Source organism: Equus przewalskii, chromosome 13 (assembly GCF_037783145.1).
Source record: "Equus przewalskii isolate Varuska chromosome 13, EquPr2, whole genome shotgun sequence".
In the NCBI taxonomy this organism is placed as follows: Eukaryota; Metazoa; Chordata; class Mammalia; order Perissodactyla; family Equidae; genus Equus; species Equus przewalskii.
Genome location: NC_091843.1, coordinates 6,949,337 through 7,019,805, shown reverse-complemented (window position 1 = coordinate 7,019,805; position 70,469 = coordinate 6,949,337). Strand labels below are relative to the sequence as shown.

Sequence of the window (70,469 nt, the reverse complement as noted above, 5' to 3'; positions counted from 1 at the left end):
GGGTAAATACCAAGGACCATGATTGCTGGATCGTATGGTGAGAGTGTGTTTAGTTTTGTAAGAAACCACCATGCTGTCTTCCAAAGTGGCTGCCCCGTTTTGCACCCGTTTTGCCCACCAGCAGTGAATGAGAGTTTCTGTTGCTCCACATTCTTGTCAACATTTGGTGTTAAAAGGGCAGCCATTCTGAGCAGCTGAAGCCTTTTATTACCAAGTTGCTGAAAAGCCATGCAGATACATTGATTTCCTGTGGAACTAGGACTACCCATGCCAATCACTTAGGGTATGAATCTGGTCATCTCTCTTTTTTTCTAATTAATCACTTGAATTCTACTTCCCCCTCAAACTCTTATTATAAAGTTTAACATCTTGCTTTTGAATTTTCCAAAAACCCCGGGGCCTTACTTGGTCCTGCTTCTGAAATACCAGATGCAGAGAGAACTGGCGAGTCAACGGCCCTCTGTGACTCTTGTCTCCCTGAACCACCAGGTGGCGGTGTTGACCACCAGCCCTGCGCAGCCCTGTGGACATGCAAACCGCTGTGCCAGGTCCTTGCTCTCCGTGTCTGCTGTGTCTGCAGTGGTCCCACACTTGGGCTCCAAAGTTGGCTCCCTTGGTTATGTTCAGACATTATTCCCCCTGAGCAGCTTCCACCAGCTGTCAGGCGTTGAGCCTGAATCATTCACCACCTAGACTCCCATGTTCTTCCTGGTAAGTATTATGGACTGAGTGTTTGTGTTGTTCCTCCCCATCCCGCATTCATACATTGAAGCCCTAACCCCTAATATGACTGTATTTGGAGACGAGGCCTTTGTGGAAGTAACTAAGGCTAGGTAGGGCCCTGCTCTGATTGAACTAGTGTCCTTATAAGAAGAGCCCCCTTAGAGCTGGTGCGCTCTCTCTCCAGCACGTGAGGACACGGGGAGAGAGGGGCCATCTGCAAGCAGGGAGAGGGCCCTCCCCAGAACCCCACCATTCTGGCCCCCTGATTGTGGAGTTCTAGCCTCCAGAACTGAGAGAAAATACATTTCTGTTGTTTAAGGCCCCCGTCTGTGGCATTTTGTGACGGCAGCCTGAGCAGCCTGATGCGGCGAGTTCTCCATGGGGGCCTCTGTGTCCATTCCTTCCAACACACTTTGATCAGGGTCATCCTGGTCCTACCTGACAGAACCACTTTGGGAGGGGATTCTGAGGTACTGAGTACCAAGGGCACGGTCTAGAACCGGGGAGGGACCTGGGATCCAGGTGGGTATGTCCCTTGGTCCTTGCCCTGTGGGAGAGGCATGGGCAAAGGAGGACGGAGCATGGGCCTCTGACGTGTGTGGCCTGGGCAAGGTCCCTGTGACCAGGTCTAAGGCAGGGCCCCCTGGGCTCAAGTCACGGCCCCAGCGCCTGCTGACTGTGACCATTCCGCAAGGTGTTTCCTCTTTGTGCCTCACTTTCCTCACCTGGAAAATGGGACAATGAAAGGGCTCACCTTACAGGGCTGTCATGAGGATTAAATGGTCAGCCCGTGGGAAGCACCTCGCATGAGGCCCGGCACACAGTGGCTGTCATTTCTCTAAGGCCCAGCCCCCCAGCGCTCTCAAGCTCGTCCACTTACACACAAACAGCAGCCATCAATGTGGGCTGTACCCAAGACTGAGTAAATGGGCTGAGCCTGGGGTCATGTGGCGCTTTCCACAATAGTAAAGGAAACCCTGAGATCCCTTTTAGAAAGTTCTTCTCCCCTGCCTTCTCTTTGGTCATGCTGTCACCAAGCTGTTGCTCTCTGCCCTGTGCCCAGGGGGCCCCAGTGCTCCCATATCTCGTCGCCAGTCTTCCTTTCCTTCTACTTGGGAGGAGACACATTCCCGTCCTTGTCCCCTTGACTCTGCAGCCCTTGGTCAAATTGTCCATTGGTGCCTGTGCTGAAGGGCTCACCCTCCATCCCAATCCTTCTGTCGGAATATTTCTTTCAGGGAAATACAGCGTTCTCCCTCGGAGAGGACGTCTTCTCCATTCTCCCACACGCGTTTGAAAGCAGGGCCATGGTGCGCTTGGGAGGTTCTGCCACGCCGTTTCACTGCTGCATCTGCATCCCACCATGGAAGTGAGTTCCCCAAAGGCAGGGGCCCGTATTCGTGACACCAGGGCCTGGTCCCAGAGGCACAGGTGACAGGCGTGTATGGAACGACTGAGTGGATGCTGCCTTTTGTCTGCGCTGGCTCCCTTGGCAAGGCCTGCGGGCCCTTCCCCCGCTGTCGTGAGGGGACAGCTCTCCGGGCCCCTCCACACCTGACCACACTCCGAGCTCCCGCCCGGGAATGCCACTTTCCAGCACCCACTGGTCGTTTCCATTTTTATCTTCACCCTAGGGCTTCCGAGAAGCTCTGCTCTGTGCTTTTCCCAGCAACACAGAACGTTTCCAGCTTTGGCATTAAAAATTACTCCTTCCTGCTGCTTCACCTTAAACAGAAAGAAAGCAAAGTGACTCACGAACCAAGACTAATCGGGGACGCCCTCCTCAAATGTTCCTGATCAAGGCCTGCTGTCAGTCTCAGATGTGAAACAAAACATAATTCAAGAGGTTGTGCAAATGCGTCCAAATCCACAAGCGACCAAGAGGAGACATTCGTGTCACTTTGGTCAAATACTAGCTTAGATAAATGATAATCTTAAAGGTGCACACGGCTGTGACTTGTTCCAATTGAGAAAGATATAAACACGCACTTGGAACTTATTTTGTGCCAGGAAATGCTCCAAGAATGTTATGAATGCTGACCCACTGGCTCCACGTATTGACCCAATGAGGTGGGCGCCACGTGACTCCCATGTTACAGGTGGGAAAACTGAGGGACGGAAGGTTGAAGAAACTCACTCGAGAACACACAGCTGGCAGCGTGGCTCCAGATTCCGTGATTTTTTTTTTTTATTTAAAGATTTTATTTTTTCCTTTTTCTCTCCAAAGCCCCCTGTACATAGTTGTATGTTCTTCGTTGTGGGTCCTTCTAGTTGTGGCATGTGAGACGCTGCCTCAGCATGGTCTGATGAGCAGTGCCATGTCCGCGCCCAGGATTCGAACCAACAAAACACTGGGCCGCCTGCAGTGGAGCACGCGAACTTAACCACTCGGCCACGGGGCTAGCCTCCAGATTCCGTGATTTTAACACCTCCACTGTGCTTCTAGAACCTCAAGGAGCCCAAGAAGTAACCTGTCTGTTTACCTGTGTGTCCCTTCATTAAGCAGACTCGCGGTGATCACCAACGCTGCCCCGTCCACGCAGGGCGGTGGCCACACAGAGGGGAAAGGGTCAGGGCCTGCCCTCGGGGGGCCCCACCCTGTGGTCCTCACTGCATCCCAGCCCCGGTCCACACTCAGCCCTGCCTCTGAGGGGCATGGGCACCTCGGGCGCCTCCCTTAACCTCCAGTCTCTGTTCTTCAGCTGTAAAATGGGGACGGGACCACTCACCCTGTCGAGGGGTGGTTCTGAGGGTGAAATGAATTAGTGCTTGCAAAGCAGTGTGCAAAGTGCTGACCCACGCCCGGTCCATCCCCTTCTCCTTCAGAGAAGCGCTTCCCACCCACTCCCCATCTCTGCTTGCGTTCGTGCAGTCACTCGGCTCCCTCTCTTGCTGCTTCGGGGTGTGGGCGCGGGCTGGGGTCAGAGGAAGGGCAGGCGCGGTCAGCCCGCGGGGCTGACTCTAGGGGACTCAGGGCCGGCAGCAGTGATTCTCCGGCATGGAGCTGGGGGGAAGTGGAGGCCTGGGGGTCGACTTGGAATCTATCCCAGGTGTCTCTCACCAGCTCTGTGTCGGGCTGGTCGTTTTCCTGAGACTCAGCGTTTTTCGTCTGTGACGGCACTGACCGCATTGGGATGGGGAGGGTGTTAGATGAGATGCTGTGTAGGGACCTGGGGCCGCTGATACCACTGTTGTGGTCACACCTGGGGGCCAGTGAGCCGGGAGCACTGAGAGGCAGGTGCTCGCTCTGGGCAGGTCATGGCCAAGTTAGAAGAAGAACAAAGAACCCAGGGCAGGGCGCTGCAGGCCCAGCAGGGCGAGGGTGAGCCAGAAGCCGGGACTCGGCCTGCATGCCCTCTGGCTTCAGCGCCCCCTTGCTGCCCCACCTGGCAAGGGTCTTTCGTGGCCCGCCCTGTCCCTGTCCCTGGGCTCTGCTGCTATTTCCATCAGACCAGGCTGTCTCCCTCCACCTGGCCTCCAGGGCCACCAGGGAGCCACTGTTTACCTACCCTGCCTCCATCCGTTAATGGCCGTGGCACGGACGGACCCAACACTGTGGTTGGGCCTGGCTGGCTGCCTCACAAAGAGACCTTTCAGGCCACACTGGGCAGAAAACCAGGGTCAAAAGTGGGGTGAGATAGGAGGCAGGGTCAGGCCAGGGGCTGGTTCAGGCTGAGAGTGAAACAGACAGGCAGTAATAACCACAGCCCCTGGTTTTTAAGTCCTTACTACATACCAGGCTGTACTAAGGGCTTCACATGCATTGTTCAGTTATTTACTCCACATGGATGAGGAAACAGAGAGGTGCAGAAACTTGCTCAAGGCTGCTGAGCTACTTTTTGGGGGAGCTGGGATTTGAGCACTGATCTCTCTGAAATTTGGTTATTTTGCCTCCCCGGGTAAAATTAACACCAATAGTTTCTGTTTAACGATTACCTATAATCCTCAAAGCAATTTTATAGATGAAGAGACTGAGGTTCAGAGGGGACCAGTGACTTGCCCACGGCTGCACAGGTAGGAAGTGACAGAGCCGGGGCGCATCACCCAGCTCCTCCAAATCGTGAGGGAAGGAGCCTGGCAGTCAGACCAAGAAGCTGTCTTCTGATGGAAACTTTTCCTCCGGGGGAACGCAAGCTGTTTTCCTCCTGGCCTGTCCTGCAGGCAGAGTCTTGCTGGTTCTCTCTTCTGGCATGACTACATGGAGTGTATCCAGGAAGGATGGCAGGCCTGGCCTCACTCTGCCCCACTCAGCCATCTCTCTGGCTCAGTGACAACGACCACTGCAGTTGAGAGAGCATTGAGAGCTGCACACTGGACACGTCATCTCAGCCTGTGAAGAGGAAGCTACCATTTCCCCCATTTTACTGGCGAGGCAGTGGAGGCTCAGGCTTAGGAGGACTTGCCCAGGGCCACCGGCTACAGAGGGGTCCATCTGACGCGTTAACCCAGGTGGGCTTCACTCCAGCGCTCAGACTGGTAGCGCGGCCTCCTGCCGAGGCTCCCTCCATCCCGCTTCCTGTGTCCCGGCTCCACCCTCCCCGAGAGGTGCGCCTGGCCGCTGACCCCCTTTCCTCTCAGCTCTTCTGTCTCGCCTCTCCCACACCTCTGCGGAGTCCACGCGCCAGCTTCTCCAGCTCTCTTCTCCCTTCCCCGCATCTTGTGGGTCCTGCTCTGCTCCCCTCGGAGGACAGAGTCCCTGCCTTGAGCGGGCTCCCAGACCTCGTGCAGGAGAGCAGCCCTTGCCGCGCGCAGCCCTGCTACGCAGCTCTGTGCCTCGGTTCCCCATCGTAACACTCGGAGATCAGGGCTCCTCTGCATTCCACGGCCCAGTGAGTCACCCACAGCCGCCGCTCCGGGCAACAACAGTGTTTAGTAAGCACCTACCGCATGCCATGCACGGCCAGTGCTCTGCGGGCCCCGTCGCATTTGATAAATAATGGAAAGAGGTGACCGAAGTGAGGCGAGCGTTTCTAAGCTGTCTCTTGTCCTACTGCTACCCCTGGTCTATCCCTCTTCATTCCCACGGAGCCTGGCCGGGAGAGAAGGGCCACGCCCCAGAGCCCACGGAACGAGAAGAGCTGCTGGATAACCAGGTAGAGGTCAAGGGAGGCGACCCTGTCCCTTGAGGGTGTGTCTGTGCCACTCCTCACAACTGGATGGGCCGTAGGTCCGTGGTCAGTCCCACAGGCGGGCGCCTGGAAGCCATCCCCAAGGCCACCTCTGGGCACACCCCCCTTTCTCTAGTTCTTACAACTAGATTTGCTGATTTAGTTCTGGACAGATTTGCAGAAGGCCCCCTCCGGCCTCCCTTCACTCTGCCCTCAAGCTGACCCCACCAAGGAGGCCCCCACCCCCCGGGGGAGTGAGTCCTGTTGGAAGGGGTCAGGTTGCAGGGCCCTGGTGGGCCGCGGGCCAGCGTGGAGCCGCTGTCTCCATCACAGACGCTGTATCCTCGGTCATCGCCTTCTCTGACCGTCTCATGAGAGTAGAGCAGGTGCAGAGCTGGCTCTGCTCCCTCAAGGCAGGCCCTGGCGTCCTCGTGCTTGTTCTTTCCTGCTTAGGAGGCAAGCGAAGAGGACAGGCCTGGCTCTGCTGGCCCTGGAAGAGCCGTCTCCATTTCTCGCGCTGTCCTCCCTCTCTCGCGGCCGCCCAGCATGCGGCTTTCCCTGTTCCGACATGTCCTGACATGCTCCTCGACTCAGTTTGGCTCCACTCTGGAACTGCAGGCCTACTATGTGCCTCTCTTGCTGTCCACCTTTCTCACTCTCTTCTGCCTCAAGTGGGAGAGGCCTGCATCTACTGGAATGGTAAGTCCCAAGAGTTGGGTTAGGCCCAAGGAAACAGGCGGAGCTGGCCTTCTCAAGGCTGGCTTTGGTTCAAGGCCATGTCACCCTAGACCTGGCTTGGGCAAACACAGCCCCCTGTGTGGTCCAGCTGGGGTCCCTGGAGTTCTGTGTCAGGGTTTGGGGCCAAAGGCTCCACTGATAATAAGGGACCACTTTACCAGCGTCAACTGTGCAAACATCTCCCTCAGGGACTTGTGGGGAGGTGGGAGGCTGGGCCAAGCAGGATGGAAGTGGTCTTGGGCCCCCAGGTCAGATGGGACCCATTTTACAACTGCAAACCACAAGATGTTCCCAGAGTAGTCTTAATGAGGGAAAATGGAATGACGTATTACAATACTCCCTTTATGGCGATTTCATCCAATAATGCTCACTGTGTTTTCATCTACCCTTGCCCAAGCGTTTATGGAGAGATTTGTACTTGGAATGGAAACCAGTAAACTCCTAGCTTATTAATAACTTATGGAATATAAATAAGTTCCTGTTAGTTTCCACAACTTGTGAAAACAGCGACATGGACTTTCACAGAATCTGGTGGGTATGCCCAACGTGGTCTAGCCTGGTGTATGAGGAATGACTCTTGGGCAGGCATAGAAAGACAGATGACCTGTCACCAGAGTGGCTGACACTGAGCCACAGTGAAAAAAAGCAGATGGGGGCAGGTGGAGACAATAAGACAGCGGGAACGAAGAGAAAAGAAAGGACTAGCTCGACTGCAAACCTGCTCTCCCTGGTCCACCATCCGTCAGGGAGGTAACCTCCTGCTTCCTCTTATAGCCCAGGCTGAGGTCAGCTGAGCTCCCTGCTCCACCTGGCAGGGGCTGTCACATGGTGTGGATTCACTGCTTCAGCCATTTCATCTCTTGATCTTCTCTTCATCTCATTGTCACAACCCCCTGGCCAGTTCCTTCCCAGGAAGGAGTTGTCAGTTCATACCATAAGATTTCAAAGTAGGGGTCAGGCCAAAAGTTTTTAAATAGTCGCTGAGCCACCAGGTGGGGCTGAGCAAGGTAAGCGTCCATGGAGACGGGAGTCAGGGGCAGTAGATCAGTGTGGGGTATCAGAGCCAGAAGAGTGAGGCGACATCTGTGTGGGGTTGGGGTGGTGGCAGTGATGGGAGATTGGTTCTGTATAGAGGTGACTGATCTAATGTAAACGTATTGAGGATAATGGGAGAGTGGTAGGAAAATTCCAATTAAAGGAAGGAAGGAAGCTAGACTGAACCCTGAGAGGGCCTGGGAGCAGCAAGGCATCTAGCACCCAGGTCTGATTTTTAAATACCAGTCGAAGGAATCCAGGATCCTTGGAGAAATGGCAGACTCCAGGGCGGGGGCAGGGAAAGCACAAAATGATCTTGGAGCATCTCGCTGTGCCAGAAAGTACAGAAGTGCTCAAGGAGAGATGGAGAAATGTTCTACGGACACAAAAGCCAGCCTGAAGGGCCACTCACTGGCCAAATCTGGGACAATTTGAGCATCAAAAGAAATAATGATAACATCAGATTATAGAACATTGAATAAAATAGGAATCTGTGAGTCTACACAAATAGACACAAATAAGTGAATAAGTAAACAGGGACAAGAGAAAGCTTTTAATTCAGTAGGATGCTGACTAACAAATGTAGAAGGAAGGATGGAATTACAAAATGACCACTGGGCGCTCGGCACAGTGATACTTGGTTCGACTGAGGAACATCCATAGGTGTAAACATTTGATAAAGAACAGAATATTTACAGTCTTTAAGCGCCTCCCCACAAGATACCGATTAATTACACAGGGACAAGAATAATCTGGCAGACACGACTTTAATCAAGTGATCAAAGTTAACATCACCAGTAAAGGGGCAAATCTAACTCACGCACCTAAGAGGATGCTATGAAAAGAAGACAGCATCGCTTCTGCGATATTCCTGCCAAAGCAGCAGAATCTGAATCTAATTATGAGGAATCGTCAGACAAACCCAATTTAGGGGTGTTCAACAGAAGATCTGGGCTGTAGTCTTAAAAAAGAACTGTTCCAGACAGAAGGACACAAAGAGATGTGACAACCAAACGCAGCATTGGGTTCTAAACTGAGACACTTTCCTGTAAAGGATGCAATCAGGACAGCGGGCAAAACTTAAACCAGGCCTGAGGCTTGGGCAGCAGTGATGTGTTAACGTTAACTTCCTGGTGCCTTTACTGTGGCACAGAGGAGGCTGTCTTTCTTGGGAGGAATTACATGTTAAAGTGCTTGGGGCATCGGGTCAACAACTCTTCCCAAATGGTTCAGAAAAAAGGATTATTTGTACTATTCTTGCAAGTTTTCTTTAAGTTTGAAATTATTTCAAAGGAAAAATAAATAAATTTTTAAAAAGTTATAAAAATCTACTAAGAGGGGCTGGCCCGGTGGCATAGTGGTTAAGTTTGCATATTTGGCTTCAAAGGCCCAGGGTTTGCTGATTTGGATCCGTGGCACAGACCTACACACTGCTCATCAACCATGCTCTGGTGGCATCCCACATACAAAATAGAGGAAGATGGGCATGGATGTTAGATCAGGGACAATCTTCTTCAAGCAAAAAGAGGAAGATTGGCAACATATGCTGGCTCAGGGCTAATCTTCCTCACCAAAAAATAAATAAATAAATAAATAAAAAATCTACTAAGACTCACGCATCTTTGTTCAGGGTTATGGTTAAAAGCTAGGGTTTGTGAAATGTGGGGTATACCTACTGTGGAATAATATTCAGCCTTACAAAGGAGGGGAATTCTAACACAGGCTGCAGTGTGGATAAACCTTGAGGACGTTATGCTAAGTGAAATAAGCCAGTCACAAAAGGACAGATATTGTGTGATTCCACTTAGATGAGATTCCTAGAGTCGTCAGACCCACAGAGACAGAAGGCAGAATGGAGGTCGCCAGGAGCTGGGGAGGGGAGTGAGGCGTTAGTGTTGATGGGAGCAGAGTTTCAGTTTCACGAGATGAAAAGAGTTCCGTGGATGGATGGCGGTGATGGTTGCACAATAATGTGAATGCACGTACTGCCACTGAACTGGACATTTCAACATGGTTAAGATGGTAAATTTTATGTTGTGGATGTTTTACCACAATGGAAACGATTGGGGAAAACAATGTGGGCTGTGGGGGTGGACAGAGCAGAGCTGGACGCTCAGCTCTGACACTTGTCACTGAATATGTCAGGCGAGCGCTGTTTCTTTGTCAGTGGGGACAGTGGCACCATCTTCCTAGTGTAGAGTCAGAGGCCCTGTGGGAAGCCCTTCAGTCTAGTGGCTGTAGCGGACAGCACATGGCAAGCACCCCAAACAGGTGAACTCCTCTTACTGTGATCATTATGCCTCACTGACTCCATAACTCTGCAAAGCAGCTGTCATCGCCCCACTTCCCACGCACCCCTAAGCCCTGCTGGGCATCAGAGCTCCTGTGCTCGGTATCTTCTCCTCCCTGGGAACTTCTGGGAACTGTCAGAGAGATGGTGTGCGTCCCGGCTAAAGACACAGTCATGTGTTGCTTAATGATAGGGACATGTCCTGAGAAATGTGTTGTTCAGCGATTTTGTTGTTGTGTGAACATTATAGAATATACTCACACAAACTTAGATGATGCAGCCTACTACACACCTGAGCTAGATGGTACTAATCTTATGGGGCCACTGTCGTACGTATGGTCCATCGTTGACTGAAATGCCGTTATGCGGTGCCTGACTGTATAAAAACTTACACGCTTGTGTCTGCACAGTGCGTCTCTGGAGGGTAAGTCCCGACCTCATAGTAGCGATTGCTCCTAGGGAGGGTGATGGGAGGGACGTTGCGGTGACACTTCTCACTGTTAAACCCATGTGTACCCTTGGAATGTCTTCCTACGTACAAGTATTATCCATACAAATAAATAAATAAGTGGCTCAATCAGTCAATCAAATTCTGACACATGCCCTCCTTTCCCTCCTCTCTCTCACTCTTCAGCCCACCGGCGTCTCGCATTAGCCCCCAGCTCTCCATCCACACTGCTCTGATTCTTGTTGATAAACTCAACAGATTTCTTCCTCTTTATCTTCCGGTCCGCCCTGTGACATGCAGATATTTGAAAGACCACTTCCCCTTGCTGCAGGAAAGCCAGTGAAATATACCCACGATCTGGGGGAGGGCCAAGCCTTTCGCGGCCTCTGTTGTAATCTTACAGCAAAGTGCACTGCTTTGCGTACTTGTAAGTGCTCAATAACTTCTTTTTGGAATTAAACAAACAAGCAAAATCAAAAGAAAATATAATGACCAGCCTGAATACAAAAGTAAGCTCAAGTGTAATGGCACTGACAAACTCACAAAAGACATTTTGATGTGCAAATAGCCAGAAATAAAGGCAGAGGCCATTAGTTTTTAAATAAAGCAGGCCTGGTTGTGATAGTATCATTTTGCAAAGTGTTACCAGTGGGGAAACCAGGTAAACATCAATGTTCACACAGGCTCTCTCAGTATGATTTCTTACCGCTGCATGTGAATCTACAATTATTCCAAAATAAAGAGTTTAAGTAAAGCAGTGAGTACAAAACTGATCTGTCAGCTGAAGAAAAATCCCCGGACTGGGGGATCACTGATGGACAAATCAAGCAGATGTCATGAGAAGGCTGGTCAGGGCATTTTTTAGTTGCAATCTGCAAAGATGCAAATAAGTCAACATAAGAATGCAGCAGGCAGCAGTAACTCAGGGGCAGGTCAAGGACGTAATGACCTGTGGCTATAGGGGAAGAGGTTGGAGTATGGAATGTCAGTAGTATGTTGTGGTTGATATTGCCTGTATTGGCAAGGTTTTACAGGAAAGATATGGGCTCAGAAGAAAGCTTTCCAGTTTGTAAGTAGAAATTAAAGCGAAGAAGGAGAGTCCAGAGATTCAAGGACTTGTAGTGTTGGATAAGTAAACTGATTCAGGGCCCTAAACAGAAAGAAAGAAATGGAGAGAACCTTGTGTGACAAAGGCCTCCATGCAATGGTCACTTTAAGGATGTCATGCCCAGGCAAAGTTTACAGCTGGACAAAATGGCTCTGGGGAAAAAGTATAAGACAACTTTTGCACAGAAACCCCATAGATTCAGGGTTTAAATTGAGAGAGGGTATGAGAGGAAGGAAGCAAAGAAATACAGCAGGTTTATGAATCAAGGTTCACAAAGAATTGTGAGTGTGGCTTTTAGCCCATGTTGCTGACTGGATCCAGTTATTAAAACTCCTACTATGTTTCTGACAGAGTCATAATGACAAAAACAAAAACAAAAACAAAACATACCCATGAGCCCAGGCTCCAAGAGTCTCTGTTGAAAACTTGAAATGACCTTTGGGTCTCTAGTATCTCAGAGGGAGGATGTGGATTGAGAAAGCCGTATAGCCTCTGAGGAGAAGAGATTCACTCATGTATCGTTTGGTTGTGGCCAGAGGATGACAGAAAAGAAGGATAATGGAAATGGAGAATGTCGCAGAGGTGAAGCCAGAGGCCACTGAGCACAGTGGGGCGGGCCTGGACCCCAGGCCCTTACAGGGAACACCTGCCAGGGCTAGGTTAGGTGGTCTTACCACTGCTGCCCAGGGGGATTCGGAATTGCTATGGGCCAGGAATTTCAGAGTTTTCCATCTTTTCCCCTTTCCAGTTATTCCTCTGTTGAGTATTAGGTGAGCTGTTAGGCAGATGACTCCTCAGTTTTGTTTTTCTTTAGTTCTTAGCTGTAACAGAGAAGGTGCCTAACCGCTCGCGCAGAGACATGCTGAGCTTGAGTCAGACGCAGCCATCAGGTGGTGCCTTGGATCACCTTCCACGGAGCAGGCCCGGTATCTTCGTGGGAAGAATACACCATCTATGCGTGGTCAGGAGGGCACACTGAGGTAGCCTTCTAGGACTCACCTGTACCTGGCTCTCGTCCCCTGGACGCGTGAGTGTTTAGACCTCTCTGTCCTCTTGCAGTTGGGAAAGGCCCCGAGCCTAGTTCTGGCCCATGTGCTGTGAGTGAAAGTGTCATGTGTCACTCACAGACCAAACATTTAATCCCTCGTGTGGGATGTTCCGTTGTTCTCTTTCTCTTCTGTGCTCTTGTACAGGAGGTCTTGGGTTAGACGGGCTAAAAGCTGGAAGCAGCCGGGTTGCTAAACTGCCATATGAAGAACAATTGCCCTGGAGCGTTGCCTGGATCACAGGCATTTTGTGTAAGTGAGAGACTGGCTGTGTCAGGCCGATAGATGTCAGAGTTTCTTTTATCACTAACTGTGGCAGAAACCTAATCTCTCATCACTAACACAGCCCCAGGGCAGCAGCGGCAGTCAGGATTCAAATCCTGAGCGTTTAACCAGCACACCGTGTGAGCTCATCTGATTGTCGCAAGGAGGCCATCATTGTGGCGACTCCAGGCCCCTCAGAATCTGACAAGCTCCTCCTGCCTCGCTACAGAATCACCTGTCTAGAAACCCGAATGCTGCTCCCTTAAGAGTGCTGGATAAACTGGGCCACATCCAGCCTCTCTGACCGTGTTTAACTTCTACCGTATCCAATCTATTGCTGTTGTAGGGGAGGAAAAATAATTTTCCCTCTGCCCTTCTGAGTTCTTAGCTGAGACTCCTGTAATAAAAGACAGAGCAACAAGAGAAAAACAGAAGTTTGTTAACACGTACACCTCGTGCGTACATAGGAGATCCCCAGGGAAAGATGAGTAACTCCGCAAGTGGCTTAGAATTCAGGATTAAATACCAGCTTAATAGGGAAAGAAGAGGGGGATTAGGCCTCTCGGGGAGAAGAATGACTTTGGGAAGGATGAATGGGCCTTTGGAAGAACAGACGGGAGGGCCGATAGCTTGTGATGAAGTTTGCCTGGGTGTAGGGTCGGCCTCCAGGACCCTCTCCCGTGGTGAGAGTCAGTCCTCCCTGGCTGACGACACTCCCAGGGAGGGAACCTACGGCACTTGAGTCCCCTTCGGAGGATCTGTCTTTAGGCAGATGACGGGAGTTCAGAGAAAGCCTCTCCCTGCATTTGCTGGTTTTCAAGCCCCTACCGCTTGAAATAATCAATATACCAAAGCGGCATATTTTGGGGTAGCATATTCTGCTACTCTTCACTCATTCACAAAATATTAAGCTTCATACCTTGATGAGGCTGCACAGACAAGCCCCTCTCTGGCTCTCGCCCTGGGGAGGCTGCCACTTGGGGCGACGTTGAGAGGCTTCTGAGAACAGCGTGTGCTGGTTTTCTCAGTCCGCATCCTAGCTGTAACTTGACCCCACTGCTATGTGCCGTCCTGCCCCTCCACTCATCCTTGGATGGTTCAATCCAGACCCCCAGAGGGGGACGTCAGAGAGCAAACTTTAGGCTCCGTTCCAAGCTTGAAAATTCTAGAACCTGATGCATGTAGCTGAAAACCTAGTCTCTATTCCTAGGAAAATCAAAGCCTAGAAGGTCTGGCCCTCTAGATAAAGAGATGTTTTCGAAAAATCTTAAGTAATCACAGGACAATGACTTTCTAGGGCAAGTATCTCCAACTTACTGTCCTCAGGGGCCAGCAGGGTGCTGGCAATGAGTGAAGCCAGCCAGTGGTATTTGCATGTCCTACGTGTGGTCTAAAGCAGTGTTGCTATGGAGCTCTAGCTGACTGTTTCCAGTGGAAATACAAAAATGTTGGCAAATCTTGAGACTTTTTTATTCGGAGCCAGAAATGCAGATCTATATGGAAATATCCCCATTTAAAAATATTGGCAATTAATTGAAACAAAACAATACACAACAATCACAACTCCTTCGCTGACAGAATATGGCTGGAAGGCAGAGCAGACCAGCCTGTCAGTTTGCAAACTCTGCCCTGGGATATACGTTTGAGCATGGGGAGCAAAGGCTGGCTAGAACTAAGGGTATGTGCTGAGATGTGGTAAGAGGTCAAGCTGATTTGACTTTGGCCTACATTTGGAATGAAGGGTGGACCCCAGAGGACTGACAAGTTTGAACTGGTTTCATTAAGTAATAGGGAGGCAGAGTAGCAAAGGGGGGCGGAGATCATGGGCTTTGAATTCAGAGAGGTGTGGGTTCAAACCTCACTCCCTGCTTCACAGCTGGATGAGTAAGGTGCTTCACCTCTCTGAGTCTTGCTTTCCTCATGCGCAGAATGGAGAATAAATCCTACCTAACAGGGTCAGGAGAATTAAATGAAATTATGCATAATATGTCTGCCATTCTGTTGGGCATGAGGTGCTATCTCGTTGTAGTTTTGATTGGCATTTCCCTGACATGTGGAAGATAAACAAACACATAGACAAGAACAGATTGGTGGTTATCAGAGGGAAGGGGGTGTGGGGAAAGGTGAAAGGGGTAAAGGGGTATGTGTGTATGGTGACAGATGGCAACTAAACTTTTGGTGATGAACACAATGCAGTCTATACAGAAGCTGAAATATAATGATGTGCACCTGAAATTTACACAATGTTATAAACCACTATGACCTCAAAATAATAAAAGGTAAAAAAAAAAAGGACAAGAAAATGTCTGCCACCTGGTAGGTGTCTGGTTCATGTGCTTGACCCTTCACAGGTTCACGAATGAGGAAGATACTGGATGAAAGCAGTGTTTCAGGAAGGACAGCCAAATGGCAGTTTCAAGACTGGAGTCAGAAAGACAGTCTAGGTCTCAGGCCGTGTGACCAGTTTGAGAGCACAGCAATTATTACCATGCGTTCTTGGAGTCAAGCCTGTCTCTGGTGACAAGACCATAAAAGCTGACCTCCTGGCTCCTCCACAGGTAAGGTGATGGACAGGGTGCAAAGCACAGTGCCAGCCAAAGCTCAGCTGTGCCGGCCTCCCTGTCTGCTTCCCACCCCATCCTCGGCACCCTTAGGGCAGCCAAGGGAGGCAGGGCCTGGCCTCCTGGCACTGCTGATCCAGAGCCAGCCTCAGGCACAAGCCAGGCCCCGACCTTTGCTGGGTCCCTACGGCATCTCTCTATCTTCAACAGCCAGTGAAAGCCTTTCTGCAGAGTTCCTGACAATGTTTTGAGTTGCTCAGCAAATTCATCTTTACAAGACTGCTTATAGCTTTTGAGAGCTTAGGAAGTTTGTTACGTGCAGACATTTCTAAGTGAAAACGTCCAAAGCAGTTGTTCCAAAGGACTAATGGGGAAAAAAAAGACACACTAGTTTTGTCCCTCAGGAGCTGTTAGAAGAGACATGTCTATCCACTAATATACTTAACCTGTCATTACTAATCAACATCTCAGCTTTCCAAAAGGTTTCCTAAAGTGAAAATGCTTGCGTCTGAATCTCCGGGAGGGCTTGTGGGCCCCTCCCCTGATCTCCGAATCCGTAGGTCTGGGGTGCGGGCCACATTTCTCACAGGGCCTGGGTGCCGCTGCTGGTTGGGAACTATGCTCTCAGAAGCATTGCTATAACGGATCTGTCCGTGTTTATGCGGTTCACAGCGCGAGGGACTGACAGAAGGCATGGGAACCCCTCCACCCCTTGATGAGAAAATAGAAGCTAACGCTAAATGGCAGAAACAGGATGAAACAAAGCCTGAAAATCTGATATGAGTCACAAACTTGACTATAAGCCAAGAAAGAGTTAAAACAGTCATGACCATGGCTGGGTGGAGAAGGGGGGGTTGGCATACCAATCAAGCATTTAGGCTAGGAACGGGAAACGCGCCAGGGGCAGTGGTCTCCAGTAGCTATTGTAGATGTTGCCTGAACTGGGCTTCACAAATGAGCATGGGATCCTTAATATCCTTGTGCTCTATGCTTTGAGGGTTTTTAAAGCTTGGCAATACTTGTTGACGTCTTAGAGAGGTTAGCTCTGTGCTTCGTAGGGCTCTTGCAAATGGCAGTGGTTTTCCCAACCATAGGGAGCAGCTCTGAGGTCCACGGCAGCTAGTTTCTCGTTCAGGAAGGAACACTGCAAGGATGTCTAGGACGGAGTATTTTCGGTGGCCTTGTCTCCCTCAGGGAGGAATTTTTCTACTTTATCTCAGAACACACGTGACTTTTCTAGGCTCTGCATGACTAGCCTAATACCCAGGCATAAGGACTCACTGAAAATGCAAATGGGGTTAGCAGGTGCCCAGTTTCTAAGGAGACAGAGGCTGTTCGTCTTGCCTCACCTCCCCAGCCTGCCAATTTAAGTGTTTACCCAAGGGCCGATGAGCACTTTTCTATTTGGCTCAGCTAAGAGTGAAAAGTTAGTCCTCTGTCCTAATGGTAGCTGTGTGTCTAGTTACTTCTGTAACCTGATAATCTTCTCGAATGAAATCATCTCTGGTCTGTGACTCTTGGTGGATATAACAGAAGGATAAAACTCTTGTACCTTGGCATATTTAGCAGTCCGTGAAAATTAGGGTGTTTCTCATCAACTGTACACCCTTCCCTAGTAATAGAAAAAGCAAAGAGAACTGAGATGGACCAAAAGCTGCCCGCCAAAAAAGACACAAAATGTAGTCAATTGGGCACTTGGGGCAGAGGACGCAGCTTTCTCCGGGTTGCTCTGTTTTGCCCTCTCAGTCACGGGGTTGAGGCCGGTGTTGGATGGGCACTACGGGCGAGACGTCAGGTCAACAGAAAGTGGCTCTGCTGATTTCCCTCCTGGAGAAGACCCCTCACAGGGCAGCAGCCCCCCACTGAGGGCTCACGGTCTAGAACGCGGATGGCAGGTAGCCTGAGCGTCTGTGCATAGGACTGGACACACTGCTCATTCCATGCTCACCTCTTAGCTGAGTACACGCCTAGAGGAGCCCTTCTCCAGGCCGAGGACTCCGGCTGTTGAATCCCAAACAGAAAAGGACAGCACCTACTTCAGCTGGAAATGGAACTGTGTCCATTAGGAGGTGGGAAGCAGAATACATTTCAGATGACTGCCACCTGCCCTAAACACGTGGCCAGCTTGCTTTGAAAAGAGGGCACACGCTGCCCAAACGTCTGACTGTGGTAGTACAGTCCTAACGTAGGGGTACTGACGGTAAAGGTGGAAGTGGTTTATTTTAATAGGGAACCAACTAAATAGGTTAAAATTTATTAGATTAACAATATCCAGTAGTAGACTCAACTAAGAACCAAAGACTCAGTTTGAAGTAATCTGTGATGTTGTCCAAGGCTTGGCTACAAAGCATCGCCGAGGGCCAGCAGCATCAGCATCACCTGGAGCTTATCAGCAACACTCTCAGGGGCCCCTGAACTTCTGAATCAGAATATATATTTTTTCTAAGATCTCCATGTGATGCTTGCACACATTCAAGTTTGAGAAACACTGATATAAGCAGCACCTGCAATGGTCCAGGGGAGAGGAACTGCCTGCCCGCTCCTGGCTACGCTTGCTAGCTTCAGGCGAGGGCAGTTCCAAGGTATGTCTACCAACCCTTCACAGCCATTTAGTCATGTGTTGTACACAGGAATGGCACCCAGGCAGAGGAAAAGGGTTCCCCTTCACACCCCGGGGTCTATGATTCAGTAGAGGCTTCAGAGTACGAGTATCAGATGATTTTATTATAAAACTCAAGCCATTTATCATTGTTTATTTTTTCTAAAAAACACAAACTTGAGAATAAAATAAACGCACCCAAGACTCACTAGCCCTTGCAGGACAGGAAAAAGCCCTGGAGGGAGAGCCTGAGAATGTTTTTCCTCATCCCTACCATAAGGACTTGCTCACACATCCAGGGACCCATGTTCTGTCACCTCCTCTACAAGATTCATGTACAAGAGGGTCACAACCACCTTAAAGCTATCTGATGCTAATGGTTTGTACATTTCAGTTTGCAACTCTGAGAAATGGTGTCAAATAAGCACTGCCAAACACCCCCTCCCAGCTAACCTTGACTGTCGTTCTTGGGTCGCGTCTTCAGGACTGCTTATGTTTCTTCATTGTAGCTTTTGTTTATCCCCAAGCACAAACCCTAAAATCCACCCACAGTCTCAAAGTTCAAGTATAAAGGTTAGGTCCAGGACCACCCCAGGTTGGTGTAGTGTTTCTTTATATCTCTGTAGTGTCTACTGGGAGTCATCCCCTTGGACAGGCTGGCCAGATGGCAGCACAATGCGGGGGCACACATGGTCACCTCTCCTACTGCCAAACTTGCTCCCTGTTCAATCTGGACACTGCCCCACAGTCAAGGTTGAATCTTGAAGTCAGTGCTGACCTTGGCCTGTCTTCATTCTGAAGTTGTACTCTTATGTAACCGAATCTATTTCTCCACCATCAATTCGATAGAGCTTCCAAAATGTGTCAGGCATATTCTAAAAAGAAAAGAGAATCACATCAAAATGCTACTTTTTTGGTAAGAGACTACATTTAATTTTATGTTCCTAAAGGAATTTACAATTAAACTAGAAGGAAACACGTGAAATGCGTGTTTTACACTCCATAATGGAACCGAGGTCTTCTTCCAGTATAGGCACAGAGACAATCTCTGCTAAGTCAGGGCTCTACATGAGCCAGATGCTCTTGCTTTGTTCACTTGCTGATGTTATTTGTCAAAAATAACAGCTATCTTAAAGAATCTTATAAAGAGAACACCAAAGTAGAACGAGGAATGAGGCACACCCAAGTGGTTACCAACAACAGCTAAGAGTCCACTGCTTCCATGCTGATCACTGCTCATATGTGCAATGGCTCCCAAACCCTACAAAAAGCACTGTTCTGTGCTTCAACAGGTGATTTTTAAAGTTAAATTAAATTTAAAGTGCAATGAAAACAAAGGAGTGCTCATAACAGAATCTCATGGTAACTGACAGTGGTAAACTCAAACCTCTTTAAATACGAGGAGGTTCAGGAGGGCTGAAAGCAGACTTTGACTCCCACATAGGACGCCACTTTAGAAGGCACTGCTTGATTTTATATCTAAAGTACAAACCCAAGTTAACTCACATCCAGGGGGGAGACTCATTTAAGCAATTTCAGAAAAACAAGGCTTTCATTGGAGTCTCCCTTGTGCACCCCATCATCCCAGCGGGTTTCTAAGGAAGCATCTCTTCAGCTTAAACGTTTAGCTATGGTGGCACAGGAAATCAGACTCACTGACACAGGAAACGCTGCTAAGTAGTTCTCAGTAAAAAATGACTCAAACAGTAGGTGAAGTCCATCTGCGGACATGTTTTTCTGAATAGATAAGGAACATGACCCCCAGTAATGGCTTACCCCTTTCCTATCCATTTTATACATCTCTAAGCCAGAGGTGAGTGCTCCCGGACAAAAGACGGGCTACCGGACCTTAGGAAGCGTCCTGCGATGGAGCTGGAGGGTCCTGGCTTTCAGGCTCTGGAGGGGGCGCTGGCACAGCTTCTTTTTTCTGGGCCGCCAGGAATTCATGAATTGCTCGTTCTATCTGTGGCCTGAAGATGTGGTTTAGTTTGGGATCCACCACCTGACAGATGATCCTGTCCACTCCAGCCTCCAACATCCCTGACCTTGAGGAGACAAACAGATCATTCCGTTATTTACTTCCTTTAACCCTTCAGCCTCAGGTCCCAACAAGTGCCATCTGAGAGCCCAATAAATGTCCAGCTGGTCAAAGCCACAGCCCTTCTAGGGCATTCTTTCAGAGGGCAATCCACTTACCACACAGAGTTCAAGCCATTGCATTGTTACTTTTGAGGGGCAATTCACAACCAGCAGCTATTATTCCCAACACACAGCCTCATCCACTACCACCTCAAGCTTGCACAAAGGAACCAAACAGAGCTAAGCGCCCGGTGCCAAAGACAAAGCACAAGTGACAACGTGGGAGGAAAGAACCTGAAGACACAGGTGGAGCTGAAAAGCTGGTGGCACTGTCAGAGCCAGCGCCTCAGCCTCGACTCCGTTTCCTTCAACGTCTCCTCTCTCACTGAAAGGAAAAGCAGGAGAAGTAGGGCCAGCAGCAGCCTGGCCACTACTCCCCCACGGGACACCACACAGAGGCGGCAGGCTGCAGTGTTTACAGCATCACCACCGACTCCACAGGGCCCTCGGCCGCGGCTGTTCCCTAGACACATACTAAGGAACCTCTAGGCCACCAAGTAAACAGCTAAGAAACAAACTGGTTCTAAGCTCTTAAGGGGCTAAAATATACCTTAAATCCTTTTTGAAGTAGAGCAACAAAGAGTCAAAATTTACGAATGTCTGCATTCAACCACTCCGGGCTGGGCAATGAGGAAGATCCTTATGACAGGGAACAAATCACAACTCAAGAGTCTGGAAAATAGTCCATGCAGGCTCAAACTGAAGTGTCTTCTCAAAGGATTAAAATATGCAAATACCATCTCAAGCATATGGACAGGTTTTATTTTCCATTAGACTTGAGAGTTCTTAAGCCATTCAAGCCTTTGCTTGGGTAAAAATAGGTCCTGCAGTACCTGGGCACATGGTGTGTCAGGTACAGTCAAGGAAACGATGGAGTGAACGGACACGGTGACAAGCGAGACCAGAGAGGGGCCCTGACCTGGTTAGGCTGAGCAGCGAATACAGCGCTCCCTAGTCAGGGCTGACCGGGCGCTTACCAACAGGAAACCGAGAAGTGAACACGGCGCCATCAGCGCACAGGGCGCCTTCAGGCAGAGCTGCACGAGACGGCGTGCCCTCCAAAAGCACGAGAGCACGGGGAGGGCAGCGTCGGGAGGCTGAGCCACCTCTCCTCAGTGACAGGCCAACAGCTTTCCAATGACACAACCCCGCTTCCTGAGGCAGATTCACAGGGGTCTTTACTGGATGTAAACGCCTGATCAGGAAAACAAAGTACCAAGAAAGAGTCGTTTGCTTTCCTGGTGATTGTAAAAGCATTTGAGGGAAACACAAAATCTTGTCAGGAGCCTAAAACAGAAGGTGAAACCAACACACATGTAGTTAAAACACTTTTAGTACAATTGGGTTCCAGAGGAAAAGCCGATTTCCTGGTGAGCCTTCCACTGTGGGAAGGATACAGCTCTGGGCCGGAACGGCCAGGCCGGTGCGCCACTCGCTCACCCGCTGAGAGCACTTAGGGGTAAGCAGCAAATCCTCATTTCAAAACTTCATTAGGATTTGCCTCAAATTCAAAATTAGCATGAATCATAGAGAAATGTCCCAGTATTAAACGTGAATTAGTACGTTCAGGTTAAATACATTCTAGATGAAGTCAAACAGCAGGAAAATTTACACAGATGATAAAACTATGAAAAAAAGCAGGGAAATAATTCCACATGGGGAGGATGGCGAACTTCTGAGCGGAGGAAGGTAAGGCGGGAAAGGAGGGAAGCAGGGCTGGGGTCGGGGGGGGGAGGCTGTAATGTTCTAATTTCTCAAGCTGGAGGTGATGACTGGGATGTTCTCATTACTTGTTATACTGTACTCCTGTGCACTCTTCCGTGTTACATTTCCTATTAAAGGTGTGTAAAAACAAGTGCCATAAGCATACCTCTAGCATGGCATCAACACTAGTTGAAAATTAACAAGTAATGTTGATAGTCTTCATACCATTAATGGCACCTTTCCAAATATTTCAAAATACTCAGTGTTTTAATTTATTTTCTTAATATGCTGGGCTATCTTTTAAAAGGTAGGGTAAACACAAGTTTGTTACTTAGCTGCAAAACAGGCTTTTTGTGAGGATGAGCAACAACACACGTAAGGACCAGTGCCAGACATGGAACAGCTGCTCAGCAAATGACAGCTACTGTCCCCTTCTTTCTGAAGGAGCCCTGTGCCACCAGTCTGCTCCCTAGAGAAACGAAGGCCCTGGGGAGTGATTCCAGAATGATGAGGCACCATGCATCTTTTGATACCATGTTTCTTCCCTAACTTTGAGAGCTTTTAAAAATTTCAGCTTTCTTAGTTTAAAAAGATCCAGTGCAAAACGATCCTGGGACAATCCTGACCTTACACAGCTTTCTGTTATAGCTGCACTGTCTGTGTCTGTATGGTGGCTCTGTGTAACCTCATCACACGAGTAGCCTCATGTCACCAGTGCCACAATTAAGCTACTTACCTGCACCATCCCAAGACCTCTCGTGCTACCCTTTCCAGGCACACTCACCCCTCCTCCCATCCCTGAGCCCAGCAATTGCTAATCGCGTCTCCATCTCTGGATTATGTTAGCTCACGAATGTTATAAAAATGGAGTCACGCATCAGGTTTCTTTTTGGTATTGGCTTTTTTCACTCAGCTAATTCTCTGATATTTCTATTTTAAAAAGGCACGCTTCACAAGCTTTTAGATATTCCAGGGGAGTTCAGTAGACCAAGAAAGCCTGAACATAAGCACTAGTATTGAAGGTAAAAAAACACAAGAAAAAAAAAAAGACTGAGTAGATTAGGAAAAGCTTAACTTAGGACCAAGATTCTATGACCTACCTCCACTTTTGTGCCCAGTGACACTGAGAAGTCACCTGAATAAACTATCAACAGCACCTTATTAAGGTTCAGTTTGTCACTGTGGAGGACACACCTGAGTAAGACTCCAGGCCTTCCTGAAAGCTGCCATTACTTTCGAGGGGCCACGCGGACTCAAAGAACTTGTACAACAAACATTCACTGTGGGAATCAAGATCCAGCGCCTCTTGCCCAAGAGCCAACCATGGATATCCTGGCATACAGCTCCTGTGTATGTTCACATTACACTGAAAACTGTAAAGAGTAGGGAACAGGTCTTCAATTTGGAACATCTTTCCACGCACCCGGTCGAGATGTGCACAGGAGGCCTATGTAGGCTGGATAAACTAGCAAGAATTTTAATTGAGTTCCTTGCTTACTTGAACCTTAATCTTAATAAAGGAGGCGCCTGCTGTGGCTCGTATGTGACATTTCCTGGGAGGTAGCATGCACCTTGACCCAACAACGACCAGCACCAGCCTTCTCGTGCGTCACACTCCCGATTATGCCTGTGCGCTCTCCGTCCTGCTTACTTACTGAACCACGCTCTGCCGCAGACCGTTGCGCAACTGGTTTTTGTTCATTGTAGGATTCCATTCCTGCTTGTCCAGATGTGTTGACACAAAATTATCCACTTTCTGCCTCAAGTTTTGGTAAGCTGGCTGAAATATTAAAAAGAAGGGGCAAGTCAGAAGTTACACGCACCAAGGCTTTGGTCATTAGTTATTCAGAACACTGCTTTTCACAGAAATATAGATTTTCAAGTCCTCAAATACGCCTCCACTGTGACTATGAAGATTACATGCAGCACGGCAGAGCACGAGTTAATGGCTAATGCAAGCACCCGCTTATGGGGGGTGGGCACAATGCCAGACGCTTTATGATCCCTCTTCCTTCTCAAGTAACTCTGTGCGGGAGGTCCTATTAGCTTTCTCCTGCCCCTTCTTTAGAGATTAGAAATTTAGGCTTAGAAAAGTCAACCACTTGCCCACATGGCAAAGCCAAGATTAGACCTAGGCTGTTTCAGAATCAAAGGAACTGGTTTCTAGCCGGCTCCATGGATTACCAGTTCTCTGATTTTCCAGTCAGCCAACCTCCGAGTCTCAGTTATTTCCATCTATAAAACAGAAAGATGGCTAGCCTGCTCACCTCGCAGGGTGTTCTCAGCAGTAAACAAGGCTCAGGAGCGCTCTCTGCATAAAATGAAGGGCCACCCAAACCTCAGTGTATCGCAAGAATGGAGACAGAAGCTGAGGCCTATGGAACACGGAGAAAGGCTGAGGGGAAGCACAACAGAAGTCCAGAAAGAACACAAGAGGCACTTAGTGATCCCAGATGCTCTAGACTCAGCCAGGAACAGCAGAACGAAATGAGAAGGAACTTCACGAACACAAGGAATGTGTGCTCCGAGCCTCCAAAAACTGCTGCTGCTATCAGCTGCCGTCCTCCAAACCCAGGCACAGCGAGCGCTGCTGTGCAGCACCTCGCTCCTCGCCTCCTCCCACTGTGGGCAAAGACTTCCCGACCCGGTGATGCTGAGTTCAGCAACCTGGTTTACTCCGATCAACGGAATGTTAGCGACGAGAGACCTTAAGTGTGGTGGTACTGTCTGGCTTGGCTCTAGTGCTCTGATGGCACTCTACGAGCACATGCCCTGGGTTACCCCTGCCCCTTCGGCCTGGGACCAAGGAGGAGTACTTTTGTAGCAAACCTAAGCCCAACCTGCAGCTTGGACCCAGGCCCAGGCAACCTGAAGGCTGCAGCTGAGCCACCCAGCTGAAGCCTACCTAGATCAGCTGAACTGCAGCTGACCTGCAGCCCTAGCAGCATGAGAACAAATGCTTGTTACAGGGCACTGAGATTTAGTTTACTCTGCAGTGTTACTGTGGCCGGAGTTTGCCAGCAGTCAGATAAATGAAACTGACAGAGGAATCAGGAGGCTTTAACTCCATGAGGTGAGGCTTCAAAAAGGCCAGGAGAACTGACTCACAAACAAACTCTCCACTGAACCTGCAAAGGAGGCAGGGAGATGGGTGAAGAGTGACAAAGACATTCGTGTACTATCTGCCTAACAACCCTCTTCCTTTCTTCACAAGGGTAGGGCACAGGGTGCCACAGGGTGGGTGCCTGACCCAAGCTGAGACAGTGCAGACGATCCCTGAGAAATCTGAACTGCAGCTGAGAGGCCCTTTCTAGAGGAAGGAGCTTTAAGATTGGATCCCTTTTTCAAATGGTTGACTGCTCTGCAGTGGCAGTAAACAGTCATAAAGGACAAAGATGAAAGATGGCCCTAGTGGAGTACCCCTGGGTCCAATGCATCCCTGCCCATCTGTTTGTTCATTCACTCCTCCCACGGATTCCCCAAGTCAGAGGAGCTTTTGTGCAAAGGAGCTAGAATTAGATTTGTCACTTGTAACCACGCATCCCAATACTATACCTTCTACTATTCAAAATAACTCACCCAGTTGGAGATGTTACTGTTTACTGAAAAAAGACAAAGGACAGCAAATGTCATCATCAAACCTGACCAGATCCTGACAATAGAGAATATTCCCTTTACTTCACAAAGAGAAAGGACCTACGTGCCTGCTGTGCACATTTTCTTGTATTATCCATCTCTCTCTCCATTCACCTATCAGTTTGCTCTATTTATTTATAGTTTGGATGCATTGCAAGGTAACTTACATATAGCATCAGCACACTTTCCCCTAAATATTTCAGCTGTGTGGGAAGGGGCCTAAGAATATACGTTGCTAACAAGTCCTCAGGTGATGCAGATGCTGCTGATCCAAGGATCACACTGAGAATCATGGGGCTAAAGCAACAAAGGACTTAAGATGCACCTAAACGCACTCCAAAAATTAAAACCAGCTGGTAACTACCAAAAGGAACAACTAAGGTGGTGGTAACTGGGGAAGGCTCCAACTCCCTCTCCAGCAGCTTCTCAATGTTGATTTTTTTTTTTTTTTTTTTTAGTAACAAGCATACTGTATTGATTAAGCCACACAAAACCTAATGAAACATAAAAAATATGAGTGGAGAACTTGTGATGGAAGTTGAGAACACCGAGTCCTGGGAAAGGAGAAAGCTTGTCAATACATATCTGGGATCCTTACATAAGGAAAATTAAATACCTTGTTTCAAGGATAGCACTTCTACTTGGGTTTTTAATCTTGGAGAATAACAGTACACGCCACTTCCCATACACACCATCTGGTCCACATGTCAGTTTTCCACCCTAGAGTACAAGCTTTGAGGACTGGGCAGTGACTTTTCTTGTATCCATGCAGCCTGGCACAATATAGGTCAGTAAAAGTTCAGTAAGTAGATGGACTAGGTCTTTCCCTTCCTTTAAGGTCTAGTTTTAAGCTCACAATCTTGCTGGGAGGTAAGCAAAAGATTTCTACGACAGGCTCAAGGAGGAGAAAATCACTTCCCCAGACGAGCCCAGTCAGTAACAGAACCTCTTAAATCTATGACCACAAGGTCTTGTTAGAGAAGCTTCTGAAAAGGGAGAAAATGAACACACCAGCAACTACTGCATCTCTGACACTTAACACACATGACTTCACTGAATACAAACAACCTTGGCAAGTAGGTAAAGTGCATAGCATTTTACTGGGGTGTTGACCCATGGCATCAGGATCTAAAATAGGCACCAAATCCCCTGTCATCTTTGATGGAGTACAAAATAAGGGGGCTGGTTCCACAACAATGTACCGTAATTCAAGTGTGCAAAAGGAACAAATAGCTATAAAACGCTGATGGTTGTGCATTCAAACCATTCACTGTCTAATGTCAGCTCCTTAATGGTGAACAGAGAGCGGGTGGAAATTCTAAGCCATTCACTTACTTACCTCGCTTCCTACACTGTTATTAACACAATGAGCTTTGTTACCGAGGAGCTTTAAGGAGTCCCATCTTGGGAAAGAGAGGGTCTAGGCTGTAAAACCAGTACTGAACCCCCAAGTTCAGAGAAGCGACTAGGCTAAGTCACACTGCCAACAGGGATGGGCTGGGAGCCGAACCCACAGGTGCGTCACTCAGAAAGCTCCCTGTACCGCCCCAAGCGGCCTAATACCTCACTGCCGAGGTTTCTAACGTTTCTTTTGTTGCTCTCTCTACTTTGGAAAAGCAGAACTGCAACCCTGGCGGCCTCACGAGCAGCCCGAACCCCCCTCGGCTCGGGTGGCCTCAGCTACCTTGGTGTCCACGTCGGCCAGGCAGTCCCGGCGGAAGCTGTCAAACAGGCCCCGGCTCTTGAGCTGCTCCACGATGAGAGCGATGAGCTGCGGGTCGCCGGGAGGCAGGGAGGCCGGGTTGATGGGGCCGCCGCTTCCGCCGGCCCCCGTCGCGCCTGTGGCAGACCCCGCCGAGGCCTGGCCCGCTCCGCCGCCGCCCACTGCGCCCGTGCCCCCGCCACCGCCGCCGTCCGCCATGGCTGCGCCCCGGGCCCGCGAAGGAGCTCGAATACGGCCTCTTCTCAAGGATAGAGGGCCTGGGTCGTGTAGAGGAGGCGGAGGAACCTGAGGAGGTGGCGGGGGAGGAGGAGGAGGGAAAGGAGGCAGAGGCGGTGGCGGAGAAGTCAGGTTCGGCAGCAGCCGAGGCGGCAGAAACCGCCCGCTCCATCCCGGGCGCTCTCCAGATGACGTCACCGTTGAGCTTTGCATTGTGGGACGGGAAGTTTTTGGCAATCATCTCCGGCTTTCTTATGTGCGGAGGTCCGGCCGAGGAAACTACAACTCCCGGTAGGCTCCGGATTCGCTTGCTGCCAGTTTGCTGGGCAGTGTGGGAATTGTAGGCCCAGGCCCTCGTGATTGCTGCAATCTGTGCTGGCCTTCCTCGCGCAGTCTCTGCAGCCCTCACTTCGTTTTAGCACGTCCGAACAGTGTGCCGTTATAAGAATCATCTGTGGGGCTGATGAACGTATAAATGAACAAGTTTATCCCTTAAAGATTCTGATTCAGTATTTCTGGGTTGGGGCCTAACAATCTGTGCTTTTAACATGCATACCTGTGGCTTCCTTGAACAATATCATCCGGGAAATTGGGGAACAGAGGACTACTCAAATTTCTATTATTAAAAAATGTGTGGGATTTCCCCTCCTTGTGATATTAATAGCAATGCATACTTCTTTTAGAAAATTGAAAAATACCGGAACATTTTGACGAAGAAAATTGTGTCCCTGAATTCTCTTAGCTGCATGGATTTCCTCCCAGGTTAAATAGTCAATAGTAATAATCATAAACTAATATTGAGTAACTGGAATATATCGGGCATGGTGATAAGCACTTTGCACACACTATTTCAAAACAATCTAAAAAGTAGATACTATTATTATTGCTATTTTACAGGTGAAGAAATGGAGGCACAGAGAGTCTGTTGCCCTGATCACATAGCTAGAGGTGCAAAAGGAGAATTTGAACTCAGGTTAAGTGAATCCAAATCTTGCAATGTGTAACCTAAGGTGTACTACATCCTGAGAGCTAGCTGACATCATACCCTAGGTCAGGCTTTATATTCTGATAGTTTTTGTAGCCACAGTTCACCATTGGAACCGCATGGCTGCCACCACTATCCTCTCTTCCTTTCACCCTTTTGCCCATTATTAGCTCAGCTCTTACCCACAACCCTAGCAACTGTGTCTGCTATTTTTATTTCCTCATCTTACATAAACAGTGGAGGGGAATGTAAATAATAAATTCTGCACTATCCTTGGCTCCTGGGAAGAGGCAGAATAGACAGCGATCTGGGATGCTCTCCCCTCCAACATTTCCTATTCAAGAGAGTTTAAATTAACCCTCAGAATAAATATTCAGGTGTTTATACTCATCCCTTAACATCAGCACAATCTTCCTCAATGGTTAGGTTAATAACAAACTTTCTCTCTTAAAACCTCACCATCCTCGAGATTACTCAGTGTCTATTACTAATTGACCCCACGCTTAGCACCTTTAGCCCCAGAAAAAGCCCAGTTCTGGCTGCCTGGGCCCCATGCTCATTCTCCAAGCTCCCTGATCACTTTGACTTGCCTCCTTATTTTTGGCACAGCACACCTTACTCTCTCTGTCCTCAGGGAAAACTTTTCTGACCCTCAGACCTAGTCTGGTCTTGTCTCACTGATGTAAACTCTCAGAGCCTCATTCTTGTAGCAATTATTGTAATTAAAGTGAATAATTTATGAGTTAATTGGCCACCCGTTTCTCCGCCAGAGTGTAAGCTTTAGAGCTGGAACCGTGATTTATTGTTCATTGGTGTTTCTCCAGCGTGTAGCACAATACCTAGCTCAAAGGGAATGTATAAGTTCCTGTCTGTTTCCTACAGTCATGGACTAGAGTCAGAGAGAGAGTGTGTGTGGGGTCATTTGTAGACACAACCTTCAGGAAAGAAAGAAACGTTCTAGCAGGAGATGATGGATTACTCTGTCATCCCCTAATGGCTATGTGATCCCAGAGATTGGCAGCAGTCACCCTTCGGCAATCTCACTGTAGGTCATGGGGACCCTGTGTCAGGGTTGCTGGAACTCTGAACTGTGAGAAGATGCTGCACCCCCAACCTGTCACCTTGCCTCTGGAATTGATATAAATCGGGTTAGGTGGGGGGATGAGGAACGAAGGTGACCAAGACTAGGGGAGGCTGACCATTCATCCAAACTTGCAGTAGGAGGCTGCCATCACATCCAGAATGTGCTCCTCCCCAGTCAAGGAAAGTGTAATACACAATAACGGTCACCAGAGAGCACCATTGCTGTGTTAATAATCCAGGACCTTTCGAAATGTCTACACAGAAAACTGTTTTAACTTTGGCCTCGGTAGTAATCTCATTTTCAAGTTTCCTTTAGGAAAAAAATCGTTGTTGGTTCTCAGTGTTAAAATTTGTCTAACAAGATGCCTGAGCCCAGTGAATTTGCACATTTTAGGTGCTGGAATATTTTATGTCAAAGACTGGCAGGAAAGGATGGAAACTTTACAAGCCCAAAATCAGATTTCAAAGGAGAAAGGGCAGGAGCTGGAAAAGAAATGAGATTCATAGGTTGCCAAGGGCAAACAGGAAGAAGCAGCCAAGTGCGTGGGCTTTTGGATCAGACGGAGCTGGGTTGGAATTCCAGCTCTGTTACTTTGGGGGCAGCGTGACTTTGGGAAAAGTTGCATCATCTCTCTGAGCCTCAGTTCTTCAGGACCTTGGAGAGGATTAAGCGCCATTTTGACAATCCATTTAGCATTAGTCCTGGTCCTTAGCAAATATTTAGGGACATACTGCATTCATGAATTTATATTTGGGTTGGGGGGTTATTTGATTAACCTCTGTCTGCCCCACTAACCTCTAAGTTCCGTGAAGGCAGGATTGCCTGTTTCCTTCATCACTGTGTCTCCAGCACCTAGAACAGTGCCTGGTACATACAGGCTCTCGGTAAATATATGATGGATGAATGAAAAAAATAATGAATGAGTGAATGGGAAATTTGCTCTTCTAACTATAAGATAAGGCCATTTAAGATTTTTGATACTGCCCTCAACCAAATGTCAGGATATACTCAATAAGCAGAGGGGTCAGGTACAATCTAGGGAGCTGGCCATAATAGATGACTAACCTGGACTAGGAAGCTGGGGCTGAGAGCAGGCCCCAAGGTTAGAAGTCAGTCTGTGGGTTGCCTTGGTAACCTTCCATCCTTCTAATGCATTGTTGTTTCAAATTACTATTACTAAAGGATGTCTAATGAAGGAGGCAAGCTGATTTAATCTAGAGAGAAAAGTGAGAAGTTTGGCTGCTCTACTGGGCATTCCAGGCTATGCTGGGACATCATACCCTTCTGGGCTCAAGGACAGGGGTGCATGGAGAGCAACAGGGAGCTGCCAGATCCTGTGTCCTTACCCTCTTCCTGAGACAACCAAGGCAGGAAGGTTCTGGAAGGTGCCTATGGGCTTGCACAGGAAGTGATGGTGGGCCAGCCACTTGACTTCCTTCCATTGCCTTCTCTGGCCAACCCTACGGTGTAGCCTTTTGGTTTTCAGCCCAGGCCCTGGAGCCAGACTACCTGGGCTTCAATCCCAAGGGTGCTGGCCCAGGGTCTTTGGCAAGTTATTTAGCATCTCTAGCAGGCCTCAGTTCCCCCACCTACAAAATGGAGAGGATCAAAATTGTCCCTACTTCCTGGAATTTTTCTGAATAAATAAAATATTGTCTATAAAGTACCTAGCATGGAAGTCAGTACATAGTAAGTGCTCAATATATTGTAGTTATTATTATTACCCACTGGGGACAACTCCCCCCGACACCCACTGAAAACCTTGTCCTTCTTGCAGTACATATCCTTGCTGGTGGACCTGAACACTTATTTGTTCACTTAAAAATAATGGTATTGTATTCTGGTGTAGGTCCAGATGGAGGCAGCGGGGAGAGGTGAGATACATGTATGAACTCTGCCTTGGCCCTTATCCTGGGGGAGTTCACACCCTAGAGAAAGGTCATCATCAGTAGAGTGCCTGAGGATGGAGGTGGGTACAGAGGGAACCGAGGAGGCTCAGGTAACTCTGCTTGAGGCAGCCTTGGGTACATCATAAAGAAGGTAGCATTTGAGGGGTCCTAATGAATGCAGTGGCATTTGCCTTCTTTTTGCAGGAAGTGCCTTTGAACACCCTTCCTGCATTTGGGCAGTCCCTCAGCTTATGAGTCTTGCCAAGAAGCAGAGACCCCTTCTACCTGAGAGTCCAGAGACTTGATCTACCAGCTTCCCAACATGTGGTCTGGACTCCAGCCATCAGGGGTCACTCTGGCACTCTGATGCAGCAGGTAGGCACATGAAGAAACAAGTCCTGGGGAAGCCAGCCATTGTGGAGTCCCACAGGGGTATCCAAGCCTGCATGGACAGCATCAGAGGCACCTGATGCCATGTCTGTCCCAGCATTGGGGCAGTGGCGTCTCCATGGAATGTCCAGTAGTGTGATTTTGGGTGTGGCTCCTATCCATGTCATCTCCAAGTCTGGATCTCTGGCCCTCCCAGGGATTCTGGGAGCCATATCGTATCCTTTACTGCACACCTTTACTGCTTAAACCAGCTAGATTTCAGCTCTGTTGTGATTAAGAATGTTTCCTGGATAAGTAGGTAAAGAAGGGAGAGGCTCAGGGTCCCAGGCAGAGGGTACAGCTTGAGCAAAGGCTCAGAGGCTTGAAGAGCGTGGATATATTCTGAAAACGGTTGCAAGTCCCATGAGCTTCATGGGTTTGCAGAGCATGTATTTGGGATGGGTTGGGGACCAGCAAGAGATGAGGTTGGTAAAGTAGGCTGGGGCTTCATATACTACCATTTCAGAGGTTGAACTTGACGTTGGGGTGGAGACAAGGGTTTTAAATAGGGCAGGACCAGCATTGGATGCAAAATTGACAAAGCTTTCTCTGGGACAGCACAATGCAATTGGACTGGGAGAAGCTGGAGGCAGGGAGACCAGTGAGGAAGCTACAAGAGTTATCTCATGCGGCAGATGTTGGCTGGAGCATCCCTGCGGCCTGAGATCTAGCTAAGACTGCGGCCTCCCCCACCCGCCCCGTCCCCTTGCTAGGGGCCATCCTAGGCCCTGCAGAAGGCCAAACTGGACCCCTTCATCATTCCTGCAAATTCTCCACGGTCCCTTCTGCTTAAGAGCTCCTGCCTCTCCTGTATTCATTTTACTTTATGGATTTTCACGTGAAACTCAGCATCTTGATTCTTCGGAACTGACTGAAGTTGAGGGTATCAAAGGAGGGACTGACATTTCCACAACATTAAAGACAAACAGCAAACTGTACTTTCAACCTTCTTGTTCTTGGAGGACTTTCCATGTCCTGAGGGATTCGTGGTCAGCTGTTTCTCCTCGTGAGTGCACCAGCCTCGTCCAACTCATTATTTCCTCCCTCCTCCCCCTGCCCTGTCTCCTCTTCTCTCCCACCCTCACGGTGTGCCGGTGGAACGCCAAATTCTCATGATGGGATGCGCTGCGGGTCAGCTCTCTCAAGCTCTTTCTTCCGACCTCGGCTCCGGGCCTACTTTTGCACCTCCAGGCCCACGGAAGAGGTCATCCAAACATGAGGGTCATCCTTTTAACGAGCCCCCCACTCCTTTGAAGACAGGAGTGGTTAACAATTATTTTTCTGCCTCTGTACTATAGCTGTTTTCAGTTGCATTTTGCTGCTGGTAACTGTAAACCACAGAATGATAGCGGCTTACACAAGTCAAAAGTTCGTCTGTCTCGTGTAAAAGTGTGGGGGAAGGCAGTCCCACGACCCTCAGGCTCCTAGGCTCCTTCCGCCATCTTGAAAACGCTTCCTTGTGATCCAAGATGGCTGCCCGCGTCTCTGGCGGGCTGGAGGGCGGGCACGGTCTTGGAGCTTTTTGGTACAGCCTCCAGTTAAAAACTGGGGTTCATGTTATTAAGGAAGAAGTGGCCAATGTATATTAGGAGGAGACTAATGCTCTGTGTCTGTGAAACCCACTTACCTCAGAAGTTACAACGGCGCTCTTCTCTGGACTGGGTGCCGAGGGAAGCTTCGATGTGTGGTCTGTTGGTCAATAGGCAACACAGTACCGATAGTTGTTTTCCCTGCTTTTAGAAATGTCAACACTACAACTTTAGGAAGGGCTGTGGGGCCGGTCAGACCCGAGGAGTGTGAGGCCCCTCAGAGGTGCGGGCAGACCCCTTGCTCATAGACCCTCGCTTCTCTGCATTTTCCTGGGACTCGGCCTGGCCTGTCACTTCTCTGCAGCTGAGGCAGAGTATGGGCCCAAGAGGCCTGTGGACACACCAGGCATCCCAGCTCCTGCTGCCCATCAGCTGCTTACAAGTAGAGGGGTGATTTCCAGAGGGAGCCTAGGGTTACTGAGAGGTGCCTGTGTTTCTGGGGAGACAGTGCTGTGGCTGTGGAGCCTGTGGGCAGAGACAAGGCTGCCTGCCTGCCTGAGCCTCAGGAGGCCGGGCTCAGCTCCTGGCTCTCATCACTCGTGGCCCCTCCAGTGCTTCGTTAGCGGGCTGCGCTCCAGACATTTGCCGCTGCCACTTGCAGTTTGAGTGGACTGCCTTCTGTGACCACATCCCAAAATGGGGGTTTCCTTCAGCCCCCAGGGGTGCTAGAGGAATGTACAGGTCCCAGCAGCACAACCCAGAATAAAACTCAGGTCCCTTGCCCCCGTTTCAGTGCCTTCTTCTTCTGCTTCCTCCCCAGGAGGGCTCTGGTTGGCAGGCTCCATGCAGTAGACTGTGGGCATCATTAAGGCTATTCACCACATATTCCCAGCTCTCCGGCTTCTAGACGCAAGGCAGGATTGCACCTGCTGGCCCCACGGAAGAGCCATGTGACTAGTTCCAGCTAATGAGCCATGAGTAGAAGTGACATGTGTCACTTCTGGACTAGAGCCTTTCATTGCTCTAGATCTTTCTTCCCCTCTGCCATGGTGACAGTGGGCAATATTTGAGATGGTGGATGCTCCATCAGCCTGAGCTCTGCATTAAGTGAGTTGGAGCAGAGGCCCCAGCTGACCCCTGATGGACAGGTGAAGTGAACAAGAAATACATTTTTGTGTTTTTGAGTCACCCCGACTTAGGAGTTTTTTGCTCCTACAGCGTTACCTAACCTGACCTGACTGAGATATGTTTACCATCTACTTGGTTGCCTAGCATCTCAATGCCCTTCCTGTTTGGGGGTATCCTGCACCCTCTGAGACTTGTTGGGAGGCCAGGCCTTCCTGGAGAGAGTGAAAGTGCCATATGCCCACTTTCCCAGCTTCCCTTGCAGCTCAGGTTCAGTCGCAGGACCGCAGCCAGCAGAGATAGTGGGGGGATGGCTGTGGTACCAGGGCTTCTGCATTTGTAGCAGCTGTAGCAGGGGCATTGCTGGGCTGGTTCTGAACCAAGAGTTTGTGCTATGAGTCTGGCTGTGTGACCTCCCTTTTCTCTTACCTGCTCACTCAGCCAGATCTCCAGCCTTCCTGTCTGTTCTGTGAGCTGCCCAGTATCCCTTTCAGCTTGAATCACCCAGAGTCTATTTACATTGCTTGAGACTAAGAGCCTTGGACTGATACAGCCAATTAAGGGACAATGTGAGGCTGCAAGGGAGGCGGGAGGGAGGGAACTGACAAGGTGCACCTGACTTCTCTCCCCCTTCGTGAGCTGCTGCTGCAGGAGCAACCCTTGTCTGTCTTAGCCCGAGCAAGCCAAGGGTGCTGGGCAGGGGCTGCTGGTCAGCCTCGGTCAGCCTTTAGATATGTGAACCTCACTCTCTTTGGGGAATGGGCAAATAGGACCTCACTTATAGGGTGGTTGTAAGAACTGTATTTGAGAGAGTTCTGGAAACCATAAAACAAAACCCTAGGGCAAGTTTACTACATTATTATTGTAAGTGTTAACTTGCCTGAATATATCCGGCTGGCACGTCTTGGTTGGTGTGACAGGGCAAAGTGCCCTTCCTGATGCCATTCTATTGCTCAGCTCCTTGGGGATCACAGACCAGTCCTCTCAATTCAGACCCATCTACGTTCTGCCCAAGAGACCAGAGAGCCCAGTTTAAGGTAATGATAAGATTCCCGATGGGCTTGGTGAAAGCGAAGAAACACAGAGGTTGGAAAGGATATTAGGGATTGCTTTATTCAACCCTCTCAATTTGCAGAGTTCAGAGAGGGAGAGCCCCTAACCCCCAGCCACACAGCAACTCTGTGGCTGAGCTTGGGGTTAGGATGCAGATCTTTTCACTCTGACCGCGTGTCTTAATCTGGAGGAATACTTGTACTGTAATCCAGCTTGGCAAACATGATTTGGAAGTACAATTCTCCCTCAAATTCACGACCCTCATAGATCCCCCTCGAGAAGCATGCCTGGTGCACCCCTTCTCCTTTTCTTTCTCAGCCATCGAAACCACTTTGTTGAGGAAGGGTGAAAAATTGCTGAATCGATCTTTTTAAACTGACACGGGATCTGAATCAAAGAAATTTGGAGGAGAGAACTTTCTCGTCCAAGTGGCTGCCAGCCCCCGCTCCCCCCAGCTGAAGTGCTCCCTTGTTCTCGCCTGCTCTGCCCCAGATTCATGGGCCGCTCTCCGAATCGTTGGCAATTTTCTCTGCACTGTCCTGACAACCTCCAGCCATGAAATTAAAAAGCTAGTTTCCGAATCTTGCTCCTAATGGCTTTGTCCTTGTCAGCGATTCGATAGAGAAACCTGGAAGAGGGAGTCCCGGCTGTGCCTGCAGTGGGCTGAAAGGCTTCAGGGATGCCAGTGGGCTTCGTGGCGGGAGGAGGAGAGAAGGCACGGTTTGCCAGAAATGAATGAATTAAAGGAAGAGTGAGAGGAAGAATGAACTCTGGGCTTCAAACGGAAAGATTCCTGTGTCTCAGCAGAGGTCCTGGGGCGCGTACTCCGAGACCTGCTACAAAATGCTGAGCAGCACACATTTCCCCACCCCAGTGCCCGCTGGGCCGCGGCCTGGGTCCAGAGCTCAGGGCTGGAGGGCTGGGGAGTAGGAATTTGGGGAGGAAATAGCTCCAAACTGGGGCAAGCCCTGGGAGGCCAGCCCGCCTAGCCAGTTCGCGGTCTGGCCAAGCCCTCCTCCCCCAGCTCAAGCGTCTCCCCCGAATTCGGACACCAGTGCTAACTCTACGAGCTATCACCGCTGCCCGCCCCCTCCAGGGAATTTTAAGAAGTCCTCAAAATCCAAGGAATTTTAATTACCCTTAATTAAGAAAAAAACCTTATAGAAGACCACTGTGGTATGGCTCACTGTGACATGGGTGTCCCTGAGCTGCAGGAGGGTGGGGCTCAGCCTCACTGCTCTGTGTCCCCAGCCCTTGGCCTTGGGGCCCACACAGAGCAAGGGCCTGGGAGACACTTGTGGATGAAGGAATAGGAGCAGCTGCATCCAGAGAGCTCTTTTCCCGCATGGTCCCCTCTGGGCCAGACTGACAAACTGGCGTGGAGGTGTGCAGGCAAGCAGGAGAGAGACCCTGAGCACTGGGTCTCCAGGGGCGGGCTGAATGAGGTCTGTGACTTCACGGCCAGGGACCTGGAACATGTTGCTTCCTCTCCCTAATCTGTCTCTTTATCTATGAAATGGGAATTGCCGTGGACCACTCAGAAGGAGGCAGTCAATTAAACAAAGGCTTGCATGTCAAGTGCTTGCCGTACAATCAGTGCTCAGTAAAAACAAAAACTACCAGGACCCCCGGACCCAGAGCCCGTCCTGACTGGGCACGGAGGCTCTTCCTCAGAGCCTTTGCCTCACTGTCCCGTGGATCTCAGGATCAGTCTCCTTCCTGGACAGGCCTGGCACTGAATGGGCCCTGGAAGCTGTCCCAGTCCTCGCCATGTAACTGAGCATGCGCATTCAGTCGCCCCATCACTCACTTATCCCCATAAATATTTAGTGAGTACATTCTGTGTGCTGCCCTGTGCTGGGATTTGGGCTGAAAGAGTAAGTAAAAGGTGGCCTGGCCTCAGTTCTTGGAGCTTACAAGCAAGCGAGAAACAAATAAGTGAAGTCAAGATGAGGATCATTCTGGGTCCAGAGATGCAGTGGTCAGGGGGCCCCTTTTGGGAGGTGGCATTTGAGCTGAGACCTAAACAATAAGAAGGAGCCAGCCACCCTCAGACCTGCGGGTCCCAGGGGAGGAAGCAGTGTCCAAAGGCTTGGAGGTGGGAACAAGGCTGGCTGGGGGGCTAGCGTGGCTGCGACTGAGGGAGCAGCAGGCAGGGGTTGGGTGGGCCTGAGGAGAGGGGTTGGGCTACATCCTGAGGGTTCTGGGAAGCTGCTGGAGAAGTCATTTCACAGGCAGTCTGCCCAGAGGTTTGGGGCTGGGTCCCGAGTCCAGACCATGTGCGGGGGGGTGGCGTGCTTTCCCTCCTGTCTCCCTAGAGGCTCACTCCCGCCCCCTCTCTGCCCTGCACCTGCTGCACCTGCATTAAAGGGAGGGCTCAGAACAGACACATAGCTCCACCAGGCTCAGCGTTATTGTGTATGGCCCACCTTCTCGAAAGTGCATGTCTCCCTGACCTTGGAGTCACACCTCGGGGGGTCATGATATACTTTCCTGCCTGCTGCCAGGCTCTCCTGCTGCCCTCCGTGTGTGGAGCACATGCCAGTGCTGGCTGCCAAGGGCCTGCCAGAGATGGAGATGCCCTTCCCATGGGGGCCCTGATCGGGGCAGTGGTCAAGTAAGCTCCACGGTGGGCCTGTCCTCCAGGCCCCTGGGCTGAGCTCACCTCCGTGACCGAGCCTCTCCTGGTCCCAGCTGTGCCAAGCAGAGGAGCTGCAGCCACCTTGGAGGTCGGATCTGGGGTCCTAACACCATATTGGCACGACCAACCAGTTCTCAAAGTGCTGCCCATTTGCGGTCGGGCAGCCAAGGGCCCTCTGGTGATGTGGAGCCTGAGAGCCATCCTGTCTCAGCAAGGAGCTAAGAAGCTATGAGACATTTAATCCAGCCCCATTCATTCATTCATGCATTCATTCGGTAAACGTTTGCAAAGCACCTACCATGTGCTGTGCATTGTATTAGTGCCAGCTTAATACTGTATACTGGGAACTGTGTGGTGAACAAAACAGAAATGATTCTGGTCCTCATAGACATCAGTATTTTTGGAGGGCTGAACACACGCAAAACTTACAGAATATGTAAGTCTGAACCGTGATAAGTGAGAGAAGGCAAGAACAGGACATGCAGTTACAGACCCGCGTTAGGTCAAACCTGGTCTGACAGTGCAGGTATGAGTGACACAGGTGAGGTCCTAGTCACATATAAATACCCAGAATGCCTGTATCCTCCCTGGGTTTCCTTATCAATAATACATGCCAAAATAAAGTGAAAACCATGTAAAGAGAGTCTGAAATCTGGCCAGTATTGAGATTAGCTGGTGAATCCTGATGTTAATGAAGTCATTAAATTTGATAGTCTCTGTGTTTGTAAACTCAGAGATTCGAACAGGTGACACGTTTGAGGAGCATCTCCCGTGTCAGGCACTGTGGTGGGCACGGGGGTCCCCGGGATGTTAACTGTTAGCTGGAAGCGAGCACTCCCGCCTGCCTGCTTGGCGCACCCTCATGGTGACTGCTCATGCTGCGCCACGTGAGGGATGGCCAGGCTGCAAAGTCCTGCTTGTCTGTTTGGTTTTGCTTCAAAATTTGACCTTGTTGCCAGATTTGTGTTGAGATTAACCTGACAATGTCCCCAATGTGGTTCATTGTACGGTGGGTTAGGATTTCACACTTGGCGAAGTGAATTATCCTACATCTTGGTGAAGCAGGCACAGAAGGGGAGGTTTGCGTGGCAGAAAAATCTCTTTTTAGATTAAGCAAAATAGAATTCATGCTTGAGAAAAGAGTGCTATTTCTGTCTCCAATCTGATTTTGTACCCATTATAGTTTTAAGCTCTGTGTCCTATTCCAGAGCAAAATTCTCCCCCCCCTTCCCACCCCTTATCATCTCCTCCCCCTCCTCCTCCCACCCCCTCATTGCTACTTCTCCCCACTCCTCCTCTGTCTCTTCATCTCCCCCCCTCCTCTTCCCACCCCTTATCATCTCCTCCCCTTCCTCCTCCCACCCCCTCATTGCTACTTCTCCCCACTCCTCCTCTGTCTCTTCATCTCCCCCCCTCCTCTTCCCACCCCTTATCATCTCCTCCCCCTCCTCCTCCCACCCCCTCATTGCTACTTCTCCCCACTCCTCCTCTGTCTCTTCATCTCCCCCCCTCCTCTTCCCACCCCTTATCATCTCCTCCCCCTCCTCCTCCCACCCCTCAGTGCTGCTTCTCCCCACTCCTCCTCTGTCTCTTCATCTCCTCCCCCTTCTCTCCCCCCTTATCACCTCCTGCCCCCTCCTCCTCTCCCCATCCCTCCTCATCTCCTCCCCGCTCCGCTCCTCGTCCTCTCCCCTTCTTCCCACCTCTTCTCCACTACTCCCTTCTCCTTCTCTACCCTCTCGTCCTTCTTAAATCAATCACCTTTATTTGGCTTTGATTTGGGGTGCAGTAGCCATCAGGAGATTTAATGTTAGAGGAAAATCAGATAACCTTGGAGCTGCTGACCTAATCTATAGGAGTTCCTCCGTTTTTCTCTATAAAATGGGAATGATACAATACCACGTGTATTTATTTGCACAGGTATTTATTTTTGCCAGTCTTCTGGCTTCTGTGAGGAATAAAAAAGGAATGAATAGGACAATATCCTCCCTCTTGGCAGCTTCCTATTTCAATGAGAACCTCTTATCTGATGGAGCTTTCTATCCTAAGACCCTCAAGATGGAGCATAGTTCGCGGCTGTATGTAATTGAAGGCGAGCTAGAGAGGCACAAACTCCAAGTGCTGGCAGAGTCTGGGGTCAGCGTGGGCTGGAGAGAGGCTCCATAGACAGTGCGGTGATTAAACTGAGTCCTGAAGCTTGGAAAGATCTGGAATTGGAGGGCAGGGCGCTCCTGATCCTGATGGTTGGAGAATGGGCGTGGTCATAGGACCACCCCGTCTCTTGCCTAATTCTGTTTCTGCGCTAGTGGATACCTGCCTTCTTTTTTTTTTTTTTCCCCAAAGATTGGCACCTGGGCTAACAACTGTTGCCAATCTTTTTTTTTTTTTTTCTGCTTTATCTCCCCAAACCCTCCCTGTACACAGTTGTATATCTTAGTTGCACGTCCTTCTAGTTGTGGGATGTGGGACGCCGCCTCAACGTGGCCTGACGAGTGGTGCCATGTCCGCGCCCAGGATCCGAACCCTGGGCCGCGGCAGTGGAGCGCGCGAACTTAACCACTCGGCCACGGAGCTGGCCCCAAGACCTGCCTTCTTGTTTTCCCACCTCTCCCTCTCATGGCAGCCCCTTCCCACAAACCTTTTGGTATCAGACCTTCTCTCTCCTCTTTCCTCTCACTGGAAGTACCAGCCTTGTCACTGTGCTTGTCATACGGGAGTTTCCTTTGGCCCTCCCAGGAGAACCAGACGTTCCAGCACAACGAAGCAGTGAGCGTGGGGGCCCGGGCTCAGAGCTCGCGCTGGCCGATGTCTGGGTCCTGCTCTGCCCAAGGCTTGTGAGTGGGCAAGTCAGTGGGCAGGGGGAGCCTCCGAATCCTCTCTCGTAAACTGCGGGTGAGAATGCCGACCTTGCAGGGCTGTTTTCAGGATGAAATAAAACAGTGTCTGGGTAGAAGGACTGGGGCAGGTAGACACTCCCCCAAAACACTAGTTCCAACTTTTCCCCAGTTCATTTCAGCTAACACGAGGGCAAAGAGGCCAGGGAGGTGGAGAGGGAAAGCGCTCCCACTGTGGGAGCTGATCGTGCTGGGCTTGCTGCCCGCTTCCATTCCTGGTTCCTGGTTCCTGGTTCCTGGTTCCAGGAGACGTGGCTTGTGGACCAGTGACTTATCCTCTTGAAGCTACAGTCTCCTCGTCTGTAAAACAGAGATATCCAGAGGGCTGTGCTTGGCATGAAGTTAGACAACGCATGCGAAGTGTTGCACCCGGTGGATGGCATCACCATCATGGTGACCACGGCCGAGCCAAGGCCGCAGAAATTGTACCTCTTGGTGGCATCAGGCAGAACCTTAGAAAGATGGTGAAACAAGTTGAAAGAGATGAGTCATCTCTAGAACTCTTGACACGGAGTCTTTCCCCATCTCTCATAAAGGTCTCTGCAGGCAGGAAGCGGGTTTGGAACAGGACCCTGGAGCCCCAGGATGACTGATTTTCTCGAGTTGCCCTTTGAGGCTTGCACACAACATCCTGCCTCCCTCAGAATTCACACATCGCCAAGAGCTCATCACGTATCAAGAAGAGAGTAACCAAACCCGGGGCAGCTGGCATTCTGGGGCCCTCTGTCTGCTAACCTTAAAGACAATCCCAGCACGCTCACAACACCCCGCCAGCCCGCTTCAGGAGCCCGGGGACAGGAGCACGCTCCGTGCCTGCTTGTTAGAGTGACAGCAGCGGAGATCAAAGTTTAACGCACCGATTCTCTCTCTGTTTTCAGGTGCCCGCAGGATTGAATGCCTCACCCAAGGAGCCCACAGAGGGTGGTTGGGTGGAACTGAAAGAGGAAGGAGAGGTCAACCCTGCTGCATCTCAGTGAGGGCTCTGAGTGCCCCGGCCTTCCCTGGGCCTCAGCTGTAGGGCCCGCTTCAGCTGTTTCCCCACTTCTCAGGTCCATGGGGGTTTGGCAGGCGGGAGGAACAGCACAGAGGGACCCAACCGGAATAAGCCCCCAGCAATGGAACTGCTTGCAGGAAAACCAAAGGAATACCTATCTGGACATATTTTCCTGCTTCTAGGCTGACTTCGAATGCATGGCACAGACAGAGCCTGCCCTTATTATGAGAAATAATAAGGGCCACGAAGCTGATATGGGGCAGGAATGCGCTCGCCTCCTCCCCTTTAATGACGTTCAACAGCAGTAATTGTTATCACTGTAAAAACAACAAAAGCAGCTTGCACCAACTGAGCGCTGACCACGTGCCAGGCAGTTTTCTAAGCACTTGACACGCGTGAATGCATTTACTCCTCACCACAACCCTGTGAGGTAGGGTGCTGGCATCCCCATGTTATAGAGGGGGAAACTGAGGCTCGAAGAGCCATTGCAAGAACCAGGAGATAATATTCTTAGGGCAATGTGGTCCCAGCCATCGAAGAGCCTACAGTCCAGTTGTTATTTTGAGGAGTGCATAAATGCATAAATTCGTCACTAGCTGTAGGCAGACCATGACGCATGACATCAACACAAATAAGGGGCGCAGAGGATCTGAAAGGAGGGCTTGTCTGAGCCTGGAGAGGTTGGCAGGTTCCAACAGTAGATCCAGATGGAAGGAGAAAGGGGGCGTGACCAGGCAGAGGTCATTGCTCACACAAAGGGCCAGAAGCAAGTCTGGACAAAAGGAAAGAATCCCAGGGTGCCAGGACCGGTGTTCGTAGAAGGTCTGGCTAGAAAGGGGAGGTGGGGCTGAGTTGGGAAGGCTTGAATGCCGTGTAGAAGGGACTGGATCTTTTTTGGTCAACTGTAGGGAACAACTGAAGGTTGGAGCCGTGATGGCCCAGGACTCTGCTCTTTCACTTGGCTTAGGAAAGGAAGTGGGAAGAAGGAAAGTGACCTTTGGAGACAGGCAGTTCTGATTTCAATCTTGATTTTCCCCATGAATTTGTTCTGCGTCCTTGAGGAGGTTATTCAACTTTTCTGAACAAAGAGCATACTTACATGCATTTCCTAGGCTTCTGGAGAGAACTGAATATGATAATGTATATACAGAGTGAGATACATTGTAGGTGTTCCATGATGGTGGCCAATATTATTACTTATTAAAAATATGAATTCTCCTGTTTCTTTTCTTTTTTTTACTTGTTTCCAAAAGCCTTGCCTTCCTAGGACCTGTCCTTCTGAAACTGAGAATATGAAGATCTACCTTCTCTTTCTGGATGAACTCCTACTCAGCTCTCAAGACCCATTTCAAAAGTTCCCTACACTGCAAAACCTTTGCCAGTTTCCACAGTGCGAAGCAAGTTGCTCTCTCTGCCGTGCCTCCAGCCTGGCCCTCATCATATCGTGTAGTAATTGTGTCTGTTTGTGGTCTATCTTCTCAGCCGGATTGGGAGTTTCTGGAGGTATGGAAACTGCCTCACATCCTTAGCTTAGCAGGTCTCCAAGTGTGGTCTGCAGACTGTTGGGGGTCCCCCAGACTCTTTCATGGGGTCCTCGAGGTCAAAACTATTTTCCTAATAACTCTGGGACATGTTTGTATTTTTCATCCTGTTGACATTTGCACTGGTAGTGGGTAAACTGCTGGCATCTTAGTACAAATCCAAAAAGTAGCGCTGGTGTGTACAAGGAGTCATCATCTTCTCCACTAGCACACACCCTCGTTAAAACACACGCCAGTTTCACTTCTTAAGAACGTCCTTAATGAGGCAGTAAAATGATTAACTTTATGAAGTCTAGACCCTTGAGTACGTGTCTTTATAATAATCTGTGTAAAAAAAGTGGGAAGTGCATATAAAGCACTTTGGCTGCATCCGAAAGCACAGGGTTGAAGGCAACGTCAAGCAAAAGCACATGTGTGATTGTTTGAATTGTGAGCTGAATTACTCATTGCTTTTTTCATGAAAGAACAACTGACAAACCCTGGTTATTGAGATTTGGGCCTGTGGCGGATGTTTTCCAAAAAATGGACTAGGTGAGCCTGTCACTTTAAGGAAAGCAACTGGCAGTATTTGTTGCCAATGATAAAATTCAAGCTAAGTGAAATCAGGTTTGGAAAACTATCTGCTATGGTGAGCTTGACATCTTCCCATGAAACATCTCTGATGAGAACTGTGGTGGTACTAATGATTTTGAATTGCGGATGCTGTCTAGGGAAATCCATCAATATTTGGAAGATCTACATGAGTCAGTGAGGCAATCGTTTTCAAGTGAACAATGAATGTCATAATATCATGCATGTGGAAAAGATCCATTCAAAGTGCAAGACAGACCGGTGGGTTTTAATGTGACAGAGTAGAAAAGTTCATTGACGGGGTTTACAGATTTTGCTTTGCAGCCACACTTTACCACTTGTCAAGTTTTGGTGTAGTACCAGAGAATATGCATGGTTATCTGAGAAGGCTGTTAAAGTACTTCTTCCTTTTCCAACTACATATCTGTGCAAGGCAGATTTTCTTTATACATTTTAACCAGAACAAGATATTGTACCACACTGAATGCAGAAGCAGATCTGAGAATCCAGCTGTCTTGATTAAGCCAGACATTAAAGAGATTTGTGAATATACAAAACAATGCCACTCTTCTCATTATTTCTTCATTCTGTAAAATATAGTATATTTTCATACATGTTACATGTGAACGTTGTAATGAGTTTGTTATTATTTTTAAATTAAATTAAATTTTTTTTGGTGAGGAAGATTGGCCCTGAGCTAACATCTATTGCCAATCTTCCTCGTTTTCCTTGAGGAAGATAGTCACTGAGCTAACATCTGTACCAATCTTCCTCCATTTGTTGTACATGGGAAGCCACCACAACGTGGCTTGATGAGTGGTGTGTAGATCTGTGTCCAGGATCCAAATCCGTGAACCCCGGGCCACAAAGTGGAACACGTGAACTTAACCACTACACCAGCAGGCCAGCCACTATTGTTATTTTTTAATGAATGAGTAAATGAAAATGTGTAATCTTTGGTTTTAATTTCTTATGTGGTAAGTAGAAGCTAAAGTGCTTTGGGGTCCTCAGTAATTTTTAAGAGGGTAAAGGCATCCCAACCCCAAAGATTTTGAGAACTGCTGGCTCATGGCCTGGCACATGGTAGGTACTCACTAAATATGTGTGCTGTCCAGGCTTTTAGGGGTGATGACAGGCCAGGCTGCCTGGTCCCAATGTCAGTCTCTTTCCCGCTCTTTGAAGGACAGTGTCCGGACTGCCTGTGGCTCTGAGCAGGGGCTGGATGTGTGACCCTGGAGCTCCTTGAAATCGAGTTCCGCTGCCTGGTTTATGTGAGGCAGGATTACCGCGAGCCCTCAAGTCCACATTGCAGTCGCCTCTGCAGGCTGCAGCTTCTACCTCCATTCGTTTCCGCCTTTCTGGCTGGGTTCAGGCCAGGCTGGGAAGCCCACGGAATTGCTGAGACAGTAATTTGCAATTAGATGTAAGAAATGTTAGGAGTCAGGCCTGGCGCAGATGCAGGCTATTTTTAAAGATGGGCCATTTAAGAATAGAGGGAAGGTGGACCACTTACCTTGGGCTGCCTCTACCTGGCTGGGGAAGATGCCTCCTGCATGGGGGGAAATGCCCATCCTGTTCTCCTTCTCAAAGGCAGAAAGAGGTGGTGGAGCTGTGCCCCTTCCCTGACACCCTGTAATGCCGTCTCCCTTCTCCTTCCTGTCTCCTTCCCCGGCTGATCCCTGTGGGCCTAAAAGACAGCGACTTCCCGGCGGCCTGAGTGGCTGCCTGTCATTAGAGTGGAGGCCAGGATACACTAGAGGAAACAGTAATGGGGCCTGGGAACAAAGCTAATTAGCTAATGTACCAAAACATGTAAATAAAGAAACCCAACCACCTCCAAGGCACTCAGGGCTTGTGGAGAGTGAGGTGCCCTGGGGGCTTCAATGCCACCAAGGCCCTTTGTGAAAGTCTAATGCATCCAGGCTCCCTTTGCTTGGGTCTCAGTTAGGAAGAGACTATTGGGGACACAGCTGGTTGCAACTCTGACTGGGGACAAATGCTTTTCTAGGGGTCTTAGGTGGAGTTTCCCAGCAACAGACTGAGACAGATGGCGTTGGGGACCACACCTGTGAGGGACTGATGGCAGCAGGGCTGACAAAGTTGGGCTGTGACACACCTGCCGCAGAGGCCTCAGCTGACCCGCCCCACCCCCCACCAAGTTGCTCAGGAGCTGGGGCGGCCCTGCAGAGTTGTCCTTAATTGAATCAAGGGGTCAGTCAACCCCTGGTAGCAACCAGGCTGACTGACCCCTGGGGAGCAGCCAGAACCTAAGCCCATGCAATTCTCTTCAGTCTAGTGCAATTCCCAGTGAAGAGCTCAGCAAGGGCCATCAGAGCCAAAGGAACCAGAAGAGCTGGAAGCCAGAGGAACGAGTGCGTGGGTCCCGATGGGCAGTCTGGACAGTGAACCACGGCACTGCCCGCAGAGGCCACTGGAGGCCATTTGTGGATGCAGGGAGCAGAGAGGTGCTAGTCACAGCCTTGGGGGGCCTGAAAACAGCAAGTTTCATTTTCAAATGAAAGAAGTATTGCTTCAAAGGAAACATGGAAGATAACGCACGTCTGTTGAATGGGTGAAAGAATGAATAAATAAATGAGATTATATATATATATTTTCTCTTGGGCAGGTGCTTAACTTTTCTGTGCCTCAGTTTTCTCATCTGTAAAATGGGAATAATCATGGCACCGTCGTCATAGCTGTTTTTGTGAGGATTAAACAATTTAATATATGTAGATGCTTAGAACAGTGCCTGGTGTGCAATAAGGACTATATAAATGTTGGCTATGATGGGGACTGTGGCAGGGGTTGGGGTTATCACTGTAATGTGAAGTGCTCACCCACCATGGCAGGCCTAGGTACAGCCGTGGATTCAAGGTCTCCAGCGAGCACACCAGCACTCTGCAGGAAACCGTGGAGGCACATGGATGGTTGGGGTGTGGCTCAGGTTTTGGCTGGGACAGTTTCTCAAAGTGTGGGGCCACCAGGAATATCTGGGTTCTCTTTAGTGGGGAGCGCAGACAAAGCATGAAAGAGAGTGCTGTCTTGTGTCAGTCCTCTCTCGATCCTGATTTGATGAGGGAGAAAGCCTCAGGCTGGCGCTGGCTTGTCCCTAACGCCCCTCACACTTACTATCCTCTTTAACAACAAGAGCAGGCTGCAGACAGCACCATCCGGGCAGAGGGCCTGGCAGGGCTTCAGCAGCATTATCTGGCTTTCAGTATTCTTATTTTTATGTGACCATCTATTTACAGTAAGTGAAATCGATTTTCCAATTACTGTTGTGAGAGAAAGATTCTTCTTCACATAAATTTTATACAATAACAACCAGTGAGTAGACTTAAAGGAAAATGTGAAATAAATAAGAGCACAGGTTCTACATGGATATGCAGAAATGCTAGGGGTTGATGTGAGGGACTCCAGTTTGGGAAGCGCTGGGTTGGAGGGAACAGACAGGAGGGGTTAGGGAGGCAGAATCAGCGGGGCTGGAACCTGCCTCAGTTCCTTTGCACAGTTTAGGCCACAGGGAATGGCCTTGCCTTCTTGTCTCTGTGTGTTCCGAGCCAACACACCCTTCACATCCTGGCTCCAGGGCCACTCCCTTCACTGAGCTCTCCCCGCTTCCTGCCCAGGTGAAAGTGACCTCTCTCCCTGCTCTTTTCCCATGGTACTCTGGGGCAGCAAGACTTTTCTGTTCTACTGGAGCGGCACACACCAAATTCCAGTCATTTGTGCCTCGCACAGCACAGAGCATACCTCAGGTACTCAGTAAACGTTTACTCTGAATCTGCACCTCACTAAACCATGGCCGAATGATAAGCATGTGCACTGATCTAGGTAAACGTAGCCAGAGAAGGAAAATGCAGCAAAGCACTGTGGGACCGCCAGCTGCCAGGTGCATGGGCCTCCTGGGATTTCAGACTTTGTAGTGCTCATACGTAGTTCAAGCTAAACTTGATAGGAGGTGGGCGTGAGGACTGGGCAGTGAAGGACAGAGGTGGGCAGCTGCTGCCCCTATTTCTGGGAGGTGCTGTCGGCTCCTAATGTACCTGTGAGCCCATCAGAGCTGACGTCTGCCATAGCTTGTATCCTGTCCCCAGAAGACATCCGCTCATATCAGAGCCACTCACTCTCCTCCTCCCCCCTCAGGACTCTGCCACGTTCTCCTCCCCATCACAGGTGATCGGTCTGGTAGTGTTAGCCTCTGATCAGGAGGAAAGAGAAGCTCTGAACCAGTAGTCTTCTCTCAACATGATGAAGACCTTCTTTCTGTTTCCATTTGGGGAGAAACAGTCTGGCCTGGCGGAAAGCTCCCCGGTGCTCTGATGTCGTGCAGACTAGGATTTAAAACCCAGCCCCTCCATCAACGGCTTTGTGACTGCGGGCAAGTGACTGCCCCGCTTGAAGCCTTGGGTCTCCCTTGGGGATCCCTGCCCTCCAGGTTGTACCTTGGAGCTGGCACGGTGATGAGTGTGTGGCAGGAGTTCTGGTTCCCTTGCCTGATATGCTCCGAGGTTGCAGTGGGTTGGGGCTGGCATGGCCGGGGAGAAAAATGCTAAAGGGGGGGTGCTCCTGCCCCCATTGTAAAGATTGCAAATGAAGAGTGAGACTCTGTTAAAATGGAAAATCCAGGATTTGTAGTTCTCAAATTTTAGGGAGCATACACACCTTCGGAGGATGCTTGCTAAAATCCAGATTCCTGGATTCCTGGGTGGGGCCGGAGAATGCATTTTAAATAGCTCCTCAGGTATCTACTGCAGGTGATTCCCAGGAACACCTCTGAGAACCCTGCCCTAGATCACAGGGCTGCATCATCTAATGCAGAGGTCATGGACAGGGGACCACCACTCAAAATTGGGAGATTTTTCCATTTATATGCAGATTTCTAGTTCCTTGGCATTGGCAGTCCTGGGCCTGCTTTCCCACTCGACAAGAGGTGGGAGCTGAGTTGCTGCCTTCAGATGGGGCTGCTGTCTCTGGGACCCCATTTATTTAAAGTCCTGGCCCAACCCCTAGTGTCCCTTGAGTTTGCGGCCCCTGGTTGGTCCAGTGCCCTATCCCCACAGATCAGGAAACTGAAGTCCTGAGCCAAAATGGCTCAGGCATGGAGAGCCAGCTTTGGATGCCCCAGTCAGAAGGGACCTCCAAAGTCTTGCTGTGTCCACTGAGACCTGAGTGGGGAGAAGGAGCTGGTGGGTGAAAGGGAGAGGAGAAGGTGGGTGCGGGTGCTCCAGGGAGGGGAAAAGCGTGTGTGAGTCACAGACGGCAGAGAGCGGGTGTGTTGGTGGGGCCAAGAGGCCCGAGGGAGACGGGAGGTGCCGGTGGATGTGAGAGGTGAGGTGGAGAGTGGGCCAGGTAGACCAGGCCGACATGAGAAGCTTCTGGGCCGTGATGAGTATAAAGTCTACAGGGGCAGAGAACTGACTGCAGCATGGTAGACAAGGGGTGGCCACTGAGGCAGGCACAGAGCTCAGCAAGGGCACAGGATGGGCCGGGGGTGGGGGGTGGGGAAGCGGGATGGACGGGAGTCTGTCTTCGGTACCACTGGCCCTAAAGAGCGGGAAACAGGGGATGGCTGTTTCTGCCCCACAAGGAGTGAGTCTCCCCAAGGCTGCAGAGAGCAAACCCAGAGATGGAATGGGAGGAGAGAGAGTCCTCAAGATGTCACCCAAACTCCTGGATCCAGCGATCCAGCTTGTTTCATGAGTCAGTGAGGATCCAGCTAGTGGTTGCCAAAAAAAGGCAGGCGGGCCCAGTTAAATTTGAATTTCTGATAAATGAGTGTTTTGTAGTATAGGTATGCCCCGTACAATGTTTGAGATGTACTTATACTGAGAAATTGTTTGTTATTTATCTGAAATTCAGATTTAACTGGGCATCCTGTATTTTTGTTCGGTAAATCTGGAACCCTCACCGCACCCCTCCTTTGGGCTTACCCGGCCTGGGTGGGTTTCCGAGTCTTGTACCTGAAGGGATCTCACTGGAAGCTGGCAGTTGAGAAGTGACTCAACTTGCCCAGGGTCACAAGGTCAGCGAGTCCCAGCGGCTGGGTCAGGACTCAGGTCTGTGACGCAGGATCCTGTGATTACTTCTCCCAGGGAAGAGGCTGGGACATGGCAGAGCAGGAGGTGGATCGGAAGCTCGGGCGACAGATTCGCATTTGGAGGAGGGAAGGGAGTCAGAAGAGAAGGGGACTGAGACTTGTAGCTTTGTTGACCGAGAGATGGCACTATTTTTTATATTATTTGTTAATTCACTCACTAAATATTCATCAGGTACCTCACAGGTATAAGGCACGGTGCTTGTTTCCCTGATAGCTGAAATGGGCTGATAGTATCATTGTTTCTCCTTCCCATTTTACAGAATGGAAGAGTGAGGTTCGGAGAGGACACAGGTCTAAGAGCCACAGGAGCTGGGTTTTTTCCCAGGCCTCCTGCCAGGAGCTCCATGCCCCACCCTGCCAGCCCACACGGAGGCCTCCCTGCTCCAGCGCTGGCTGCATATTCAAACCCACCTCCCCATCCCCTATCTGAGCAAAGCAATGCAAATTGAAATTGCCAGTAAATGTTCAGTCTGCATCCGCCTTGGGCAGGTGCATCTGTTGTGACATATCTGACGTCTAATGCTTTCACCCTGTGCCCTGCACCTGGTCACAACTCTCCTTGCAGGGCTCCAGCCATGCCCCTGAGTGGAAGCCACTCCATGTCTCCTTTCTACATTGTGGGATGGAGGATGCTGGGGGAGGGGGACAGGAGCTCAGGGCCTCAGTGAAGCCGGAAGTTGGATCCAGGCCTCTGGTGCCATGGTGATGGTTACTATAGAAACACAGGGCTGCACTCAGCACGAATACCAGGATCTGTGGGGGTTTTCATAGACTGAAGCCAACAGAGAGGGGGAACTCAATACTGCTTAGAGCCGTCCCCTGCCCCAGAGTGAGGGCCAAGGCTTGTCTTGGGAGTGCCCCACCTGTGTGTCCATCTTCTCCTCCTGCCACTTCCCCTGGATCCCCTCTCCTTAGCCATGTGGACTGCGGTCTGTGGTCTCCGTGGCTTTGGCTGCTGCATTCTCAGCCTGGAATACCCGTTCTGGCTTCTTCACTTGGCTAATTCTTACTTATCCTCCAAGCCTCATCGTGATGCTTTCTTTCATTCAGAACATCTTTATTGAGTGTCTACTAAGTGCAGGACACTGTTCTGGCCATGGGGGACCAAGACAGACAAGGGCCCTGTTCTCCTGGAGCTGCTGGTCTCAGTAGAGAGACACGCACGAAGGAAGCGCACAAGTGAACAAGAACATTCAGACGTGCCATGGAGAGGACAAAGGAGGGTGACAAGGCAGGCAGCACTGGGGTTGTGGGGGTTGGGGGTCGGGAGAGGTGTTTCTGGGGAGTGATGTCTGCCCTCCCTGAACCCTCCGGCCATCCTTACCTACGTAGTCTGGTCCCTGAGTCACAGCACTGATGATGCTATGATGTCACTGCCTGTCTCCCACCCTCAACAGCTTCTTCCCTGAAGGCAGGAGCCAGGTCTCATTTGTCTCTGTATCCCCAGTGTTCTGGGACTTGATAAGGCACACACATTTACCGGTGTGACCCGTGAGTCAGGCAATGTCACAGGTGGCCTCTTTATATTGATCCCATGATATAAGTATGATTTGTTCTTATTTTATCACTTGAGAGACTGAGGGACCAAACTCAGCCAGGTTAGGTGACTAGCTTCAAGTCCCACAGCTAGCACATAGTAGGGCTGAGATTCAAACCTAGTCTCTTCTCTCCATGCTCCTTTTACGTAAGGTAGTGACAGCTTTATTGAGATATAATTCGCATGTCGTATAATCCACCCTTTTAAAGTGTACACGTTAATGGTTTTTTGGTTTATTCACAGAGTTGTGCAAACATCAGAACAATGGATTTTAGAACATTTTAACCACACACACAAAAAACGACCTAAATCCTCCTGCTGGGGCCCCCGACCTCAGCCTCGTGGGAGGACTCGAAGTTCAGGAGTTGGCTGCAGCTGTGAGTTTAGAGCCGAGGATTCTGCGTGGGACGGCTGCCTCTCTCTTGGCATATCAATAATGAGCCTTTGCTTACTGGCATTTTAAATGTATACGCTTGGCTTCTCTGAATTAAGACCTCGATTCTCCACTGAAAATCTCAAAACAACCTACGGACAAATAGGTCGAATTCCAGGAGAGCCTTCAGAGGGCTTTCCTAGCTGGAACAGGGGGCGTGCTGTCCATGCAGCCGCTCAGAATGTCTGGAATTCACCAGACCCAGCGTTTCTAAAGCCTGAGGCTTAATGGAACCTGACTTTGTGGCATGTGCTGGCACAGCAGGGGCTGAGCCAGGGGGAACCGGGGGCTCTTTGAACCCCAGGACCACTCTGCCAGCCCCTCCACGAAGGGCCCGTGGTGTCCAGTTTAACCGTATGTCCAGTTTGCTTAGCCCCAGAACCGGTGCCTGGAGTAGGCGATAATTTAGCCTTTCCTCAGTGCCGGGACAGGCTCCATTGTCCCAAATTTTCACCTCCTTTGCCCACCTCCTTCAATGAAACACGAGTGCCTGAATTTTACCTCTGCAGATGTATTTATGAAAGTATGGAAGGGGAATGGTTATAACATTTTCCCCCTGCCTGGTACACAAAAGAGGTCACTTGTCTTTTTGCCGTGCACGCTGGATCCCCCAATTTAGCAGAATGTTCAGCGTCTCTCTCCTGGCTGCATCCCCCCCTCTCTTGGACTCGTGAGGGAAACTCAAGTTCTCCAGCAGTCTCCAGGGGTCAGGCTGCAGTCAGAGATGGGCGAAGTGAGCTCTGCAGAACCTCATCCGTTCTTGCATCCTTTTGCTCACGGCCAGCTCTGCATTCTCTGTCCTCCTTGCTCAGAGACAGGCACCAAACCCGGCCGGTTGAAACAGAAAAGAATTTCTCAAAGGTTGTTTATTGGGTAGCTTCCAGAATCTTTAGGAGGGCGGGAGACCCGGGTTTGGAGCTTCCTCAGCTAGGAACAACTTCTAAAACCACAAAACTGTTCCTATGCTGGGCACGGACACTGTCATGGGCACCACCAACATCAGCAGGGCTGGACCCTGGTTCCAGGGCTGATGCTGCCTCTGGAAACCTGACTCAGCTCACGGCTGCCGTCCTTGCCAGAATGGATTCTATGCTGTCCCTGCTTCTCTGTGTCGCCAGCACCCATCAGTGTCCTGAGAGGGCATGTCTGCCAGGAGAAGCCTAGCTCACGTGCCGTCTTCCTCGATGTAAGGAAGACTGGGAAGTGAACTTCAGCTGTTGTGGTGGGAGGTGGTCTCTGTCCACCAGGTAGACTCGTGAGGTGGTGAATTCTCCCGAAAATGAGCAGCCCAAACAAATAACCAGTTACCAACGGCTTCTAGGCAAATTTGCCCATCTCCGCCCTGTACCTCTGTACCGCAGGATTTGGATAGAGACAGCCATTGGCCCCAATATGTCCTACTTCACCCCACCCCCAGGACAATGGGTGTCTGCTTGCTTGGCATTTCACTAACTAAGATGAGTCACAAGTGACTGTACAAAATAGAGAATCGTGCTCCAAGAGGACCATGCAACCCACATGCGCCCAAAGGGGAGGAGCTGTTCCCCCGCGGAAATCAGGGTGCCATTTCCAAAAGAAGGGATTCTGGGCAGGAAAAACAACCCATGTTCACCACACCTGGGAAATCGTGTGGCCAACAGATTAGGAAACAAGAATAACGCATTAGAGAAGACACAGAAGGATCTCAGCCGGCACCAGCGTCTTCTCTGGAACGAGCTGGGATGCCAACGACTCTCAGCCTGTTGTACACTCTGTTCCCCCCTCAGGAATTCCCTGTCCTCCCCTCTGTCTTCCCCCATCCCTTCCTACCTGGTCTGGGGAGGCTGTGGTGCCCTCGTGTGGGGTGGGTCTCCATCCTTAAGGGGTGGTGTGCTCTGGGCTGAAAGGCGAGCTTTGCATTCGAGCAGATCTGGGTTCTGTTTGGACTCCGCTCCGTTTTGCAAGTTGGGAAACTTTACCTTTCTAAGCCTCGATTTCACCTATAGAATAAATAAAATTACAGTACTTATGTCATAGGATTGTTGTGAAATTTAAATGAGGTTATCCAGGTAAAGTATGTAACAGTACAGGGCACAGAGTAACTCTGGATAAAAGGCAGCCTTTTGAACAATACTGATGAGAGTACAAATAATCATCATTGCCATGATCTTGACCAGCTTTGAGAGCGAGGGCAAGTTGTTCACCATCTCTGGGCCTGTTTTCTCTGCTGTAAAGTGGGGTAGTCAGACCTGCCTCCGGAGGGTTAGGGTAAGAGTGTTGTGAGATGTGTGGAAGAAACTCAGCAGAGTGTTGAGCCCACTGTCGGTACACGGCACCCCCTCCCGCCTGTTTCTCAGCCTGTGTTCATTTAGCTGGGGAAAGACACCTCAGGGCATTTATTCTGTGAGGAGGATCGCATCAAAATGTCGAACGGGGTCCAAGCCAGGAAAGACTTCCCCGTGTGGCCAGTGTGGGAGGAGAACCGTTCTCCACAGAAATGCGCTCAGGCTGGGGAAGGAGGAGCTGGAGGGAGCACTCTTGGTCAGAAACACTCCCTGCCCCTCCTGGGGAGGAGCGCACTTCTCTGCCCCACTAACTTCGCGCTTGGCCGTGTGACTTGTTGTGGTTAATGAACTGTGGAGTGTCACCGAGCCCTAAGGCACCCGTGATCCGCAAGTGGGTCCTTTTGCCTGGACCCACTGGTGCCAACAGACCGGGCTCAGAATAGCAGAGCAGAAACTTTATTCGTTGATCAACGAATGGAGGAGGCAGAGCTCGTGCCCTAAAACACCTTCTCCTGGAAGGGAAGGTGAGTAGGGTTCTCAAGGGATGTGGAGGGGGAGGGGTCTGCGCATCCTTGTTGGAGTCGGCGCACTTGGGGCATGCACAGATCTTCGCTTCTTGCACACCGCACCTTTTGCACGTGGCACGCCATTGCCATCTTGGACCTTTCAGGTTTGGATGGGCTCTGCGGTTTGGCCATCTGGCAATGTTCTGCCTTGGTTCCTATACGCAAGTACAACTTAAAACAAAGCCTTAGACATGGAAACTGTTTTAGGGACTCCTCTGGGTGACAGGAGGAGGGAAGTGTGTTACTTCTGGGGGAAAGCTTGACAGATCATCTTGTGGTTCCCCATATTCTTTTTCTGTCTGCCACAAAATTGGCAGAGTTCCAGGTAAGAGCCACTCATCATCCTGGGTCCCTGAGTAAGGCAGATGTGGAGCAGAACCCAGCCCGCTCACAGTGAACATGTAGCACGAGTGAGAAATTAACCATGTTGTTGTTATAATCCACTGAGAAGGTGGCGTTGTTTGTTATTGCGGTGGAACCTAGCCTATCTTAACTGATGCTGCTCTGATACCCCAAACAACCCTCTCCTCCTTCCCAAGCCTCCTACGGCCAGGCTGTTTTCTTCTAGTCTTCGATACCCCTTGGGAGTGGGAGTCTCACCTCATTCTGCCCCAGAGAAGGACATGCCAGCTGAATGCAGCAAGGACACCATCTCAGTGTGTGGAGCTGTGCTCAAAGTTGTAGATGGAATGTGACCTGATCTCAGCTGGTCACACCCAGCAGCAACCGCTGAAGTGCAGTGTAAGGAACACTGTGGGTTGCCTACCCCACTTCTTTTCTGCCTTCGTACCTTGCCAACATCTCCTTGACTCTCTAAGGTCTCCATACCAGCTCCACACAAGTTGGGAGGAGCTGACCCCATCCTAGGTCCAAGAAGAGATTCTGAGTAGTTTAAGCCAGCGTTCCTCAAAGTGTGGTCCACTGACCAGGGCTGTTCCACTAATCATTTGCTACTGGCGCTTAGTGAGATAAGTACAGAAACAGAGAGGAAGTATTTAGAAGCTTTTGTAGCAATTGGGCCTTGCCATGGCATCCAAATATATGAGAAGTGGACTCCTCTTGTTGAACAGAGTATGGACCACTTCAGGTGCTGTCAAAATCGCGGGCTAAGTTCCACGTGATAGAACTGCGTACTAACCATGTGTATACAGGACCATGTATTGATCTACAGGTGGTCTAGGCCAATCACGGTAGCCCTCTTCCACTTACCAGTGGTTCGTCTAGGCTTGGGCGTGTGACCTAAATATAGCCAATGAGACATGACTCGAAGTCTGATGGGGGCTTGTGGGAAAGCTTTCCATATTCCTAAGGAAGAGATGCAAAAAGAAACCGTTCTCATTTTCTTTGGGGGCTTTTGAGACTGGATGTGATGACCAGGACTGCTGTTGCTCTTCCTCTGGACGTCCACTCATGCAAGACCATGTATTTCCTCGTTGCTGGAGCAGGTGGGAGTCTAGCCCACCTGTCGCGGCTGCACCCCGACCAATGCACTCGCTCAGGGCTCTTCGGAAGGTTGAATCCCCTACTTCCTGACTCTCCCCTCCAATCCTCTGCTGTCAAAATGAGCCTTTATTTTTCTTTTCATGTAACAAACATTTATTGATCACTTGCTATGACCTAGGCACTTTGAAGAGACCCAGTTATGTAAGACAACTCTTTTATCTTCAAACATCTTATAGTCAAATCACACAATATAAAAATGCGTTCAAAGAAAGCCAGCTAGAAGCTAGTGCATGTTATAAAAAAACTACACAAACAAATAAATGTGCAAATAAAGAACAGGGAGAAACTACTTCCTGTGGATTGTAATAATATGTAGTTGGTATACAAATCATGAGGTACCATGGCACATATCTGAGGGTATAGCTTTCTTTTTCTCTTCTCTTTATTATAAAAACTCTATTAAATAAGAGAAATTCAAGCTGAAGACTGTTACTATCTCATCTTTCATTTTTCAATTTTACCTTCAATGTTCATATTCAAGTTTTACATATTGATGATAGTATTATGGATGTGTTTATATATGTCCAGCATATATTCATTTTTACTTAATATCATGTATATTTTCCATTCTGCTACAGTTTTTTCCCCCTATTTCTCTTTCCTTCTTTGTTTCCACTTTTGTCCCCCTGAGATAACCATGATGTCAGTCTGGTGTGTATCATTCCAGACCTTTTTCCATGCTCATGCTAATATGTACAAATACATTGTTTTTGTTTTTCTAAAATTTGGTCACACCATATAAATTTCTTCGTAGTTGCTTTTTTTATTTGAAAGCAGGGTAGAAATTCTCTTTCCCAACCTCTATGACAGAGAGTTGCTGGATTTACCCATCTTCTCCATTTCCCCAGGAAGTATGCTGTTGGGTCCACGGTGTGCTGACACACTCTTGGCCACCAGACTTCTTTCTCCTGTGTTTGCACCCTTCTGCTGCCTCTGCTTCCTTCTGGGCTTACAGGAGACAGGTTGTGTTGGTCCTTAACCCAAAATGTCATGGTTTGACACAATAATAATCTACTGCTGTGCACTGAATGTTCGTGTGCCCCTTAGATTCACTTGTGGAAGCCCTAACCCCCAGTATGGTGGTGTCAGGAGGTGGGGACTTGCGAGGTGGTTAGTTTAGATGAGGTCCTGAGGGCGGAGCCTTACAAGAAGAGACGGAGCCTCCTCTCGCTCCACTATGTGGGACACAGCAAAAGGCAGCCGTCTGCAAGCCAGGAAGAGGCTCTCACCGACCACACTGGCACCTTGATCTTGGACATCCAGCCCCCAGGCTGCCAGAAACAAATGTCTGCTGTTCAAGCCGCCCGGTCTGTGGTCTTTGTTTTAGCAGCGCAAGCCGACTGAGACGTCTATTATCTCTCATGACTTTGGGGTTGCTGGTTTTCCTGGCTCTTTCACAGGCCTGCACTGAGCTGGAGAGTTGACTGGGCTGGAAGGTCCAAGACAGCCTCACTCTTTTGCTGGGCACTTGGTGCTGGTCTCAGCTAGGGGGGCCTCCGTTCCACTCCTCGTTGCCTTTTATCTGCAGTAGGCCGGGTCCGCTTCCCTACATGGTGGCCTCAGGGCAGCGTTCCAAGAGAGCCAAACTATGACAGTTGCAAGATGTCTCAAGGCCTCGGATGTCTCCTACCATCACTTCTGCTGCCTGCTGTGGACCACAGCACGGCACGAGGTCATCCCAGTTTCAAGGGGTGGGGAACAGATGTCACCTCTTGATGGAAGGATCAGCACAGTGACGTCACAGTGGAAAGTGCATACGGGGATGGGAAGAAGTTGTGACATTTTGCAATTTAACACAAAGGGAGAAATCGTAAAATTCTAGAAGTGTGCATTCATAGGTTTTAAGCTTAAAAAAATTAAAACGGTGTATCTTTTTCATGACTTTTATTTGACTAACTCCTACCCCAACTGTGTTGGAGAAGAGGGCCTCTCCGGCACACAAGGCCGGTGGCTGGAGGCATCTCTCTTAGTCTTTTTAGTAGCTCATGGAATTTCATGACCTGCACATGACGCATTTTATTTAACCAGTCTCTAATTGATGGGGACTTGGGTGGTTTCCTTTTTATCTCCCCACAATGAATGATGCTGCAATAAACATCAGTGTGAGTATAGCCTTTGATACTAAAGTTTTATTTTTTTGTATGTGTGTGGTTTTTTTTTTAAAGATTTCATTTATTTATTTATTTTCCTTTTTCTTCCAAAGCCCCCAGTACATAGTTGTGTATTTTTACTTGTGGGTCCTTCTAGTTGTGGCATGTGGGATGCCGCCTCAGCATGGCTTGACGAGTGGTACCATGTCTGTGCCCAGGATCTGAACTGGCGAAACCCTGGGCCACTGAAGCAGAGAGCATGAACTTAACCACTCCGCCATGGGGCCGGCCCCTGTATGTGTGTTTTTTAGAAAAAGAAATTCTATAGATCTGAGTCCCCAAAGTGGAGTTTTTGGGTCAAATGTCATGTATATTTAAAAAATATATATATATATTTTATGTATATTTTAAATTTGAGCAGATATTGCCGAATTATTTTCCAAAAAGCTCCACTATAATTTTCATCCCTTCCAGCAATGTAAGCAATGTAGGAAAGTATGTTTTGCCTGTTCTTCCCAGCCCTTAAGTTCTTCTTTTGGCCAAGATGAGAAAAGTGAGAAAAGGAGAAAAGTGAGGGAGAAGGATTTTTTTCTTTTTGCCAAGGGAGAAAAGTGATGGTCCCTCTGTACTCTGTGTGCCTCAGTGACAGTGTCTTTGTGTCTCTGTATTTTTGTGTTTGTTACATACCTTGTTGCCTGCCTGGATGCCCTTTTCCTTCTTGCCTGTCTGGTGAATTCCTAGTAGCTTTCAGAACCCAGCAAAATGCTCTCTGCTCGGGAGGCTTCTCTAATCCCCCAGAGTCAGCATGCCTTCCGCCCTACCACCTTTGCTCTCTCTATGGTCCCCTCTGCCAGCCCCATCACAGGGCATGGACAGGGTCTGGGTCTCTCGGAGTGTCCCCCAGGACTCTAAGCTGTTGGAAGAGAAAGAATGCACCTCAGTCTTCTCTGGTCCCCGAACTGTGCCTGGCCCAGAGCAGTGGCCCAGGAAATGTTTGTTTATTAAGTGACATAACAAAGCTTTTCCACAGATGTTTGTGGAATGAGGGAAGGGACTTTTTAAAAGGAGACTGGTGCTGTAGCTGTTCCGGCAGGGTGAGGCGGAAGGAATGTGCAATCACAGAAGCTATGGGTAAAGCATCTCGGGGCTGGAGGGACCCAGGGGGCACGGTGTAGGCCTTGATCAGTTTAGCAGTTCCTACGATTCTGACATCCTCTCTCTGTTCTTTCAGGGCTCAGGCATCCAAGGTCACCTCATTATGGCTCTGTGCGAAGACAGCACCCCAAAGGGGCCATCGATTTGGAGCATCTGATCGGCTTTCTGACTCGGATCCACTAGCTTGTAAAAGCCAATAAATGTCAAAGATCTGCCAGGCCCATTAACCTCTGGAGGTCTATTAAAAGACTCTGCTTTTGCTCAGGAGATTCTGTTTCTGTCGTGCAGATGCCAGGCAGCCAATTCTAAAAACCCCTGAATTAAGAAGTTAGGCAGGAGGCAGATTTAAAATAGGATCGCTGGTCTCCGCTAGTTTCGTCTTATGACTCTGCCATTTCTTCCACTGGTGCATACAGAGCATCTGTTAACATGACCAACCCTGTGGTAGGTGTGTGGGTGGGGAGCCTCCCCCAGGAAACATTCCAGAGCTTCTTTACCTTCTTCTGGGAAAGTTAACCCACTCCCTCCCTCCTAATATCCCACACACATCCCTGTTTTATCCCTTACCACATGGAAACATAATTATTTGTTGCATGTCATGGTCCCTTCCATCAGACTATGAGTGCCACGAGAATGAAGTGTTTGTAGGGATTTCTCTTTGATAAGAAGTGGGGGAAACTTGAACCCAAATTACTTTAGCGAAAAAGGAAATTTGGTTGCCTATCTGTTGCAAGCCCTCCCCACACATGGCAAGATGGGCACTGGCAGGTCCCATGTGACAGCAAGCCCGCCTCCAGCAGCTCCGGGCGTCTTCTGCCAGCCTACCATTCCTGTGAAAAAGCACTTTTCTTTGCCAATGGAGCCAGCCAATCTCCCAGGCTGATTCCCGTTGGCCCAGCGTGAGTCCTCTTGCCAGTCCCCGTGCATTCTCTAGCAAAGCACTTGTCAGGTGTGCTGCCATTACTGCTCTACCTGCCTGTTTCCCACCCAGAACTGTGAGTTCCCTGGCGCTTGGAACCGACTCCATCTTCCCAGGGCCTAGTTTAAGGCCTGGCACACAGTGAGTGCTTAATAATGGATGTGGAATGAATGAATGGATGAATGAATGACATTAACATTGTTGCAGGTCTTCTGTGTATTAGGCACTGTGGAAGCCCAGTGGTAGGAAACTGTGTTTCCAAAGGGCTGCAAAAATACCTCTCGCCTCCCATGTTTTTTTGTGAGGAGAACTTCCATATCCACATCGAGAGGTGGAGTCCATTTGTCCTCGCCTTGAATCCTAGGGGCTGGCCCTCACCTGATCGATAGAATGTGACAGAGGTGACACTGGGTAACTCCTGGGCCTTAAGAGCTGTAGCCTTTGTCTTTGCCTCTTGGCGTGCCTCTCACTGCCATGCTGTGAGGAAGCACAAGCAGCCACGTGGAGAGGTGCGTGGCGGAGAACCAAGATTCCAAGCTAACAGCTCCAGCTGAGTTCCCAGCTGGTGGTCAGAGCCACCTGCCAGTCGTGTGAGCCATTTTGGACCTTCTTGCCACCCAGGGCCCTCATCTGGCACCATGTGAAGCAAAAGGACCACTCAGTCAACCTGCAAAATTGTGAAACATAATAATTAATAATAATAAAATTTCATCCTCATGTAAGTCCTATTGGAACAGAGGCTCAGAGACATTAGTAGCTTTCCTTAAATCACACAGTCTTTAAACATTAGAGCATCAGACTTTTGGCCAGGGTAGACTCGGGAAAATTAATTTTGCTGGCAGTTAATGATGGAAATCGGTAATAGAAAGGAAAATCATTTGGTAAAATCACAGAAATGCATTTCAGAGCTAGGTACTGGTTTTGGTGTTGACTCTTTTTGAGGGCTTTAGCACGGTAGCTAGATTTGAGGACACAAAGTAGGGCTACAACAGTAGTATAGGTACAAGGGATGTAGACTGCTGTGGTGCAATAAGGGATGGTGGAGACTGTGGCAAACAAGAGAGAGCTTGCCCCATCTGAAAGAGACACCCACCACGAAGGCCATGCCTATTGCTGCCATGTCTGTGGATCACCCAAGATCACCAGATCCTTCATCATTTCAAAATCACTAAGTTTTCATATTCCTCAGTTTTGTCTGAGTTGAGAGGAAGAGGGGTGGGTAAGATGTTTGCATGCCAGATCTGATGCACAGCATCCCCAGCTTTTGATTTTCTTTCAAAAGAACCATCTTAGTTAGGTTCTCGAAAGGGAAACACACCTGCTGTCTTTGTTCCGACGGAAAGAAAGTGGTTTTTTTTCCACTGCAACCTCCAGAAAGGGTTCCGAAACGTTCCACTTTATTTTTCCATAGTTAAGATCATTCACTGGGGACTCCTGGCCCATCTTCCACTCCCGACTGGCTTTTGCTTCTCTGAGCTCTCATCGTCCTGTGAAATGCTACTGCTTCCCGGGGAGCTTGGCCTCCAGGCTTGAGCAGGTCCCCTGGTACAGTCTGGAGGATGTCATACTCTCTGCATATGGGTGGCCCACAGCACCATCCCAGGCAGAAAACATCCTCCTGAATGATCTTGCTCACTGGGTCCAGGCCCCAACGGTGGAGACTTCCCCAGGGAGGCAGAGCCAGGCCTACGACAGCCACAGAAACCCTTGTCCCCATCCTCGCCTTGCAGCCAGCGTCAAGCTTCCGGCTTCATTTCTCTGTGTTCTTCTGCCCTTTTGCAGAACAGTAAAAGCCTGGGCTGCTTCTCTGCATCTCGTGCCGCCTCGTGCCGCTGCTCGCGGAGCTTTTTATAGCCACATCAAGTGCTCCGCATCCACTAACTCATTTACCGTCTCCTGTGACCCAGCAAGGCTGCGGCGGTGCCTGACTGGGGCTCAGCGAGGGTCGGCGGCCTGGTTAAGTTCACGCAGCTGATGAGCACAGTAGACCAGGATGTTCTGTGGTTATTTATAGTCTTCACTCAGCAGATTTTTTAATAATAATAATTCCTGTGTTAATCATTGAAAAGTCTCCTTCTTTATCCTGATTCCCACATTCTGCGGCTTCTCCCTGGGGGCAGCCACCGTTACTGCCTTTCTGTACGTCCTTCCAGATATTAAAAATAATAAAATTACATGAAGCTGGGATGGGTCAGGATTAGCTAGTCTCCGTGGCCGCTTGAGTAATGATCGTTGCCTCTTGGAGAGAGCCCGGCACGTGCGCAGGGGCACCCAGGCTCGGTCACTGGCAGCAGTGACAGTGCAAGTCCCCTCTCTGGGGTACTGCAGGAGGCCTGGCACTTGACCCAGGCATCAGGGGCCTGGCATAGGCCACTCAGTTTCCCAGGGCAGTACACTTCTCTTTTACAGATGAACCAGGAGATTCCTAATGTGAGCATCCATCCAATTTATGTGGGTGCTTTTCAAAATTCAGATTCTGGGTGTCACCCCAGGCCAATGGAATCAAAACATCTGAGAGGCCCAGGAGTCTGTCATTTTAGACCCCCCTCATATCCTTTCATGCTCTCATAAAAGTACACAAAGATTTATGTAGAGAGGAATGTATGTGCTAGGAAACTTGCTGCCCTATTTGACTGAGCATGTGACTGGAATATCCACACGTGTCCATCATAAGGGGCCAATGAAATACTATGCAGCCATTAAGAACACGAGTTCTATCTTCCTGTCCTGACATACTGATATCCACTTCCATAATCCACTGATAACTGAGAAGAACAGGGAGCAGATGGTGTGCGGAGCGGGAGTCCACGAGTGTGCAGAATACTGTTGCCGGCACATACGTGAATTGCCTTCTGGAAGGCACATGAAGAGTGGTTGCTTCTCGGGAGGAGACACGGGGAACTCCTTACTGAACACCATTTTGTGCAGCTGGCATGTTCTAAGCGCGGATGCAAAAGGAAACCCTTCTCATGTTGGCGCCTGAAAAGCTCCCGGGTGACCCTGAGGAGACCTCAGGCTTGGTAGCTGCTGGGTTAGATGACTCTGCCCTCCCAGGGATCCTTCGGCTCTAGAGCTCAGGCTCTGGCATTAGTGACTAACCTGTGTGACAGTGACATGTAAACGGCAAGGTGGCACCAGAAGTGAGGAGTTACTGTCACTGCTCTCCATGAATCCGTCTGGAAAGGCCACAGTGACAACACACTCTCTGGATGGGGCTCAGTGCTACTGTCCTTGTATCCGGTTCATAAGTCCCAGCGCCCTGGCCAGCAGAAACCAAGAGGAGCTGTTTGACCCCTGGGCAATGGGGCGCCTCCTTGCTTGTTAGCGAGTGGGAAGGTGGTGCGTTACAGGACACACCAGTAGGCAGAGCAGGAAGTTCCCACGGAACAGGCCCTGGCCCGTGGCTCCCTGCCCTTTCACACGTGATGTCACCACGGCTCCTGTTCAGTGAGCGCTCACTCTGGGCCAGGCACAGAACCAGCACCTCCATGTGCATCTTCATCTCACATCCACTTTATTAACAGTCCCCATTGTACGGATGGGGAAACTGGGGCCCCAACAGCTGCTCAGGTTCTGTGAAGGATCAAGAAGTGCACCACATGCGCTTGCACCAAGCTTGGTACAGGGTCAATTTTACAAGTTTAGTATACTACCGACTGACCCTTCACTGCATCCACGCTGCACCCAGGCACCTAGAATAGTGCCTGGTACACAGTAGGCACTCAATAAATATTTGTTGCCTAAATGAACCATTGATCTGCTTGCTGGAGCTGCTGCTGATAAACTCATGACTTTGGACTGGTCCCTTCCCCTCTCCTACTCGTTTCCCCATCTCGGAGGAGGTGGGTCCCTCCACCAGGTCTCAACCCACCCAGCCTGGTTCTTGTCTGAACCAGCCTTCAGGGGTCTGTGAGCAGCCCAGAGAAAGTTGTCCTTCTGTCTCCCTGAATATTAATCTTCAAATTAAACAAATCTGTTTTGGAGGATTCGTCGTTGCCATGGTATCACAAATGCGTGTGTTCTCTCTCTCTCTCTCTCTCTCTCCCCCAGGCAGCAGAGAAGTGCCTGCCTCTTCCCGGCCCCCTCCACCCCAGGAGGCAGCCCACTTGCCTTAAAGGGCCAGCTCTGCAGTCGCCAGAGAAGAGGCCTTCTGAAGCCATAGGATGGCTGTTGCTTCCTGGCAAGGTGTTCATGTGGTCTTACCCTTTAAGGAGGCAAATTGCAGCTTGACGAGTCCGGGGTCCCCAGGGAGGTGGAGGCTGCAGGTGATGACTAGCCCTAAGCCTGCAGCTTGGAACCTCACGTGGCCTGTCTGCTTCCCAGGCCAATATGACCCCACAAACAAGCCAGGCAGGAAACAGGAATGATCTCCAAATGGGCCCAGGGGCCAGAGGAACCTGGCTCTGCAAAGGTTGGCACACCACAGTCGTTGGGCCCCTCCTGCAGGGTGGTAATTAATGTTGTTGAAAACGCGAGACTTAAGTTTAGTCATGGCTGCCCTTAGGGCGGACTGCCAGGGGCTTTGGGGACGGAAGCTCTTTTTTTCCCCAGCTTTATTGAGATGTAATTGATGTATAACACTGTAGAAGTTTAAGGTGTACAATGTGGTGACAATTTGATACATGTGCATATGGTAAAATGTTGACCATAAGAAGGTTAGTCAACACATCCCTCACCTCACATAATTACCATGTTGTTGCTGCTGTTGTCATGGAAACATTTGAGATCCGCTCTCCTAGCAACTTTCAAGTGTACAATGCAGTATCGTTAACTATCGCCACCACACTGTACATTAGAGCTCCGGAACATATTCATCTTTCAATTGAAAGTGTGCGCCCTTTGACCAGCATCTCCCTATTTCCCACCCCCAGAGCCTGGTAACCATCAGTCCACTCTGTTTCCATGAGGTTCACATTGTTAGGTTCCACCTATAGGAGAGATCTAGAGTATTTGCCTTTCTCTGTCTAAATTACTAGAGATGGAAATTCTTCAAGACACTGCCATGGTCAGAAGGAGGGCCAAAAATTTCCATAAGTAACGAAGATTCTGGCGAAAGTTAATAAATTATAATAAATAAATCTTATATAAGTAATGATTGCGTGCCCGTTGAGTCCTGTGCTAAGCATTAACATCCCCATTTCGTTGATGAGGAAACGGAAGCTCGGAAGGTACCTGCGCTTGACCGTGGTGCTTGGTACTGTGTTGATGTGCTTAGACTGGAATTGTGCGGCCCAGATTCCTCTCCCTGCACGGCTCTGGGTGTGAGCTGGCCAAAACAGGTGCTCGTGTAAGAATCCGGAGGTGGAGATGAGCAGAGCCACACTCTCCAAGGTGGATCTCGTGGGATGTGGTGGCGGTGAGGCACTGAGGGGCTGGTGGTGCCCATGGACTTTACTTTCTTCCTCTCAATGTCCAGCTTTTCTCCCCCAGACACCCGCGGCAGACCCACGGAGGCAGTGGCTCGCTGGAGTCTCCTCCGTCAGCTCCCCCTTCCCAGTCCTACCGGCTTCCCGGATCGACTGACTGGTGAGTCCTCTGACTCTCCCACTCTCAGCTAGACCTTTCTTCTCCCACACTGTGACAGTCAAATTCCAACAATAAAGCCCTTATTCATCCCCCCTAGTGGCCTCTTCTCCACTGAACCCTGATTGGTACTTTGACAAAGGCACGTCTCCTAAGACAGGGAACCTTGATGTAAACCCAGCTCCGTCTGCCGGGGAAGTCTGTGTTCTTTCCATGATGTTCTCTAAGGCGTCAGGACGTAAACAGTTACTGGGCAGCCAGGTGCCTATCACTGTGGTACCACAGATGACACCCACTGAAGAGAAGCCAGGCTTGCTCTTGGGGAGCTTTCGTCTGTTTAGAGACAGAACATCCATATGTCGGGGCTTTCCTGGCGGAGCTCATGTCAATTACTACAGTTTAATCCCGTGAGCGTTCATGGAAGGCATAAAGCCATGGCCGGGAGGAGCTGCAAAGGGGAGTTAGCCATGCGCACTGCAGAGTAAGGCGAGAAATTACAGAGATGACAGGGGAAGGGCCCACTGACATCTGCTGTGCGCCTGGCCAGCATGCAAGCCGTCTCCTCCCAAGAGCTTATTCCTCTGGGGATGAACGCTTCCTCTAGTCTCACTCCCTGTAGTCTGGGTGGGGCTGGTCCTGCGCCCTGGCCACGATGAATGGTTCCAAGATGAGCACATGACCCTAGTCAGTCTGCTCAGCTTGCTGAGGGTCAGTTGATGGACTTTTGCTGGAGCTATGGGAAAAGGGCCTCTCTTTCCATGGGGTTTGCCATGCTGGCAGGAAGCGAGCCCAGCGCCTCCAGGGGCTGCCACATGGAGAGAGACGGCCCAGGGGTGAGCGGGGAAGCTGGGCGAGAGGTGGAGAGGGGCAGCCTCCTGCGAGTGCAAACGCCACTCTGGCCCTGGAATGCGCAGATCTGTGAGCCTATTCTCCCCGTTGGGTTTTTGTCATGGAAAATGACCTGACTTAAACACAAGGACTCAGGAAGGAGTGGTCACACGTGGCTGTGGCTGTGGCCTCAGGACGGCCTCCTGGAGGGGCTGGTCTTGATAGGGAGGTCAGGAAGGAACAGATGAGCAGGAAGAAGGGAAAGGTTCAGGGAGGATGAACTGAGGCAGGGAAGACAGCACGTGTAGGGTCCAGCGGGACGTGCACTGGGGCAGTTTGGCTGGGACAGGGGCTCTGTGGGGCAGAAGAGTGGGGTGAGGTACAGAGGGCATGCAGGGGACAAGCTTTGAGCATCAAGCTGAGGCCGTGGAGGGTTGTGGAAGGATGCAGATCGGGGTGTCACAGGTGACCTGCCCGCTGTTGCTGAAGACGCTGCACATTCAGTGGGTGAATTTCTCAGCCTCGCCTGTCTCCAGCGAGCCGGGACCTCTGTCAGAATTTGGAATGCGCTCTGTGGCCTCTGAGCTGTGAAGACGCCCGGGTGACTGGTGCTGCACCTGGCTGGCCTGGTCTCCAGAAAGTTGCTGGGTCTGCAGTTCCTTCACCTCAGAGATAGGGGTGGGTGGCCCAGATGAACCGGGGCCAACCGGAAGTCCCCCTGTGCTCTGTAGTGGGAGGGAGCTCGACCCCGTCAGGCTGAGGGGGGTCAGGAACCATCCTCTAGTTCCAGAGTTCTCTGTGCTTTTCTCCTGTGTCCCCCATCACAGACGTGATCACCCAGATGGAGGATCATCTGACGACTGTCTGCCCCTCTCAGGCGCTGACCAAGGGACCCCTGGGCCAGAGAGCTGATGGAAATGAGTGACGGAGAGCGGCGGGCACTGCGATGGCTGCAGAGCTTAGGCCCGTCTGGAGGGGGCGGGAGCACCCACTCTGGGCAAGTGATGCCAAGTGGGAACGAAATCTTCCAGCTGTTTCAAGAGAAGCCAGAAACCTAAGCTTCAGTGTGAAATTGCCTGATTTTTAAATGTTGGTCAATGTCTGCTGCATGAGAGTGAGTGGACCAGTGTTTTCCGGGGTGTGTTTCTGGCTGGGCCATGGTGTGAGCATCCCAAGAACCCCCTTCTCAGATGCATTGACACAGCTGCTGGGGGTCTCTGGCTGGCCTGCTGGCCTGGAGTCATCATGGGCATAAACATCTGTCTCTTTGTCTCTCAGGCAGCTGCAGGAATGCCATGAGCACTGCACAGGCTCTTTACTATCCTCTAACTTCCTCCGTCAAGAAGGAGGCCCCATTTTCCCCAGCTGTCTCCCTGGGATTTCTGGAGCCCAAGGAAGGTGCCAGCTTACGGGGCCCCACTGAGCCTTGGGCATCCTTGGGCAGCAAAGCATGTGGGAGGGCCCGAGGTGCCACCTGCCTGGAGCTGGCAGGGTTTTGGGCGCAGGCCTCCTCAGCTCTCGAACACGTTGCCTTCCCTCAGCTGGCTTATTTCATCAGCAGCTTGAACCCACTGGTGGAGATGGGGCCCTGCGGCAGCCCAAAGCTGGCTGGCCATCTTCCAAAGCCTGCCCACCCCAGGGAAGCAGAAGCTGCTGCCCCATGTCCGGGCCAGGAGACCCCAAGGCTGTCCCCTGCGTCACTCAGCGTGGTGACCGAGACCCTCCAGAAATAAGTCCATCCCCCTGCCCCCACGGGCCCCATGTCTGCCATACTCCAAGCGCTTAGCATCTACCTGTCCACTCAGCAAAGATGTACTGTGGGCCTGCCACATGCGGACCAGGGGGAGGAGGGTGCGGGTGGCAGTACCCTTCCTCCCTGTGGCTCCAAGTGTCAGACCAAGTAATCACAGACACACGTGTGGAGTGCAAACTTTGCTGAGGGTCAGGGAAGAAAAGAACAGTGTGTCACGAAGCATGACCCCGGGGCTCTGACTGGTCTGGGGCGGGAGTCTTTGTCGGGGGAAGGGTGTGAGCTGAGCCCTGGGAGCTGTGCTAAGCAGGGAGCCGACATGCAGAAAGGAAGGCCACGCTGGCTGCCCCGTGAGAACAGGACAGAGCGGGTACACCCCAGTGGGTGGGGGAACTGTCGGGGGCTGTGACGGTGTCCAGGAGGAGATGGAGGGTGCTGGAAGGAGGGTGGTGGCTGCAAAGCGGAGGCAGAGAAGTGGGCCGAGTCGGGCTACACTGAGGAGGATTTGGTGACGAGTGAGTTGGCAGGTGCTGGGGTGCGGGCTGTGCACTGGGCAGTGGGGCACCCCTGAGACAGGGAGTGCTAAAGGAGAAGCAGGCCTGGGGAGGCCCTGTGAGAGCAGGGGGACGTCTGAGCCAGCCAGACGCCGTCCGCCTTCCCTGGGTGCGCTCTGCCTCTCACACCTGGTGCTTCTCCACGCGCGGCTTTCTCTGCCTGGGAAGCTGCTCTTCCTGCTCTCGGGGCCAAGTGCCTGCTCACGCTCCACGGTCCAGGGCAGGGCCCCCTCGTTCGTGCTCAGCCGGCCGCGGGAGTGCGGACCTCGCTCTGCCTGCAACCGGCAGCGCAGGGACCTGCGGGCACAGCCAAGCCAGGGACAGGACGGAGGTGATGGAGGCTCAGCCGGCCGAGGGGAGCAGGAGGGCAGGATGTGTATGTGTGTGTGCGCACACGCACACATGAAGAGAGAGAAGGAGAGAAGAGAGTGCATGTGAGAAGTATTGAGAGTGTGTGTGAGTGTGTGTGTGTGAAAGAGTTGTGAGAATGTGCAAGAGAAGTCTCTGTGAGTGTGTATGAAAGAGTGGGAGAGCATGTGAGATTGTGTGAGACCATGTGTGTGTGTGAGAATGTGTGTAAGAGTGTGTGAGTGTTGTGTAAGAGTGTGAATGTGTAGAGAGAGTATGTGAGGGTGTGTAAGAGAGAACTGTGTGTGAGAGTGAGTGTGTGTGTCTGAGAGTACGTGTATGAGTGTGTATGAGAGTGTGTGAGTGAGTATTTAGGAGAATACATGTAAGAGTGCGTGAGTGTGTATGAGTGTGAGTCTGTGCCTGAGTGTGTAAGAGTGCGTGTGAGTGTTTAGGAGAGAGTGAGAGAATGTGTGTGAGTGTGCATGTGAGAGAGCAGGAGTGTGCATGCATGTGCCTGCCTGAGGCAGGGAGGAGGCAGGGAGGAGACAGGTGCAGGGGCGAGGAGGGGAGATGGCCTCGCAGGTCTCTACCACTTCCGGGACGGCGGTCCCCAGTGGGGGAGTCAGGGTCATGGGCTCTGGAGGCCGACTCACCTGCCTTTGAGTCTGGGCTCTTCCACATAATCATCTCTGTGACCTTGGGCGAGCGATATTGCCTCTCTGAGTCTACGGATGCTTGTCTGCAAGGAGATTACAACAGCATCTGCCCCCTGGGCCGGGGTGAAGGGTGAATAAGATGATGCTTGTAAACATACTTAGCCAGGA

At 50.2% G+C, this 70,469-nt stretch overlaps 1 protein-coding gene and 2 long non-coding RNA genes across 4 annotated transcripts; 2 read left to right on the top strand and 1 right to left on the bottom strand.

The window, feature by feature from the left end:
• Positions 1–18,024: 18,024 nt before the first annotated feature.
• On the bottom strand, positions 18,025–27,512 carry BOD1 (biorientation of chromosomes in cell division 1). 2 transcript variants are annotated; one of them, XM_008525407.2, is made up of 4 exons: positions 27,084–27,512; positions 23,419–23,543; positions 19,769–19,965; positions 18,025–18,795 (listed from the first exon to the last, which is right to left on the bottom strand). In XM_008525407.2, exons 1-3 carry the CDS (start codon positions 27,318–27,320, stop codon positions 19,770–19,772), a joined length of 558 nt encoding a protein of 185 aa, XP_008523629.2. In that variant the 5' UTR covers positions 27,321–27,512; the 3' UTR covers positions 18,025–18,795; position 19,769. The 2 variants fall into 2 exon arrangements, with proteins under 2 accessions (XP_008523629.2, XP_070425127.1); XM_070569026.1 differs by having other exon boundaries at positions 19,697–19,965; positions 27,084–27,508.
• LOC103554371 (uncharacterized) lies at positions 27,276–45,022 on the top strand. Its single transcript, XR_011525053.1, has 3 exons — positions 27,276–27,629; positions 31,501–31,671; positions 43,215–45,022. It is a non-coding gene; the product is annotated as an uncharacterized lncRNA (long non-coding RNA).
• A 9,773-nt stretch (positions 45,023–54,795) lies between these two features.
• On the top strand, positions 54,796–59,943 carry LOC139075035 (uncharacterized). Its single transcript, XR_011525055.1, has 2 exons — positions 54,796–54,930; positions 59,797–59,943. It is a non-coding gene; the product is annotated as an uncharacterized lncRNA (long non-coding RNA).
• The last annotated feature ends 10,526 nt before the right edge of the window (positions 59,944–70,469 follow it).

What these genes read in the sequence shown, in the direction of transcription:
- BOD1 (XM_008525407.2), bottom strand. Translation starts at nt 27,320, where the DNA reads ATGGCGGACGGCGGCGGTGGCGGGGGCACGGGCGCAGTGGGCGGCGGC. An exon ending in TGGCCGACGTGGACACCAAG is followed by an intron (nt 23,544 to 27,083) that starts GTAGCTGAGGCC and finishes TTAATATTTCAG; the next exon opens with CCAGCTTACCAAAACTTGAG. An exon ending in CTGCGGCAGAGCGTGGTTCA is followed by an intron (nt 19,966 to 23,418) that starts GTAAGTAAGCAG and finishes TGTCTCCTCAAG; the next exon opens with GTCAGGGATGTTGGAGGCTG.